Source organism: Miscanthus floridulus, chromosome 15 (genome assembly GCF_019320115.1).
Source record: "Miscanthus floridulus cultivar M001 chromosome 15, ASM1932011v1, whole genome shotgun sequence".
In the NCBI taxonomy this organism is placed as follows: Eukaryota; Viridiplantae; Streptophyta; class Magnoliopsida; order Poales; family Poaceae; genus Miscanthus; species Miscanthus floridulus.
Genome location: NC_089594.1, coordinates 11,740,086 through 11,812,174, shown reverse-complemented (window position 1 = coordinate 11,812,174; position 72,089 = coordinate 11,740,086). Strand labels below are relative to the sequence as shown.

At 44.6% G+C, this 72,089-nt stretch overlaps 2 protein-coding genes and 2 pseudogenes across 2 annotated transcripts in view; 2 read left to right on the top strand and 2 right to left on the bottom strand.

The window, feature by feature from the left end:
• Positions 1–491, top strand: part of LOC136509098 (stem-specific protein TSJT1-like) — a 3,997-nt gene extending 3,506 nt beyond the window's left edge. The window contains exon 5 of the mRNA XM_066503896.1: positions 169–491. Coding sequence (XP_066359993.1) covers positions 169–207 — 39 coding nt within the window. The 3' untranslated portion in view covers positions 208–491. The remainder of the gene's footprint in view (positions 1–168) is intronic.
• Positions 492–25,779: 25,288 nt separating this feature from the next.
• Positions 25,780–28,169, bottom strand: LOC136507001 (protein LIFEGUARD 2-like). The gene is made up of 4 exons (XM_066501867.1): positions 28,058–28,169; positions 27,619–27,647; positions 27,152–27,284; positions 25,780–25,991 (listed from the first exon to the last, which is right to left on the bottom strand). The coding sequence occupies exons 1-4, from the start codon at positions 28,167–28,169 to the stop codon at positions 25,780–25,782; spliced, it is 486 nt and encodes a 161-aa protein (XP_066357964.1).
• Positions 28,170–30,097: 1,928 nt separating this feature from the next.
• LOC136507000 (uncharacterized) lies at positions 30,098–33,036 on the bottom strand (annotated as a pseudogene).
• Positions 33,037–35,785: 2,749 nt separating this feature from the next.
• Positions 35,786–71,425, top strand: LOC136509097 (uncharacterized; annotated as a pseudogene).
• The last annotated feature ends 664 nt before the right edge of the window (positions 71,426–72,089 follow it).

Genomic DNA, 72,089 nt, shown 5'->3' with positions numbered 1-72,089 from the left:
AGGAATCATAACTGCAGAGGAACTGAGCATGACGATGCTAATTGACTTAACGACAGAGCTAACTGTTTTCCATTCAGATTATATATATCTCTGCAGAATTTGTATATGATGCAATGCTATCTATGCGCTGTTGACTGACCCACACGAATTTGTAATTTGTGATTGCAGGTGGAAGGGTCTACAGTCCTGACAGCGCTGCATTATTAGGCGATTTCCGTGTGGAGGCGTGGATGTGGCGCAATGCAATGCAGAACTCTGTACATGGATGGTGGTGTAACATAGTGGCAAGTCATATGTTCATGCAACTGAATCTATCTGTATCATCTTTCATCATCATAAAAGAGAAGTACTGGAGGCACTTAAGGGGTGATGCTTGTGTGTGTACCTGTATCCCTAGCTGTTCAACTTACATGGAACTTGGTAGTTGAGACATGGTTGCGTGGAACGTGAAGTGTGTAATTTGTTCCGAATAACAAAGCTTTGTTTCTCCATCGTCGTTGTCCGTGTGATGACAGATGATGAATGTTGATATATATAGTTGCTTGATGCTGCAATAATTCAGAAGAAAGACTTGTACTAGTATAATACATACATCAACTCTAGTTTGATTTTGCATCCAGCCCAACCACAAAAAGTGCAAAAGTTCAACAGGCTCACAGCAGCACTTGATGGGCTCGTACAGGCCCAGCCCGATATCTGTGGTCTTCTGGGCCAATGTCTATTGCCTCACGTCAATACGGACCGGGCCGTTTTGTTCAAGTCTCCGTTGGGCTAGGTGTAGCCCAGCTCTGTTCCCCACCTCTGCAACTGCAACCCGCCAAACGCGACCCCGCCGGCGATCCGCATCTCAGAGAGCTTACCGGCTGCATCGCCTCCGCCGCTCCGTGGCCGCCGGAGCTTGACTGCGCTGAACCTACACTACACCCCTGCGGATGAATCGGAATACTGAGGGGGAGGAATCGGATTCCCACCACTGAATCCATTTTGGGGGTTGATTTCGACAGAAGGCATGCCAACCCACAGGTAAGCACAACTGACAATCTGAAAGCTTGCAGGGGTTTCTATGGGCAGGACGAAAGGCTTAACAGCGTGTTTCAGTTCTTACCGAAAAAGCATACTGCATTGCAGTATTTTGTATTACTGCCAAGATATTTCCCCGATTGATTGCTTTAACACAGTTAAGATGAAAACCATATTTTAGAATATTGTTGTGCAAAGAGAGTATAAGATAGATGTACAGGGACAGGGTCAGTAGGTACCATTTGTCTAGCAGTGCCATTTGATTCTCTCTCTCGTTCCTCTATTTCTCTTTGCATTAACACTTTCCTTTGGGAAACATTTGTACATTTTTTCCTCACAAAGCAACCCTATTGCTAACTCTTCTGTTGTTGCGTTGTCTGCTCGAAACCATGGGTTGATGAAACTGACATGACCAAGATCCATGAAGCAGCTAGTACGCTCAACAGTAAAGATAGAGGGGCTTCCTCCTCTCTAGGGAAGTGAACAGTTCTATTTTGTAGCTTTAACCCTAACTAGAAAACTCAGCGCGGGATGTAGTCAGGCCACCGCACCTGGTGACCGGTGAGGCAGCACTGCATCAGCCATCGGCAGGTGCCAATGTGATCCTTTTCGTCCTCGCTCGCTCCAGGATTGCTAGTTGCCAACCAAAAAATCCCTTGGCTTCCCCACGAGCACAGGGAAGCACGCACAGACACTATGGATACAGTAGATTTGCTTTGACGGGATGGCACGGTGACGTCGATTTTGCCGAGTGCACGACGGAAAAACACTCGGCAAAGTTTCTCGAGTTTGCCGCGTGTCAAGACGAAAACACTCGGCAAAGTTTCTCCAACTTTGCCGAGTGTCAACACTAAAGCACTCGGCAAAGTTTCTCCAGTTTACCGAGTGCCAGGGCCATAACACTCGGCAAAATTTGTAAACTTTGCCGAGTGCCAGGGCCATAACACTCGGCAAAGTCTGTACACTTTGCCGAGTGCCACGCTTAAAACACTCGGCAAATAAGCGAGCAACGGTCAGATTTTATGGTCACTTTGCCGAGTGTCCATTAAAATACACTCGGCAAAGCCAAAACGCTCGGCAAAGAAGGTTCCCGGAATGACAGAAAATTATCTCTTCGCCGAGTGTTTTGCCTTGACACTCGGCAACTTATCTCTTTGCCCAGTGTTACACTCGGCAAAGCGACCAAGACCCCCCGTTTTTACTAATCTGTCACGTATAACGGACCCCTCTCAATTTACAATAAACCATCATAATTCACAATAAAACATCATCACAGGCATAATTATATACACATACATAATTAATCATCATCATAATTCATAATAAACCATCATCACAAGTCACAATAAACCATCACCACAATTCACAACAACCCATCATCACAAGTCACAACTAAGTCACAATAAGCCACACATGCAAATGCAATCACTGCGGAGGCCCTTGGAACCGCTGCGACAAATCTGGGTCTTGAGACTGATTATTTGATGCCGCTGATTGATTCTGCACAAAAGAAAAGTATTCAAAACAGTGGCCCCGTTCGCTGGTCTGAAACTTGACTGAAACTAGCTGGTTGCTGTGAGAGAGAAACACTGTTCGGCTGGTTAATAAACAGTGAACTGAGAGGGGGAGCAGCCCGCTGGTCTGGTCTTTCCAGACCAGCGAACGACCCCAGTGTTAGCTTCCTTTTTAAATTGCAGGAAAATGATATATAGGTTAGTACTAACAACTCTAGCAAGGACAAAAACAAACTTGTACCGCATAACTAGCCTGATCAGAGACAATGGATTATACAGCTCTGTTATTTTTTACTCAACGAAGGAAAATAAATCATATAGCCAAGTGCTGGTTCCAGAGATGTGTGACTCTACGTTCAACATAAGGAAAAACAAAGAAACACTGCTGCTGCTTGAAGACGAGTAACATCAATAACAATAGCATGCCATTTCAGTACTGCTTCACTTCACAAGTGGTCTAGCCGTAGTCCGTAGAGCAACCCACAGCAGCAGCAGGATTCTATTCAGAGCAAACAACAGAAGAAGCAATATGCCAACACGTGGACTGACTGCTGATGAGCAAGGCTAGCTAGCTGGTCCAGCTTCTAGCAAAGCTAGCATGCAGCACCCCAATTCTCTAAGTCCAGGTCTTGAGGCTAATATCTAAAGTTCTCTAAGTCAAAGTATTCAATCTGCAATATAAGGTGTCAAGTGACTCACATGAGTAGTTGTGGGTGGCTGAGGTGAAGGGAATAGCATCGGTGGCGGTGGCAAAGGTTGACCCATACTCGATGCAAAATTCTGCATGTATTGGAACATTTGGTCCATCCTCAACCGATTTTCTTCCTCCATCCTCTGCCGCTCGGCCACCATCCTCGCCTCCATCTCCTCCATCCTCGCCTCCATCTCCTCCCGTTGCTTCATTTCTGCTTCCACCCGGGCCTATAACATTTCGTCCCAATGTTACAATGCAAAGCTAAAGTACGTAATAATCAACGAACGATGAATAAAACAGAAATAACCTGGAGAGCCTCCATCTGGAACTGTGTAGCGGTTGGCCGTGGGCGTATCGCCGGGCTCGAGCTCGTGCTCCTTGCTCGGGTCTGGGAGAGAGTGGGAGTAGAGGCCGTGTCGAGTGTACTGTCGCCAATCCAGTACCGATCATGCTTCTTGCCTCCTCCCACCCTCATTATGATTTCTCCATCAAGATCCTGGGTGCTCGGATCGAACTGTGGCCCATGAACCTGCCTTGCCATCGCTGTATACTCACTAACGTGGCTGTGGATGCTGGGATCGCTGTACGCCTCGGGCGGGTCCTCCGGGTTGAAGTCGATGTTTGACGTCGTCTTGCCCTTTTTGGACAGAACTCATGCCTTGAACTGGGAGCAAGGCTGGCCATCATGTGACGATGACTGCGGCAAAAATGCAAAATGATTAGAAATTATGCAGAATTGAGCGTTAGAATAAAGAAATGAATTCGCGTACCCATTTTTCCCTGTATTCGTCGAGGCTCAGGCTGCCTTGATGGTGTGATGCACGTGGCATCAACAAACGCCGGTCCCGGCAAGCGTTGTGCGTCTCCACCCACCCGGGCTCCAACCACTTGTCCACCATGTATTCCCAGCACTGGACATGCTGGGCGCACCAGTACGGAGGCACCTACATGATCAAGTGTATGATATATGAAAAAATAAAATTAAACGTAATTAATCTCATAAAAAGTAAGTATTAATGTTCTATATTTACCTGCAAGAATTGTTCCTGGGTCAGGTTCATTGTTCTTGCCTCTTCTTTTTTAACCTTCATCCTTCTGTGTTGAGCATAGTAGTCGATGATGGCCTAGACGCGCGCCTCGTAGTGCATGTCCTTCATGAGCTTCTTGGCGGCTTCTTCAGAGATGGAGGCCGCCTTGGCCTCGTACCCTTCTTGGCATCTGTAGAAGTCTTGCATATAGACGCGATGTATACAGTCATTACTTCAAGAATGTCCAGTGAATGTGATGTATTGAGCAATGTAGTGCGAGGAATACTTACCCACAGCTCGCCCTTCACCCGCTCCGCCTTGTTGGGGAATACCCTGCCATCACGATCAGCGGCGTCGAGGGCGGTGACGTAGTTGTCCCACGTGTAGGCCGGCTGCAACTCTTCGCGGAACTGCACTAAGCCAGGGAAGTGTAGCCTGCACAAAAGGCCAAGGATGCCGTTGACCTTGCGGTTGTGATCACCCCCACTGACCTTAATCCAACCCCTGCCCAAGTGATTAAGATAAATTATTAGTTTTCATTGTAATTTTCAACATATCAAACGAAAAATTATTGAGAACATCTAAAGTTACTTACTTTTTCCCAGAGGGTCGAACCATCGGGCGTCTCTCAAGAGGTATCGGTCGCCTCGGGAGGGTCGAGGGACCTCTCAACCAGACCTGGGAACCCACTGCCTCCTCCTCCACCTGCTCCTGCTCCTCCTGTACCTCCTCCTCGTCACCAGAGGCGTGCGCGGAAGGTACCTCCTCCTCATCACCAGAGGCGTGCGCGGAAGGTACCTCCTCAGACGACGACGAGGGAGCTACAGGCGACGGGGGCCTCGCCCCTTTACCCTTCCCTCGTCCCCTCCCTGAAGCTGACCCTAAAGCTCCGCTCTTTCCGTAAAGCATCGCGATCTTCCTCGTACCGCCCACCATTGTTCAATCACCTGCAATTAAAAAGAGTAAACCAATCAGCACAGATAAACAAAACATACTTAGAAAGATATGACAAATAATAAATAAATTAGTACGGCTCATACATGTATTAGAATAATCATCATGATCGGGATTAGCTGGATCATAAGTCTCATCATCACTATCACGCGTGTCGATATAATCATCATGATCGGGAATGTCGTCATCACTGTCATTGCCTAAATGTAATCGCATTCTGAACCTCGTCTCCAGCGTCCTCATCAGCAACCCTTTCATTGTCTACTTCCATTCCGATCGCTTCGGTTAAGTCTATCTCAAAACCCCCTTCGAGCCCATCTTCTTGGAAGAACTCTCCGTCATATGTGTTGGGGTCTATGTTGTAATCTTCATTGTTTGGTACAGGTAATTTACCGTGTGGCGATACCTTGTACACAACATCCCAACCCTTAAGACGGTCGTCGGTTTGGCACAGGTATGAGAGATAATAAACTTGCATGGCCTGTTGAGCCACAATATAGACATCGTCTCCTGGTAAGACGAATGATTGTCGAATTTCGACTTGCCCAAGATTAGGGGTCCGTCTCACTACTGATGGATCAAACCAATGGCATTTGAATATGACTGGATTAAGAGGTTTGCAACCATGAAACATGAGTTCGTATATTTCTTCAATTCTTTCGTAGTACTCGACCCCATCTAATCCTTGCGTAAAAACTCCGGTATTTGTGGTTCTTCGATTGGGCCGACTCTGCTCGTGGCTTGTTGTGTGAAAGCGATAGCCATTCACGTCATAACCGGTAAACGACTTGACCCTATAGACACAGCCATCGGCAACCTGTCTCAACTCGACACTCATAGACGCATCAGTTTGGCCCTGCAAGTTCAAGCAAGGTGGTTCGTTATATTATTCGCATGTACGAGCAACTTGTAATGTCAAACTAAGTACGAGCTAAATTGGATTGTACCTTCTGTTTGAACCAAGAAATGAAATCGGGCATTCCATTTCCTGCACCCTCTCTGAGAAGGGTCTCAGCTTCCTACGGGGTAGGCTCCGTTGATTCACGCCAGAATTGACGATGAAATTCCCTGTACCAACGAGAAACATGGGAGTTGGACACAGAATAGTGACTACTTGAGAACAAGTTTGTTGAGAACTTACAGCATGTACGGCTCCACTTCGGATAGGTTGGTCAACACATACAACATGATAGTGCGCCACTCTTCATGTTTCAAGGTCTTGTTGGTCGCACCACTTGCACTTCCGAGTTGCCCTCAGAAAAGGCTAAGGCTCGATTCATCTTCGCCAGCATTGTAACGAGGGGGTGGATTATGCACGCTAGGAAGGTTGTCAGCATAGTATTTTGTTGTGAAGTTTGACACCTCCTCCAGAATGTATGCCTCTGCAATGGATGCTTCAATTTTGCATTTATTTTTACATTTAGTTCGAAGAACCTTTTGACATCTCTCAATTGAATAGCACCAATGGCCCTGCACAGGCGCCCCCATTCGTGCTTCATATGGGAGGTGCAGAATCATATGCTACATCGGATTGAAGAAGCCGGGTGGAAAAATCTTCTCCAACTTACAGAGCAACACAGGCGCCATTCTTTCCATTTCTGCAACCACGGTACGAGATAACTCCTTGGCACAAAGCTGGTGGAAGAAATTGCTCAACTCCGCTAGCACCTGCCAGACATGCTCAGGGACATAGCCTCAAACCATCACCGGAAGTAGGCGCCCAAGCCATATGTGGTAATCATGACTCTTGAGCCCGTTGATTCGCATAGTAGCTAAGTTCACTCCCCTCTTCAGATTCACTGCATACCCATCAGGGAACATTAACGTTTGGAACCATTCTAGTACCTCCCTCCTTTGGGCCCTCGTCAGGACAAAATCGTCCTTAGGCTTTCTCCACGACTTGCCGGCTCTAGGAGGCGCCATGTTTAGCTTTGGTCTATCGCATAACCTCGCTTGATCCACTCTAGCCTTAACGTTATCCTTTGTCTTATCAGGAATGTCCATGATTGTACCAAAAATTGCCTCGGCGTTGTTCTTTTCAGTGTGCATTACATTAATGTTATGTGGAAGAAGAAGATCATCAAAATAGGGGAGGTTCCACAAGCATGACTTCTGAGTCCAGGCATGTTGCTCGCCATATCCCACAAAACCACCTTCTTGTTTATTGACCTCGAGAGCGTCTAACTGAGCACGAACCGTGGCTCCTGTCATCATCTACGGTGCAGGGTCTTTAACTACGACATCTTTCATAAAGTTCTTGATGTCTAGTCTGAATGGATGGTTAGGAGGGAGGAATTGTCGATGTTTGTCGAACGAAGAATACTTGCCACCCTTCGTCAACCAAATGAACATCAGAGAAGCCTTGCATACCGGGCATGGGAGCCTCCCGTGAACACACCAGCAGTAGAAAATCCCATATGCCGGCAAGTCATGCAGGGAGTACTGGTACCAAACATGCATCTTAAAGTTTGTCTTTGTAGCTCGGTCGTATGTCCATACCCCTTCCTCCCAAGCACGGACCAAATCATCAATCAGAGGCTCCATGTACACACTCATATTATTCCCCGGGTGTTCTGGAATTATCAACGACAAGAATATATTCTGTCGTTGAAAGAGGGCGCCAGGGGGAGATTGAGGGGGATAACGAACATGGGCCAACAGGTGTATGGGGTAGCCGCCATTCCATAAGGATTGAACCCATCTGTTGCTAGTGCCACACGTACATTACGAGCCTCTAGAGCTTTCTCATGATGAATCTCATCAAACCTTGTCCAGGCTTCACCATCGGATGGGTGTACCATCTTCTTAGGATTGTATCGACGTCCGTTTTTGTGCCATGTCATCTGTTTCGCGGATTCCTCAGTCATGTAAAGCCGTTGGATCCTCGGTATGAAAGGAAGGTACCGTAGGATCTTCACGGGGATTGCGAGCTGCCTCTTCTGACCATCACCAGAGTCTACCTCCAGGAACCTAGACGATTCACACTTCACACAGTACTTTTCTTCCGCATACTCTTTCCTAAATAAGATGCACCCCTTCGGACAAGCATGTATCTGCTCGTATGCCATCTTAAGTGCACGAAGAAGTTTTTGTGCCTCATACATGCTCTTTGGCAAGATGTGACCATCCGGGAGGAGGTTGCCAACAACTGTGAGCATAACATCGAAGGCGTCTCGACTCAAGCTAAACTGGGACTTCACGGCCATTAGGCATGCAATGGCATCTAGTTGAGAAACCTTGGAATACCCGTGAAGGGGTTGCTGTGCCGCAGACAACATGTCGTAATACGCCTTTGCGGTAGCCTCTGGCTCCTCCTCCCTACGTCCTTCATCAAAGTGTGCTTCATGATAGTCATTTAACATGTCTCCTACCCCGGCATCCCCATCATATTCCTCGATGCGTTGTCTGATGACCTCGTCTCTCCCACGATCAGCTTCACCATGGTAGATCCACCTGGTATAGTTTGTCGTAAATCCATTCTTGCAAAGATGTTTACCCATGACCAGCTTGGTTTGCCGACACGTGTTTGCACATTTGCTGCATGGACACCAAGTGACACTAGCTCCTTTAACCCTTGCAAATGCCCGTTCCAAGAAAGCATCGGTCTTGTCAATCCATTCTTTGGTCAACGAAGTCTGACTAAAGCGGCCCGTGTACATCCACTCACGGTCATCCATCCTCTAGCATATCAGCGAGTAATATAAAAAATCACGTTGTATCTACACGTTCCTATACTATCTAATAGGTGAAGATAGGTCCTAATCCCACCCGAGGATGTATAGATGGGGTTAGTTTCCATCTCTACTCCTATCCGAGACAGAATTTCGGCAGCACCTCCCTGCTGTTCTCTAAATACACGTCCTGGAAGGGAGATTGTGTATCCAGAGAACAACAGGGAGATGCTACCGAAACTCTATCACGGATCGGAGTAGAGCATGGAAACTAACCGCGTCTACACATCCTCGGGCTGTCCAAAAAACGTGGACAATTCGAAACAGATACGGTTATAGATATGCAAAGATCTGCATATTTCCAACCGTATCTCTTTCGAACGGGAGACGCCTAGCTAGGTTACGTGATATACGAACATGATATGGAAAGAAGGGTCTTGTATGCCTCACCTTGCTGTCCTGCAAAGTGACGAGTCGAGGACGTTGCAATAGCCTCTCCTGCAATAAAAGGAACATAGTAGTGTCAAATCTAAATTTCGGCAGCACCTCCCCTGCACAGGGAGGCTTCCAAAACATGCAACAAATACAACGACACGATGGCCGACAACCACATCCACACCAAACAAATAGCACGATGGCCGACAACCACATGCACATCTTATACCTTGCAAAAACACGGCAACTCGAATTTGTGGGGCGGCAGGAGGGCAAGGTGGAACCAGGCGGCAGGGCGGGGCAGGGAGCGGCGGCAAAAACCTGCAAGTTGAGACACGTATATAGTCAGTGCATGTTTAGATTGCTAACATTTGCATGTGCACTATCTATTACAGCTACAAGGTAGGTTGTGGCTTAATTTTAGAATAATAAGCATTTTGTATTTTGTACACTGCATGTACACTATCTGTCATAGAACTACTGCATGTACAGAAGAACAATAATACACTGCATGTCAAAATAGATGGATACAACCAATTTTTTGTATTTTGTACAGCAACCTGCAGATTCAGAGAACTACTTATATCAAATCTCAGTTGGCAGTTTGTTGCTTGGTTGGGCATGCATCAGGTTTTGATTCTGACCATGACCCAAGCCATGTTACCGCAGTAGTACATAAAACTGATGCATGTTGGACTGCAATTTTGCTCAATGGTACCATGCTGGATTTATCAAAACGACTTGTGTTGTTTTATTTCCCCTCAAAAAAATCTTGTGTTGTTTTATTTTTAAAGAAAAATACTAGCAATTGCAATATATGTGGGTGTCGGTCTGAATCAATGTTTTTTCAAGCAAAAATGCCCTGAATCGCATTGGCAGATTCACAAGCTTCTGTGTAGAGTTGTAGACTATAGAGATTGTTTCCTGATGGTATGCTGCGTACAGCATTGAAGCAGGGAATATGTAAAGGATGGTTTAACATGCTCTGTTAAGCTTAGCTATATATGCCATTGCGCTGCTTGCTCATGTAATCCAGCACCTTCTTATTGATATATATGCCAGACTATGTCTAGATCATTCAAAGAAAAAACATGTGCAATAGTGCATTTCATATTCTCACACACATTATTGCAAATTTAGGTAGGAGATAACTGTTTGTGTCAATTATTTTTAAAGTACCCATTATCTGTGACTGTGACCACTGAAATCTTCCAGGTGAAAAAATAAGCCAAAGCTATGTATACATCACTGCTTTAGCTCATTAGTCATTTTAAAAACTTATCTGTGTGCAAGCTAAAAAAATGAAATCAGACATATGAACTAAAAATCTATCTCTTAAAATCATAGATGGATACAACTGCAAATACAGAATGTAATTTTCTAAACTGTGGCAGCATACTATCAAAAAGGAAAATGGAACCAAAGACAAACAAGCAATCAAGAAACATCTCAACAAACAAACATAAATCAATATTAGATAATCTTACCGGGGGCGAGCGGCGCCGGTGGCGGGGCGGGGCACCGAGGGCGGGCGGCGCTGGGGGCGGGACGCGCCGGGGGCGGGTGGCGCCATGGGCGGGGCGGGGCGCCGAGGGCGGGCGGCGCTGGGGGAGGGACGCGCCGGGGCGGGCGGCGCTGGGGGCGGGCAGGGCCGGTGGCGGGGCGCGGTGGGGCGGGGAGGCGGCGGGGGCTGGCGGCGTGCGGTGCGGCGTGTGTGTGAAGGGCCGGGCGCGGCGGGTGTGGCAGAACCGCCTAATCTAATGCCTCACAGGAGTGCTTGTCTTCCATTAGACACTAAGCACTCAAGGGAGAACACTAAATTAATCGGTTCCGTCGGGCACACCCCAGGGGAGAACCCGAAAATCCACATTTTTGCCATCAGGATCACAAATGAGAGAATAGAGCTTACATCATTCTGAACCATTTCTTACATCACTTTTAATATAACATCAGAGTATAAGATTTATTAATATAACAGCGGAATGACATCATATTATCAGAGTTATGAATAATTTAATTGAACAACGGAATTTAAACATGTGAACAGAGTTACAGCGGAAATAAACATCTATTAATGACATGAGGAAGTATTGATATATAAACTACCACAACAGATTATGAAACTTTCATTTATAAAATCATTTGGTGAGAGTTATAAATAACAACTACGATCGCAGCGCAAAGGAAATCCTCTCTGAGCCCATCAGGAGGAATCCACACACAAAGGTCAGCTCAAGCTTCCACCTGTCACCTGTAACAGGGGGAATAAAACCATGAGTACTCAATTGTACTCAGCAAGACTTACCCGACAGGAGGAAAGAAAAGACTCCAAGGATATGCAAGGCTATCTGGCTTGTGGGTTTATTGCATTTGCAGAAAGCATTACTAAATGTGCGTCCTTATATTTGATTTTTATTAATAGCCGCATTGGTTCATTAACTAACCATTCTATATAAGCACCTGTGCTACTTTCAAGCAGGTGGTAAGCAATCAGATTTCCTTATTCCATCTTCTATCTTTCATCTTCAGTTCTTACTACGATGCTAAACACGAGACAAGCCGTACCGGATCGCCCGTCGATTCGCGAATCAATGCCCCCAGCTGGGTACCCCGAAAACACACGCCCCGCTTGCACCCCGGGCACAAGCAGGACCAACCCATCACTCTCCTGTCCCGGGTGTCCAGGTCCCCGTCCAAACTAGGACTCCAAGCCCCCGCCCCTGAGTCCCGGACTCAGTGCGGTGCAAGGACCTCCTCCACCAAAAAGAAACCCTGACAGTCGGTCCGGAAAGAGCCGGATCCGCGACAAGAGAGCAACAAGTCTTCCAAGCACCCATACACAAGTATGTGCTCGGGATAATAAGTCTGTGACCTGCCTAGAGTCATATGCAACGATCGGTCCTTAATCGACACAGACAGGGAAAGCAGTATAACCAAGCCATGCCTCACGTCCACGGCGACACAATTTCTTACACCCACCAATACCCAAACCATATCCCTGCCCGGTCACCATTTTCCTTTCCACCATTTATATTTTCCAAGTGATAATCATTCAGTAATATATTTCCTATCTCTCGCGAGTGACAGGCAATCACTCGACTTCTATCGGAGTCCTGTAGCATAGCAATCTACACGATCCTATCATACTAGTAAGACTCATAGGATAAAGATATATATATGCAAGTGGGTTTCATTCAACTCCTTAAAACTTAATGCACAATTATAATTTAAACTGCAGAAAAGTAGGGGTTCTGCACCGAGGCTTGCATGGGTAAGATATATTAAAAGTTAGTATCTGCATCTTCATATCATCCACCATCAGCTGAATAACAAGACCATTGCATCATCTCCTGGAGAGAATACCATTACACCATCTTCGGACTCCCAATCATCCTTTGATCGATCCGTTGATCCATCATCGTACCTATATGAGATGCAATGCGATGCAAATGCAAAGACATAATTAATCGACTGCAATCGTGACTCGTAAAATACGATTTACGCCACTCGAGTTAACGGGCTAGTTCTAACAACGACCGTACTTAGGCTACCTATACACGTTGTCGGATAAGACGTTATTCCTCAACAATTCTTTTAGTTATATAAACTAAGGTGTTTCTTTATTTCATTCTATCGATTTAATCCTTATTCGAAATAGAGCATCATTAGCTACCTAGTAACGGATTATCCTGGAGCTACAAAAATTATCGTGATCACCTAATATTGCTAGAAGCCTACTGTAGAAATTTCAGATTCAACACTATAACCAATTGATCACAACAATTCCTATAAGTTTATATTTTACAATATTAAGTATCTTAGATTAATTATATAGCTCCCAAAAATATTACCAAACTACGTGAACAAAATATATTAACATATAGAGCATGATTTTAGGGGACTAACAAAACTGGTTTCGCTATTTTTGGACTCCTATGCTATTTTATATTGCTTCTACAACTTTACCTTTCTAAACTAACTTAGAAATTTCTCTACAAGTCAAATGGGCCGGCGCCAGTCACTTGGCCCAATGGCGCGCGCAGGCAACAGGCGGCCCAAAGGCGCGCGCGGCTGACCGACCCACGCGCGGATGGGGCGCGAGCGGCCCAGTCAGCCACGCGGCCTAGCAACGTGGACGCGGGCGCGACCCAACAAACCAGCCCAGGCGTGGGTGAGCAGCCGGCCCACGCGCGGGAGCAGGCCGGCCTAGGAGGGATCCGCAGCGGTTGCGGCATTCTTCCAAAAGAGCCCTCGTTATCTTTCTAATTTTTCTTACCACTGTTGACACTATTTACTTTAGTCACACATTTTGCATTTAGGACCCCGAAGTTACTCGTCTTCGCATTACCATGGTACCCGACCTCCCCAGGAACAGAGCACGGCACCGGGCTTGCCGACCGGCAGCCAAACCCGGCCGAAAAAATGCTCGATGGCGACGGAACGCTAGCCGCGAGTGGCACAGTGCTAGCACCGGGTCCGTGCGGCCACGTAGGACCGCAACGACCCGCGGCAAGGGCGGCAGCATGCATGAGCATGCCTACCCACGAGCAGTCATGGACGGCGACAATGGCGCACACACTCTGGTGGACCTACGCACTCTAGGAAAGGCTGAGGAGGCAGAATAGCATCGGGGGCTTACCGCGAATCCCGCTGCAGAGCCGGTTGGAGCGAAGGGCGGTCGAGCCGGCCTGGCCACGCGTGAGCGACCAGGGCAGCAGCGCTCCAAGGCAGACATGGCCATGCACCGTGTCGCCGGCGAGGACCCTGGCCGAAGGAAGGTGAGCACCCGACAGAGGGGGTCAAAACAAGACTACTGATGCCAACAATCGAACCACTACCAATGATTAGGACCTTACCCCCAATTGTGCCCTGCTCCGGCGGCGACAGAAATGCCAAAATGGCCGGCAACAGCGCACCACTGGTTCGCGATGCTGGTTGGGCGTCTAGCTAGCTTCCCTAGTGAGCCACAGGTGCAAGGAATTGGATTGGGGTATCCCGAGCCGCGCAAAATTGGAAAGCAGAGGCAGCTCATGTGCATGGGTGACTGCACCGCGGTGGCGCGCGTACGCGATGAGGCGGGCGTGGCCGGGGAAAGCGGTAGTCAGTAGTGCTCGGGCGCGGCACGAGCGCGCTGTGGATCCGCGAAGGAGCAGGGAGGGCGACGCTGCGGGCTGCAGTGGTGCGGCCACCGGGCGGAGCACGGCAGGCGCAGCCAAGGCGCATGCTGCGGTAGCAGACCAGCGTGGGCCAGGGCGCGACGCGCGCTCTTGAGGGAGGCAGCGCTGCGAGGCCGCAGCAGAGTGCTCGCAAGGAGGGAAAGGTTTGCTACGGGCGTACAGGGAACTGAGACGCCTCCTCGGCTGCAGAGAAGAAAAAGGGAGGGAGAAAGAGCGCCGGGGAAAACGACGACGGCGGACGCAGCCAAAGCTGGTGCCCGGCTCAGAAGAAAAATTGGAGACCGAGGCAGACAGGCGCACGAGGGCAGGGCATGGGCTGTCGGGACTGCACAGCGTGAAATAGCGTGAGGCGATGGCGTTGAGACGACGTCTGCATTGACGTCGTACATGACAAGGATTTGCAAAAAAAGGAGCAGAGAAACAGAGTCACCGAGACAACAGAAACAAGGATGAGACGGCTCAGCATGGCGGAACACTGAGGCAGACCATGGAGCTGCGACAATGACAAGAGCGCGACGGAACAACGTAGGCCGACGAGGACAATTAGACACAGAGCAACACGTCACGACGCCAGAAATCAAAAGACTGATTCACGGCAGGGCACGTATAAAAATATTTTCTCCACCTAACACTCTCATTCCTATTTATTTTATTTTAAGTTTTAACACGATTAACTCCCAATTTTTATTTAAGTTCTAATCACAAGTGATATTTTATTTTTGTAACAAAAATTGTTTTCACGCTCAATCCAACAGGACAAGCCATTCACTATTTACTTACTAGAATCGCTAGCGGATATTTTAAACATAATTTAAAATTTTAAAATCCGACAGAATTGTTTCGGTAAATTTTATTAGGCCTAAAACACGGTGCTAAATGCGATCGTAACACCGGGGTGTTACAACCAACCCCCCTTAAAAAGAATCTCATCACGAGATTCGAAGCTAGAACCAGAAAAGGGGAAACGCGATTACATTTCGTAAATCAGAGATTACACGAAAGATTTCACGACTTCGAATACTAAATCACACAGGGATCTAGGGATACATGGTTAAGAGCAACCTGATATAACCAAGACCTACTCCCAAAGTCAGGATAGACGAGGGCAATGGAGAAACAGCAGGAAGATGATTATCCAAAACATGGCGTAGCACCAACAGATCCAGAAACAGTCGACTGAGAAGTAAAACATCGTGAACCCTAAGATTGACTGCCCAAAACGGGAACTTGAACTTCTTCGATGAACCAGATCCTTTCTTCTCCCCAGACTACACCATCACCTCATACTAACAAACCTTGCTTCACAATGGCGACTGGATTTCGTAGCTCTGCTCGGATTGAGGTGGAGGGGGACGAAGAAGAAGAACAAGGACCAAGGGTTACTTATAGTGGAGAATGGAGGTGGGGAGCAACACACCGGAGTGGAGATAAGATCGGACATGTTGCGCTCCCTGTGCAAGCGGCAGAGGGGGAAATAAAGGAGAGGAGAGGGGGAGGGGTCCGCTCGACGAGGTAGGCATGCGGGCGGTCGTGTCACCGAAAGAAGAAGGAAGAGAGGGGAAGGAGAAATGGGCGGGGGTCCGGTACGGGGAACAACGATGCGGGGAAGAGGGCCGACCAGACGCCTGGAAAAGGAAAACTGCACAGTGCACAAGGGCGGCGAGCACTGCACGATGCCGCGGCCACGCGAAAACAGGGTGCTATAGATCCCGACACAGGCGGCATTCGTAGGGCATGCAGCGAAATGACCCAGCATGCATAGCGCGGTCAACTAGGCATAGGGCTTGGGACAAGACGTCTACTCAGACTTTTACGACTACCCATGGCTAACCTTCCTTACTACTCTTCTTTTTCTTTTCTTCACTCGACCACATCCGTCTCTCATGTAGACTGAGACCATGTCATACTTTCTTCCTCCAAAACCATCTCCTCTTGGTTACTAGAGGGAACACTTCTGCATCAACCCGTTGTGGATTTCCCGTTTGAACACCTGAACATTTCCAAGGAGAAAATTTTTAAAACCAAACAGTACGGCGGTGTAACTTGGTAAAGGTACTTGGTTAATAACCTCGATACCAGCACGTGTCGAGCAGCGTCACATGTGGCAGCTGTTCCACAGGGAGCCCTCAGTTTTGTCATGGCACCATAAGCTTTTAACCAGGCAACTACTACCAACTTACACGCCATGAAGGCGGTGGGGTCATAGACCACAGAGTGAGGGGAGTATTGCAAGGGAAAAAAATTCAAACAACAAAGGTTCCCTTCACAACAAGGGACAAGGAATTCAAATCCAACGGCGGATTTGTTTTAAAAAGATTCAAGTGTTCCGCTGGGACATCCACAATTAGCCGATACAGTGTCCTATATTGTCCAATCACGGCTGATCCGCTAGCATCCAATGTCAACTTCTCTTGTAACCTGCTAAATATCTCCCTTGACAACTTTAAGCACGCCTAACAAACTTAAGGTAGATGAACGCAATGAACACAGCGAACTAAATAAAATGCATGCTCCGACGGTCTAATATGGGTACAATGTACAGGCATTCAGGCTCCCATTCACGACATAGCATTCACCTACGGTCGGGCAATCTCAACACTACGGATGACAACAATAGCAAGAGTACAATACTAAGGATAGCGACAAAAATTACTACTACTACGGTACAACATTCCAAGGCGACTAATCTACCCTGAACCACGCATCTTCATCCTGAGCTCGGTGCATTCTGCTTCTATCCTGGCTACGGATCAGCATCTTCTTGGGGCAGTGGTTGAGTGAGAGGAATCAAGGGCTATGCTTCTAACACTTCTGAAGGTGGAGGTGCTGACGGTCCTGCATCACCGGTTCTCTTTCTTTCAAGCGGGTGGATAGGGATCCCCTCCAAGATCAGGGCATCCTGCCTTTCATCAACCAGCGTCCTCCGCTTGGCCTAGTGAATAGATAGGCCTCACCCAGCTGATGGGCATGCCGATCCTCAGCCTCCTTTAGAGCTTCCTCCATGGCAGCCTCTCGGCTCTCAGCAGCTGCAGCGCTGGCATGCACTTCGGCGAGCTGCACCTGGAGCATCCGGTTGAAGATCTCGGCTTCCCCGACGCGCCGAAGGCACGCCCCTAGTTCCAAGGCTTGACGGTCGTACTGCTCATCCAGAGCGAGTAGGTACGTGGTCAAGTGCACCACGGTAGGACTGTCCTCTTGCGCATCCCGCCCTTGCAAGGCCTCCATGCGAGCCCTCCATGCCCGCCGATTCTTGTCTAAAGGAGGAAAGAACCGCATGGGGGTACGGGCAATGGGCTCCTCATAGATCTGGCAGAGGTACCGCAAGGCTTTGCAGGCCACAACCTAGTAGGTGTCGACGAAGCGAAACCCGGTTGCGGTCACACTCTAGGCTTCAGTGAGGTTGGGGAACTCTTTACTCTTCCCGATGTAGACGGTAACCTCACACCGCTCGGTGCCATGCTCCTCATACTCACGGCCCTCATACTCAGGATGATCTTTGACTCCAAGCTTTCCTAGGGTGGCATGCAGAATTCTGGGAAAACCCTCAACGTTCAGGCAGTAGGTACTAACCCAGACTCCTGCCATCTCTGGTGGTGGTTGCAAGGAAGGCTAAGCGAAAAGCTGGCTCAAGGAAAAGCTAAGCGAGCTAAAGTGCGCTGAGTGGTGATACCAATGGCTAAGTCAGGCTCTGCTTATAAAGGCAGAACGTTCAGTGGTCCTGGCGCGGTTCACCAGGGTTCCCGCGCGGGATCACTACAAATGAATCGACCAAATTCTGCGTGTTCGAGGCGAGTGACTTCCGAGGCCATTACTGACTAGTACGACTACAGGGCAAGGGTCCGACAAGAGCGTAGAAAAGGGGTATGGGGAGACGTGGGTCACGACCAGTGCGAACCACGGGCGAACGCGAAACACGAAGCCACAGTGCAGACCTAACTCTAGAATAGGAATGAGTCAGTCGTGCACAATACGACACGCGTGACACCTATGGATGGCGTATCTGCAAGTAATACGAGTACTACAATGCATAAGCAGGATATGCATGAATGCACGTCCTATACGTCCTTCCACTGTTGCCACATATAGGGCAACCGTTCTCAGATTTTTGGCACAGCGTTCTCTCCCTGTAACTAGTCGATACTATCGAACTATGCTCGAGTCAGTGTACCTGCAGAAAATTGATTAATCCTATCTAAGTCAGCAGAGTGCCATCTATCTTGGGTATATAACCATAGTAATAGGGCTACTTATATAACTTCGCATACAAATGTCCTAACTTTTTGCAAAAATGGGATGTCAAATTTTAGTTTAGAAAAGGTTTTCGAAGCCTTATTTCCTCATTTGCGCTCTGATACCACCTGTGGCAGAACCACCTAATCTATTGCCTAACAGGAGTGCTTGTCTTCCATTAGACACAAAGCACTCAAGGGAGAACACTAAATTACTCGGTTCCATCGGGCACACCCCTAGGGAGAACCCGAAAATCCACATTTTTGCCATCAGGATGACAAATGAGAGAATAAAGCTTACATCATTCTGAACCATTTCTTACATCACTTTTAATATAACATCAGAGTATAAGATTTATTAATATAACAACGGAATGACATCATATTATCAGAGTTATGAATAATTTAATTGAACAGCGGAATTTAAACATGTGAACAGAGTTACAACGGAAATAAACATCTATTAATGACATGAGGACGTATTGATATATAAACTACCACAATAGATTATGAAACTTTCATTTATAAAATCATTTGGTGAGAGTTATAAATAACAACTACGATCGCAGCGCAAAGGAAATCCTCTCTGAGCCCACCAGGAGGAATCCACACACAAAGGTCAGCTCGAGCTTCCACCTGTCACCTGCAACAGGGGGAATAAAACCCTTAGTACTCAATTGTACTCATCAAGACTTACCCGACAGGAGGAAAGAAAAGACTCCAAGGATATGCAAGGCTATCTGGCTTGTGGGTTTATTGCATTTGCAGAAAGCATTACTAAATGTGCATCCTTATATTCGATTTTTATTAATAGCCGCATTGGTTCATTAACTAACCATTCTATATAAGCACCTGTGCTACTTTCAAGCAGGTGGTAAGCAATCAGATTTCCTTGTTCCATCTTCCATCTTTCATCTTCAGTTCTTACTACGATGCTAAACACGATACAAGCCGTACCGGATCGCCCGGCGATTCGCGAATCAATGCCCCCAGCTGGGTACCCCAAAAACACATGCCCCGCTTGCACCTCGAGCACAAGCAGGACCAACCCATCACTCTCCTGTCTTGGGTGTCCAGGTCCCCATCCAAACTGGGACTCCAAGCCCCCGCCCCTGAGTCCCGGACTCAGTGCGGTGCAAGGACCTCCTCCACCAAAAAGAAACCCTGACAGTCGGTCCGGAAAGAGCCGGATCCGTGACAAGAGAGCAACAAGTCTTCCAAGCACCCATACACAAGTATGTGCTCGGGATAATAAGTCTATAACCTGCCTAGAGTCATATGCAACGATCGGTCCTTAATCGACACAGACTTGGAAAGCAGTGTAACCAAGCCATGCCCCGCGTCCACGGCGACACAACTTCTTACACCCACCAATACCCAAACCATATCCCTGCCCGGTCACCATTTTCCTTTCTATCATTTATATTTTCCAAGTGATAATCATTCAGTAATATATTTCCTATCTCTCGCGAGTGACAGACAATCACTCGACTTCTATCGGAGTCTTGTAGCATAGCAATCTACACGATCCTATCATACTAGTAAGACTCATAGGATAAAGATATATATATGCAAGTGGGTTTCATTCAACTCCTTAAAACTTAATGCACAATTATAATTTAAACTGCAGAAAAGTAGGGGTTCTGCACCGGGGCTTGCCTAGGTAAGATATATTAAAAGTTAGTATCTGCATCTTCAGATCATCCACCATCAGCTGAATAACAAGCCCATTGCATCATCTCCTGGAGAGAATACCTTTACACCATCTTCGGACTCCCAATCATCCTTTGATCGATCCGTTGATCCATCACCGTACCTATATGAGATGCAATGCGATGCAAATGCAAAGACATAATTAATCGACTGCAATCGTGACTCGTAAAATACGATTTACGCCACTCAAGTTAACAGGCTAGTTCTAACAACGACCGTACTTAGGCTACCTATACATATTGTCGGATAAGACGTTATTCCTCAACAATTCTTTTAGTTATATAAACTAAGGTGTTTCTTTATTTCATTCTATCGATTTAATCCTTATTCGAAATAGAGCATCATTAGCTACCTAGTAACGGATTATCCTCGAGCTACAAAAATTACCGTGATCACCTAATATTGCTAGGAGCCTACTGTAGAAATTTCAGATTCAACACTATAACCAATTGATCACAACAATTCCTATAAATTTATATTTTACAATATTAAGTATCTTAGATTAATTATATAGCTCCCAAAAATATTACCAAACTACGTGAACAAAATATATTAACATGTAGAGCATTATTTTAGAGGACTAACAAAACTGGTTTCGCTATTTTTGGACTCCTATGCTATTTTATATTGCTTCTACAACTTTAGCTTTTTAAACTAACTTAGAAATTTCTCTACAAGTCAAACGGGCCGGCGCCAGTCACTTGGCCCAACGGCGCGCGCAGGCAACAGGCGGCCCAAAGGCGCGCGCGGCCGACCGACCCACGCGCGGACGGGGCGCGAGCGGCCCAGTCAGCCACGCGGCCCAGCAACGCGGACGCGGGCGTGACCCAACAAACCAGTCCAGGCGCGGGTGAGCAGCCGACCCACACGCGGGAGCAGGCCGGCCCAGGAGGGATCCACAGCGGTTGCGGCATTCTTCCAAAAGAGCCCTCGTTATATTTCTAATTTTTCTTACCACTGTTGACACTATTTACTTTAGTCACACGTTTTGCATTTAGGACCCCGAAGTTACTCGTCTTCGCATTACCATGGTACCCGACCTCCCCAGGAACAGAGCACGGCACCGGGCTTGCCGACCGGCAGCCAAACCCGGCCGGAAAAATGCTCGATGGTGACGGAACGCTAGCCGCGAGTGGCGCAGTGCCAGCACGGGTCCGTGTGGCCACGTAGGACCACAACGACCCACGGCAAGGGCGGCGGCGTGCAGGAGCATGCCTGCCCATGAGCAGTCATGGACGGCGACAATGGCACATGCACTCCAGTGGACCTACGCACTCTAGGAAAGGCTGAGGTGGCAGAATAGCATCGGGGGCTCACCGCGAATCTCGTTGCAGAGCCGGTTGGAGCGAAGGGCGGTCGAGCCAGCCTGGCCACGCGTGAGCGACCAGGGCAGCAGCGCTCCAAGGCAGACATGGCCACACCACCGTGTCACCGGCGAGGACCCTGGCCGAAGGAAGGTGAGCACCCGACAGAGGGGGTCAAAACAAGACTACCGATGCCAACAATCGAACCACTACCGATGATTAGGACCTTACCCCTAATTGCGCCCTGCTCCGGCGGCGACGGAAATGCCAAAATGGCCGGCAACAGCGCACCACTGGTTCGCGATGCCGGTTGGGCGTCTAGCTAGCTTCCCTAGTGAGCCGCAGGTGCAAGGAATTGGATTGGGGTATCCCGAGCCGCGTGAAATTGGAAAGCGGAGGCAGCTCATGTGCATGGGTGACTGCACCGCGGTGGCGCACGTACGCGATGACGTGGGCGCGGCCGGGGAAAGCGGTAGTCAGTAGTGCTCGGGCGCGGCATGAGCGCACTGTGGAGCCGCGAAGGAGCAGGGAGGGCGGCGCTGCGGGCTGCGGTGGTGCGGCCACCAGGCGGAGCATGGCAGGCGCGGCCAAGGCGCATGCTGCGGCAGCAGACCAGCGTGGGCCGGGGCGTGACGCGCGCTCACGAGGGAGGCAGCGCTGCGAGGCCGCAACAGAGTGCTCGCAAGGAGGGAAAGGGCGGCTACGGGCGTACAGGGAACTAAGACGCCTCCTCGGCTGCAGAGAAGAAAAAGGGAGGGAGAAAGGGCGCCGGGGAAAACGACGACGGCGGACGTAGCCAAAGCTGGTGCCCGGCTCGGAAGAAAAATTGGAGACCGAGGCAGACAGGCGCACGAGGGCAGGGCGTGGGCTGTCGGGACTGCACAGCGTGAAACAGCGTGAGGCGATGGCGTTGAGGCGACGGCTGCGTTGACGTCGTACATGTCAAGGATTTGCAAAAAAAGGAGCAAAGAAACAGAGTCACCGAGACAGCAGAAACAAGGATGAGACGGCTCAGCATGGCAGAACACTGAGACAGACCACGGAGCTGCGACAATGACAAGAGCGCGACGGAACAACGTAGGCCGACGAGGACAATTAGACACAGAGCAACACGACACGACGCCAGAAATCAAAAGACTGATTCACGGCAGGGCACGTATAAAAATATTTTCTCCACCTAACACTCTCATTCCTATTTATTTTATTTTAAGTTTTAACACGATTAACTCCCAATTTTTATTTAAGTTCTAATCACAAGTGATATTTTATTTTTGTAACAAAAATTGTTTTCACGCTCAATCCAACAGGACAAGCAATTCACTATTTACTTGCTAGAATCGCTAGCGGATATTTTAAATATAATTTAAAATTTTAAAATCCGACCGAATTGTTTCGGTAAATTTTATTAGGCCTAAAACGCGGTGCTAAATGCGATCGTAACACCGGGGTGTTACTGCGGGGCGCGGTGGGGCGGGGGTTGGCGGCGTGCGGTGCGGTGCAGTGCGGCGTGTTGTGTGCGCGAGGGTGAGGGCCGGGGGTGCTAACTGTTGGGGCCATATCAAGGAGTATGCCAAGTGCCAAGATCTGGGGCACTCGGCATTATTTTTTTTTATTTTCATTACGGCCCGATACTGTGCAGTGGGGCCGGTCAACGAAGTTGCCGAGTGTCCCCTATATGACACTCGGCAACCATTCTTTTCGCCGAGTGTCATGTACAAAACACTCGGCAAAATAAATCGATATTTCATGCTCCACCGTCCTCCTTCTTCATAGCGTGTTTTACTAAATTTGTTACGATGTAATTTAAAAATACCTTGTCAAATTCACTCAACAATGTATATTTGATTTTTCTATGAATATTAATCCATTATTTCATGCAGTTATAGCTCAAATTCAATATATATCAATTAAAATTCTATAATTGCAGTTAATAAATTAAAATTATCAAACGGATCTGAAAATTTTACCAAAATTTGACGTGAATCAATCTATGTTGTCTATTGCCTATACAAAAAGTTTTGAAGTCAAACCCCAATTTGACCGTTACTTTGACTCCAAAACTTACCGGATCCTTCTCAACGCTACGATTCTTCTACGGAGATGCTTCAGTTTGTAAAGGTCGTACGTGACAAATTGTGCGAAACCTTCTCAATTTTTTTTCACAGTCTCCACGTATGATATCAGGAGATCTTGACAAATCTCGTCATTTTCAGACTTCGTTTGTTTTTTTTAGAATTTAAAAACCATTCGGCCACACGTTCGTGGTCGTGTTTCCTGAATAAAATGTTCGAAAATTCTTTTCATTTCCTGAGTAAGGCCCCAAAATGGACTCAATAACATGAATATGATTTCTCCACTCAATTTATTCCATTATTTGTATCACTTGCAGTTCAAATTTGACTTAAACCAAAAAATTCCTCTAAATGCAATAAATTACTTAAATATAGCAAACAGATCGAGAAATATACCAAATTTTAACATGTAGTACCACATGTTGTATGTTGAGAGTAGAAAAAGTTTGGAGGGCAGGAGAGGAAAAAAATTATTATTTTGCCGAGTGCCATTAAAAAACACTCGGCAACAACATTACTTTGCCGAGTGTAAACAAAAAAACACTCGGCAAAAATATCAGTTTGCCGAGTGTCAAGCAAAAACACACGGCATACATTGTCTTTGCCGAGTGTCTCTAACGGACACTCGGCAAAGTTCTAACGGCAGGGTGGCGCACCCAACGGCCATCAGATGGCCGCCGCACGCCCAGCGCACGTGACTCCATTTTGCCGAGTGTCCGTGTTTGCCAAGAGTTTTGTTGTATTTTGCCGAGTGTTTTATATTAGACACTCGGCAAAGTTGGCTTTTGCCGAGTGCTATATGTTTGCCGAGTGTTTCATTAAATACACTCGGTAACTTGGATGTTTGCCGAGTGCCCGATGAAATGCACTCGGCAAACCCTCAGGCACTCGACAATTCTACTGTTTCCGGTAGTGAGAAAGGCTATGGAGCAATTTGAATTGCTCATTCAAACTGTAGTACAAAGGAAAGTCCTATATCTGTTGTCACAGAATTTTCAAGCTGTAGTACGTACAAACAAACGTAACAGTGATAGAAAAATGAACATTTCAGACAAGGAAACAAGAAAGAAAAGAGACTACTTCCCTTGTGTAAACGTCAAATAAATACTATGACTGAATGTAGTAGGTTTTTTTTAATATATATATAAGGGAATGTAGTAGTTAGAACAAAGGGGGAATACATTTGTCTCACGGGAAGCAGGCAGAACCTACTCTTTGTTTGCTAAAAAGAAAAAAAACTGTTCTTTTCTGAAAGCAAACAAATTAGTGTTGCCATAAACTCAAGAAGCAACCAGGCCGGCTATACTCATCAACCTGATATGCACACTTATATATGTTTGGAGTTACTCGACCAAATTAACATGAGTATATGGCTCTGCAGATTAACGCAAGAAGCAAACCATGTGCTGCACGCTTGTTTATACCCTTTTTTGCCAGTTGTATTTCTTTGTACCACTACTACAGAAGTTAACTGTAGGGACGGCTCTAGAGTCTCTGTAGGGGCGGCTGCGCCAGCCGTCCTTCCCAGGGTATTCCTACAGAGGGTGCCTCTGTAGGGGCGGTTTCCTGACCGCCCCTGCAGTGCCCTCTGTAGGGGTGGCTGGTGTTTTCAGCCGCCCCTACAGTGCCCTCTGTAGGGGCGGCTGGTGTTTTCAGCCGTCCCTGTAGTGAACTTCTGTAAGGGCGGTTGTATCACCAGCCGCCCCTGCTGTGTGTATTTGTAAAGGCGGTTCAATCAAGAACAGCCCATACAGTGAATTTTTTAGTAAAAAAAATAAATAATTCAAATTCAAATCTGACCACATATATATATATAATTCAAATTCGAATCTGACCGCCACAAATATACATATATACATCCACAAACACAAGACCATTATTTAGAACATCATTACAAGTCATAATTCACAAAAATCCATCATTACAACATAGTCCATTATGAAGTCCATCATTATATAACATAGTCCATTAAGAAATCCACGAGGAGAGCGACATTTGGGCCATGAAGAGGTTGATGACGTCCAGGTAGCGGGAGATGGCGGCGACCACGTACTCGTTGAAGGTGTGGCGCTTGAGCAGCATGTGGGTGTCGTAGACGATGAAGCCCGAGAACACCAGGGTGGCTAGGAACCCGTAGATGGTCATGGCCAGCTGGCCACCCTTCCCAGCGGGAAGCAGATCTGCAGTGGATCAACAGTAAACTGTGAGCCAAACAAGTGTGACACGGGAGATTGAACGATGGAAATTTACTGTCATCTCTTTAAGCTTTGTCCCCCAATCGAAAAGTCGTTTCACAAAATCAACTTCATGTTCAGTTCCTCTCCATCCAATAATTTCTACTTTTTAAGGTGATTCAACAAGAGTTCCTCCGTTTCCCACTCTACTCGCTCAAGGCATATGCAATCAGATGAGCATACAGTTTCGGCCTGACACAAGGAAGTATATTAACTTAATAAAATTAATTGGTGAGTGCATGATAAAAAGGAGAGAGAGTAAATAGTCAGATTCCTGAACACTTTTGAGCCTAGTAACTAGTTGCAGCAATATAATTTTCTACCAAGAGAAAAGATAGCACACACGAGCATAATTTCTGTTTACAAAATCACAGAAAAATTCATGTCACAGCAACATGCTATTAATCGCTCAGAATTAAGGAGATTTTGAATCGATCCTAGTGCATAGATTCTGAATAGATCAACAGAACATTTTTATCTTCCTTTTTAAAAAAAAAATTATAAATACTTAGGCCAATTACTCCTTCAACTTTTTGTTCACTGCCATATTATTTTCTAACTCTTATATACATAACAAGGTTGATCTGCTTTAGTGCCATCCAACGACTCACCACAGGTCCACAACCATATATTTCAAACAGGCTAACAATAACTAGAAAGAGAGCAACAACTTACAGCCCAAATGTATACCAACAGTTAAATCTACAGAGTAAAGTGCTATCATTTGGATATCAAATAAACCATACATTTGCCAAAAAAAATATAAATGCAGGTTTCTTCCCATTACTTCTCTGGCAACTTCTATACTTACTCAACTAAGAAAACGAGTTGTGTTTTACCTAGGGACCATGTCTAACTAAATACAAACACATGTTTTCTTTTCTCATAAAAACAGCATGCATCGATCTACCTTGAAAAACAGTTTCATGATGCTTTAATTTAATTTGGCTTTCGATATATATTTTAACTGAAATTGATTGTCAAAAATGCCTTTTAGGGACCAAAATGCTACCTTTTTTCTGTGTCTGGGGAGAGTATTAGGTAAACGAAGAATAGGTTTACCTCTGAGACAGTAGCAACTAACTGCAGCACCAACCTCCTTATACCAGTAGACAATCTGAGAACATGGAATGCGCTGGCCTCAAAGGCATGTCCATTTGCCATGACCGTCAGGCACAAAAATGTAATGTCAGGGAGCACTGCCATGTCTTCCATCATGTATTGATAGTTCCCTATATCCTGCGTTTTCGAAGGAAGTAAAACAAAGGGGGTCATACTCATATATGAAAGAAGGGGAATGAAACCTAAAATTGTTTCAGTGATTGTTGCTACCTGACCATTGTTGTGAGCATGCACGAAATGGCCGCTATAAGTAACAAGTTCATCCTGGGTTTCTTACACAAAGCATGGCCATTGTGAGCTGCTTAAAAGACTAGACTACTTGTTCTCCAGAAAATACTTTGGCTCTCATGTTTCTTGAAGATATATTGGAAAATAGTAATTAATGAGTGTGCTGAGCAATATTGGAGGGAGCTGAGGTCCTAAGTAAACCAAAACATGCGATGACTTCTACCAATGGTGGTTTCCTGATATCACCATAACCTTGACAATTTGACAAAAAGTCAAAATAGTGGAAACTAAACATTATTTTAAGTAAGCCATTTGGTTCAATGCACAAGTCAACTTATTTTATCCTAAACGAAGACTCATAAGTAATATGCCTGAAGTACATTATTTACTTGCTTTTATATGTCTAATCAAGCCTTAGGAGTTAAGGGTTTTTATTTACAAAAAAGGGCATTTAGCAAACTTTAATTCTGTGGTGGCCTAGGACCATTCTTAGTCAGCATGACACATAGGAACCTTGGATGGATACACTAGCATGCTATGGATACACATAGTCACCACTAGAATTTCACCACACGCTGCATTCCAATTTCATCCATCCACATCACAACAGGAAACAAATCAACGACACGAGAGGGAGATGAGGAGGAATCAATTGCCCATACCGAGAGTGGAGGATGCGGACACAGCGATACTGAGGCTGCAGCAGAGCGTGAATAGGGCGAGTAGGACGAGGTTCCTGGGGTGCTTCTCCCTGTACTTGAGCATGGGGAACATGACTGCACAAACCAACGAAACCAAACCGAACAAAACCGCGGCGGTTATGATCCAAACCCTAGGAACGGAAGGAGGGAAGGGGGAACGGAGGCGCGCGCACGCACCGATGAGCGGGGAGACGAGGATGACAATGAACGTGTGAGGGCAAACTGCAGGGACAGGATGCCGTAGACCTTCTGCACGAACGCCCAGCGCAGGCGCCGATCCTCCTCCTCCACCACCTTCTTCGCCGCGGGGGTCTGCTACTCCGCCGCCGCCGTAGCGGCCGCCTCCAGGTCGCGGGCCGCCGGGGGTGTCTTCATTGCGCTCGGTCGACGGTGGCCGGTCGCCTCACTCGCTAGGGTTTGGTGGTGCGCGGTGGGGTTTTCGGGGAGTGGTGGCGGTGGGCGAGAGCCGAGAGTGGGCTCGTGGTGGAGCGAGACTACGAGCAGAGGAAGCCTGGGGAAAGAAGCGGCACAATAAAGTCGGGCGCGTCTCACTGACGCGTGGGCCCGTGTGGCAGCAAGCCACGTCCCCCTCGGGGGTTTCCAGTTGCCGCGGCGGAGGACAGGGACCTTTATAATTATTATTTTTATAATTATTTTTATAAATAATACAGTACAAAATTTTATAATTATTTTTTATAGATATATTTACATATACAATAACTAAAACAAGGGAAATTTTGCTATTGGACATGCCAAATGACGCGTCTTTGCTGGCGGACACTGCGTTTTTCATCTTTTGCCGTGAGACACTCTGGTTTTTGGAAATACTGCCAGTGGGCACCGCAACCCAGTTGCACCCGGTTTTGGAGAGAGAAAACTTCGTTTTGGACATCGGGTGCCCCTGAACCATACTTGGCGCCGTCCCAACCTGGTCTGGTTCGACCCACTTAAAACGGCCGGCCCGCACCCGACTCGTCTCCACTGCTCGTCTCCACTGCTCCTCGTTCCCCCTCTTCACCGCAGAGGCGGCGGCGGCATAGGCTGCGGCGGCCGGTCGGGCGGGGGTGCCGGCCGGTCGACAGGAGAGCGGGCCTATAGAAGATGGCTATAGGATCTGGCGCTTCTTCGTCGACTAGGTCGCGTGGAGCGAGAGAGGGGCAGGCGATGTGCCCTTTCTGCCACACGGCGACGGTCGTGGAGCGGACGTCGAGAACCACAAAAAATCCAGACAAGCCGTTCTACACTTGCAGGAATCGTGACTGGGTGAGTTTTCTTGATTTTGTTCTTGCTACATTTGGGCGTTTTGAAATCGGATGTAGGGTTCATCCTATTGATTTGGCTTTCGCTGTGAAATAGGGCAACGGTACCTGCAACTTCTTCATGTGGAAACCAGAGAGCGCTGGAGATGGCATGGATGGTGCAGCAGTGATGGCTGCATTGAAGGCTCTGGAGAATTCTCTGTTGAACTTGAACAATGTTGTAGTTGCTCAGAGCACTGTTGTGGCTAGAATAGCTGGAGAGCAATTAGTTGTTAGGATGATGGTTGGGGCCAGTGTGTTTGTAGGTGTTGTTTGCTTTCTTGCTTTGTGCATGGTATTGTACAAGCAAGCATGAAGTATGATTTGTAATGTTTGTGAAATATGAATGAAATGCAGTTTGAATGGAGTAACTTCAACTTGATTTGTTCCCTTTTTTAGTTGTAAAGTTAAAATTGCAGCATCACTACCTTCAACTTAACAGCTGACTTAATTTTAGCATGACAAACACAGGCATACCAGATCATTAATTATGGAACATCATACCAGATGGCAATATCAAGTTGACACCAACAATAGCCAAGTTCACTACATTACCAGATTACAATACCAGGTTCACACCAACAATATCCAGGCTCAAAAGCACACAGATTACAATAGCAAGTTCATAGAACCACACAAAAGCACACCAAAAGCACAGGTGGCTCAAAAGGTTGCTTCTATCTTGATGTTCCCAGTGCAGGCATCAGGCCCCTCCCCTCTTGCTCCTAGTGCAGGCGCTTGGGCTCTGACTCCTAGTCTGTGCCCCTAGGCTACCTCCAGCTTGCTGTTTGGCCTGCCTCCTAGTGACTGGGGATCTTGGAACCCTGTAAGATGGCAGATGTGACCATGTTATCAACTTATACTTACTGCACTTGGCTTTAGATTAAGAACAGTGCTGGCAAGAAATGGATCACTTACTGCACTGATTGCTCAGGAGGTGTAGGCTCAGTTGGAGTTGTCTTCTTCTTGCTAGTTTGTTTCCCCTTGGTGGAGGCCTTTCTCTTCTTCTTGGCTGGCTCTTCTGTTGTTTCTATGATCTCAACAACCTTTGGCTTATAAGTCCTTCTCTTCTTCTTTGGAGGTGCAGGTGGTGGTGCATCAGGGTCTGTAACAGTTTCATTGCAGGTTTTCTGCAGGTGTCCAAATCCACCACACCTTTTACACCTTCTCCTGCCCTTGCTGCTGGAGCCACCTTCTTCAACTCCAACTATCCTTCTCTTCCTTGGCCTTCCTGTTGCTCTGTTGCATTTAGGTGGAAGGAGGTTGAAGCCAAGGTTCAGCTTTTCCCATTCATCCTTGCTTGGCATTGGAGGCACTGGAGTTGCATAGGCTGCTTTGAACATGTCTACAGAATAGTAGTGGTCAACATAGTCCTCTAAGTCTACCCTTCTGGTGCCAATGAAAGCTAGGGCATGAACACATGGCAGACCAGTTAACTGCCAACCTCTACAGGTGCACTCTCTCTTGTCTAGATCAACAATGAACCTCCAAGGGACCAGGTCCTTGTTGACTCCTCCAACTTCACCAACCATTGGGCCACTCTTGTGAATGTTGTACTTCAGATTTCTACTTTTGTTGTGCAGCTCCTTCATGACAGCTGGCAGAATCTTGAAGGCAGAAAACTTGGACAGCAGTTGCATCCTGGTGCAAAATCTCTCCATGATCAACTGCCTTATCTTGTCCATTAGCTCTACAACAGGTAATGACTTCTCTTCCCTGATCCAACTGTTGAAAGTCTCTGCTATGTTGTTTGTGACATAGTCACATTTGCTTGCTGTGCTAAACTTACACCTTGCCCATAGCTGCTTGTGATTGTCCTGCAGCCACCTAGTTGCCTTGGGGCATGCCTTGTCCATCTCATTCCAGTGCCTATCATGGGTTGTCTATCTATAGCACCTTGATGCAGGCCATAAGTTTCTCTCAAACACTTCTCCCCTAAACCTCTTCTGGAAATTCTTGACTAAATGCCTCATGCATTCTCTGTGCTCCACCCCATTACTGAAAACTTTGGTAACAGCCTTGTCTATTCCTTTGCCTACAGTTAGTAAGCATGGAAACAATGTCAGGTGGGGAACATACAACACTCAATTGAAAAACAAGAGCACAATGAATGCAACATACCTGCATCAGTTGAAATAACAAGACCATTTGGGGAACCAATAGCCTTGTGCAGCATCTTCATGAACCATTCCCAATTCTCCTTGGTCTCACTGCCAAATACTCCATAGGCCACTGGGAACATCCAGTTGTGGCCATCTATCCCTACAGCTGATGCTAACTGTCCCTTCCACTTTGCTGTCAAAATTGTGGAATCAATTCCTAAATAAGGTCTGCAACCTTGCAGGAAGCCATCTATGCATGGCTTTAGTGCTACAAACATCCTACTGAATCTTCTCTTCTCATCTACAATCTCCCACTCAATCTCTACAACACTGCCAGGACTCCTCTTCTCAATCTCCCTTTTCCAAGAAAACACATGTACAAAGCTATCTTCCCAGCCACCCATGATCTCATCTAAGGCCATTTGCTTGCCGTCCCAAACCACGTAGTAGCTCAGCTGTACACAAAAATTCTCCTCCAACTTCTGCTTCAAATCTTTAGCTCCAATAGTTGGATCTTCCCTAAGCCAGTTTATAACTCTGTCCTTCACCCAGTGATTGTTAGCCATACAGTTGTTCTGGAATTTGCTTGTGCTGGCACAATTATGCTTGTGTGGTAGCTTCTTAATCTGCAGCCATCAACCAACGGTTATCACACAACAATTGATAACTAAATTAAACTAAATGAAGCATTACAAAGCTCACATAACTGCCATGTCTTGCCATCAGGTAACTGAGATGCATGAATCCTCCACGGACATCTCTGGGCCTTACAATATGCTCGGTACCTCCGTGACGCACTATATGGAACTACAAGTTCAACTTCATTAAGCATAGCATATTGTCTAATACATCTCTTAAAGCAGAAACCATCTTCAAAAGTAACACCAAGACCTATCTTAGGGTTATCTATGTCAGTGACATGAACAACACCGTCACAGTCCCTCCCATCGTCCACAACTAATGGGTCATCATCTTCTGGGTCACTGTCAGGATAGTAAGCAGGGTCAGCATCACCATCATCATTGACCCCATCCTTGTACTTCTCATTCTCATCATCTACTCCTACATACTCCACTTCATCAGCCTCTCCCCAGTCATCTTCAGCAATATCTTCTTCTTCTTCAGCAATAGCACCATCATCTTCACCATCATTATCAAGATTAAGACCCTCATCACCATTAGCATCAGCCTCACAATTACCATCATCATTAAGATCAACAGCTTCACCATTGTCATCAGCTACTAGATTAGGCAGTACAAGTTCATCACTGAATATCATAGCTATTGGCTGACAATTAACCTGACTCTCCTGAGTGATAATAACAGACTGAGAAGACTTTAGCAAACGAGGACCAGTGTCAACAACATGTACAGTCAGTGGCACCTTCCTACTGTCCCAATACACATCAAATGCATGTAACAGAGCAGAATCAGAATCTATGCGCACTGTCTCATCCTTGGTTTTGTCAAAGAAGGTGACCTGCAGTTCTTGGTCGACCCCATGGACTATCTCCTCACCAAGGCACCCAAGAAACCCCATCCAAGAGAATTTATCCTTGTCTACCACACGAATGTAATTAGCAGTTACATGATAATCATCGAGCCCATCTGCTCTTTGCTCTACATATGCAGGTACGCTAATCGCCAGTCTACACGCGGAAGTTGGATCCATCCTAAATCAACACAAAGGATAACAACCAAACTAAACGATTTCAAAACCGCAAGCATTCTACCACATCCGCAGGCATTCATTTGCAAATAGTAGGGATTCAAAAGACTCACCCTTTCACTAGCCATTTGAATTGAGGAACCCTAGGCAGAGACCTAGGGCACTGCCCGTTCTTCGAGCTGGGGGACTTCATCTTCGGGGCGCGGGGGAACTATAGATCCTCAACCCCCCATGGCGGATGACGGCCGAGGCTCGATCTGTCAGCGACGGCGGGCACTGGGTGGACGGCGGCGCGACGAGCAGTGGAGACGAGTGGGTGGTGGCGCGATTGGGAGTGAGCGGTGGCAGCGGGATTGGGGAAAGCCTGGAACCCTAACGACGGAGTCTGGTGCGGGCCGGCCGTTTTAAGTGGGTCGAACCAGACCAGGTTGGGACGGCGCCAAGTATGGTTCAGGGGCACCCGATGTCCAAAACGAAGTTTTCTCTCTCCAAAACCGGGTGCAACTGGGTTGCGGTGCCCACTGGCAGTATTTCCAAAAACCAGAGTGTCTCACGGCAAAAGATGAAAAACGCAGTGTCCGCCAGCAAAGACGCGTCATTTGGCATGTCCAATAGCAAAATTTCCCCTAAAACAACTACAACAGTTTAAAATTGCAAAATTGAACCTTTAAAAATGGAAAAAAAATTAAATTTTAAAAAATTAAAATCAAAACTACTAAAATAATTTTGAGACACCAAATGATCTCAAATGAAAATTTGATAAACATCAAAGTTGTAGAGGTCATGAAGATCTACAACTTTTATTTTGGTCATCTTGTCATTTGACAAAATTTGTACATTTCAAATTTGAAATTTTAAAAAATTACAAGTTCGAACCAAAATTTGAGACCCAAAATGATTTCAACATAAAAAGTGATGAATACAAAAGTTGTTCAACTCATTAATATCTACAACTTTATTTTAGTCATCTTGTCATTTGACAAAATTTAAACCTTTCAAAATTGAAATTTTGAAAAACGACAAGTTCTAACCAAAATTTGAGACCCAAATTGATTTCAACATAAAAAGTGATGAATACCAAAGTTGTTCAACTCATGAGTATCTACAACTTTTATTTTGGTCATTTCTTCATTTGATAAATTCTTAGCACACATTGTTCATTAATCTTACACATGTCTCATATAGTTTATAAAACCTTATGAGAGATGTGTCACATTTGTGAACAATGTCATTACCACTTTGTCATATGAAGAAATGACCAATACAAAAGTTGTAGATCTTGATGAGTTATTCAACTTTGGTATTTATCACTTTTTCAGCTGAAATCATTTGGGGTACCAAAATCTTGTCTGAAGTTGCATTTTTTTGAAATTCAAATTTTAAATTGCTCAAACTTTTCATATGTATATATTGACAAAACCAACAAAATAAATTGATAGAGAATGATTTTAGAAAATTTTAGGAAAAAAAATCATCAGATTTGGAGTTAGTATGAGGAAGAAAAACTAGTTACAAAGTTGACCCACAGATTAAAAAAATCATACTGTTCACTATGATCATGTAAGATCATCTAGAACAGTATTATTTCTCTTTTTAATCTGTGGGTAAACTTTGTAACTAGTTGTTCTCCATCATACTAACTCCAAATGTGATGGTTTTTTTCCTAAAAATTTCTAAAATCTTGCTTCAGCATTTAAGTTTGATCAAACTTGGATGTGACAATGTTTTACACATTTTAAAATTTGAAATTTGACAAGTTCAAACCAAATTTTCAAACCCAACATGATTTCAGATTTAAAAGTGATGAATACAAAAGTTGTTCAACTCATCAAGATCTATAACTTTTATTTTGGTTATCTTGTCATTTGACTAAATTTGAACCTTTTAAATTTGAAATTTTAAAAAATAACAAGTTCAAACCAAAATTTGAGACCCAAAATGATTTCAACATAAAAAGTGATGAATACCAAAGTTGTTCAACTCATTAATATCTACAACTTTTATTTTAGTCATCTTGTCATTTGACAAAATTTGAACCTTTCAAATTTGAAATTTTGAAAAATGACAAATGGGCACTGCAGGGGCGGCTGGTGATTGAGCAGCCCCAACAGTGCCATCTGTAGGGACGGCTGGGCTGCTGGGGCCCGAGGACGCCCACTGTAGGGGCGCCCCCAACCCCAGCCGCCCCTACAGTAAAAATGCCCCCGTTACTACAGTAAGAATCTGACGTAGTGTACGAGATATACGTATAGTACATTTATTTTATTTGATTCGTCGTCCTTATCGAACTAGGGTTTTTGTTATATTAGGGTTCTGTGTCTCTGAGCCCCTGTATGGGAGGATACAATTTTATACTCCGATCGATAGGAGTACTTAATTTCTTGAAGATAGCCTCAGATGCCCTTGTGCCTATTGTGTAGTACGTTGATCTGTTTTCGGGAAACGAGTACATGGCATTAGAAAAATTGCAGCAACACACCCTGCGTTATTTCCGGTTGGTGCCAACGAGGTTGAAGACCGTCGTCGCCTTGATCGATGTCCCTCACGTGTTCCTGCTCTGCTCGAGACAATCAAAAGTTGGCAGCTCCTTTGTTTCTTCTGCATATACCACTGTACTATAGCTATAGAGTATAGATTTGCTCCCTCTCTTCCCTGTTGACGCCTTCCGTCTGCTCCCTGTAACCGCTCATTAATCATGTCGTAAGTCTAGCTAGATTTATTTCTTCCTTCCGTGGCTGGAGATCGAGTGTTTGATTATGTATTGGGTTGTTGGCTCGCCTTATTTATTTATTTATTTCCCTTGCCAATGAAGAAATCATCTCTTTCAGAGATCTGTTAGATGTTACTTGTTAGCAATACGGTGTTTCTCCCCTCCCATGCATGTCTGTTGATCCTATTTTCATTCCCCTCTCCTACATTGTTTCATAGCCACAGTAACAGGGTCCATCAATTGTTTTTTTCTAGATACAGTGAAGTTGGAAGAGTGAGCATCTGCCTCCAAGTCTGATTCATCGTGTCCGACGATGGACAATAATTACCAAGACAGCATATGTCTTGACTTAGAGAAGGCGTTAGCTGATGAAAGTGTGGCTCCAATAGACCTACCTTTCTGGTTCCTCAAGGCCATCACACAAGATTTCTCTCAACTTATCGGCGTCGGTGGCTTTGGATCTGTTTATAAGGTAAGTATATATACGTACCATGCAGGCAACTTGGCCCTAGCTCATGGACACAAATTAAACTTAACAATAATGTTGTGAACTGTAGGGAGTGCTTCCAAATGGGATTATTGTCGCTGTGAAGAAGCTTCGTGATAACAAGCTTTTTGAGGTTCAAGAGAAGGATTTCCTGCATGAGGTTAATTGTCTCATAGAGGTGAAGCACAGAAACATAGTACGGTTTCTAGGCTACAGTTACGAAACGCAGCATATGGTGTATCCGCATGGAGGAAGAAATGTCTGGGTAGACAAGCGGAACATGTTGTTTTGCTTTGAATTCCTAAGTAAAGGGAGTCTTGCCAACTATGTTACCGGTAAGATGAGCCATAAGTAAGAGCATTTCTGATAAGTAAAGAAGAAACAGCTCGTCTCATGACATAAATCAGAACTAATCATAGTTACCTTTTGTGTTGTGTTGTGTTGTGTTGTGTTGTGTGTGTATATATTCTTCACAGATGCATCTTCTGGACTTGAGTGGAGGGTTCGCTATCAAATAATTAAGGGGATTTGTGAGGGCGTGGCTCATCTTCACAAGCGGCGTATTATTCACATGGATCTCAAACCTGAAAATATACTGCTAGACGACACCATGGCGCCTAAGATTACAGATTTTGGTATATCGAGACGCTTCAGAGAAAACCAAAACAAGATTATTACTGAAAATATAGTTGGATCACCGTATGCTATCTAAATCTCTCTCTCTGTCTCTCTCTCTCTCTCTCTCTCTATCTATCTCTCTCAGACATCCATTTGTATTGTCAGGCACCAACTAACTCTCTGGTGCATACTACTGTCCCGTTTGGCTGTTTATTCTCACTGCATTAATTTTTCATGCAGGGGATATATGGCACCAGAATTTTTAAGAAGCGGAACAATCTCATTTGGGACAGATATATATAGTCTTGGTGTTATAATCATACAGATTCTAACGGGGAGTAAGGAATGCCCCAATGTTAATATGGTAGTAATAATTTACATTCCTGTTTCAAGATAATGGCTACATTTTTTTGCTTGGTGCTATTCATCACACTACTTGCGGGTTCGAAATCTGCATCAACCTATACGTGTTCTATATAGCTACATGTTTGTGTTCCCTATCTTAAAATTAAAGGCTCGCCCCTGATATATATGTATATACTTCTTAGTGCGCTTTTATTGTAACATTGGTAGGTGCTTGAAAGTTGGACGAACACATTTGGGACATCAAAGAGCAATCCACCACTAGAACAAGTAAAACTATGTGTTGAGATAGGGATAGATTGCATGCATGATGACCCAAGCAAAAGGCCTCATATACAAGATATTATCCGTAGGCTTAATGAAACAGATATTTCAGTGCAGGTAGTATCATCAGCTTTCAGTTACATTAAATATACATGCCTGCTCCCACAAACTTCCTATAATTGATTTATTGTGTCTTCATTTTTAGCTGGGTAGGTACTACCGGTACTATCGACAGGCCAAACAAGCATGCGAGCCTATGCGAATTATTGCATCCATGGCGCCAGAGGTGAGTTTACATTTCTACAGCCAACCGTACAGGGGAGCAAAACATGCATGTGTAATATATATAAACCATAGTACCACCATGCATACAAGTCTTCCCACGTTATATATGATTCAGTTTTTTTTTCAATCTGCTCATCATTTAATGTTGATTTGGCATTTTAATTTTGTCCAAGCATGTATACAGAGAATTCATGGTAATTCCACTTCGTAATAGCTAATCTCTTTCCTTTTGTTTTGAAAATCAACAGTTAGCCAGATCCATTTTATTCATGCTTGGCAGTGTTTCCCTTTTCTTTTTGCATGTAAACAGTCATACAATACAATGTCTATTCTTACCGAAAGCAGTTTTTTCCATTTCTTTCCACCTTTTTATCTTGATATGATTTGTGTGTGTGTGTTGCATATAATGCCACTCTGAACTCTCACTAGTCCGTGCACATATTCTGCTGTTGTAGCTACGTCCTTATTGGTCAAGCGAGAGTGCGCTGCTGGATGTCCACCCTCTCGAGCTCTGCTTTCCCTTCGAGGCCAAAAAGGTTACACAGTGCTCACTGAACTTAGTTAACAGGACACATCAATATTTTGCCTGTTTTATCAGACAGCAGTTCCAAGATATGTATGCTATCGACCAGCGCATCTCCTATGATTTGCGTCCAATGTCCACTGTTGTTTTAACTGTAAAGATGGTAAGGCAAGAGACACCGCCATTAGATGCGGGCATGTTTGAGATACTGATGATCTCCATGGAGAGCAAGAAGGACCTTCAAAATCTGGAGTCATCCATTGGCAATGATTCCCAAAAAAATGATGATGATTTATTGAAGTGAGTGGAAGAGTTGGATGGTGAGGTACATGCTGCCGTGTTGAAGGCTGTCATCTGCCCACCAAAGGATCCTGCCCCTAAGGTGAGTTTGTCATCATGTCCTTTTCAAGATGACATGGTTGAAATAATGTTTCATGTTTCGTATCTATTTGGCATACTTATATTTGTTAACCACAAACACCTTAAGACCAGTCCAGGTGGGGGTTTCATGTCACTATTATTCAAGACTCATGTGTTGGAAACGGTGTAGACAAGTTTCATCCCTATGAAACTCAGTTCATCCCATGAAACTTTTTTCATCTCTCTATTCATCAATACTATGCCACATCAGTTCATTTATTGCTCATGAAAACCCAATTGAGACTGGCCTAATTATATGGGGGAGCAATTTTAAGTAATTGTTTCATTAATTGTTGGGCAACAACCAACAATGATTTGCATTAGATGTCTATGAGGAAGCAGACACATTATATTCCATCTCAAGAAGGTTATGCCAAGTTATATTCCCATCACATGTACCAAAACATTGGTTGACTCGACTAGATTCATCCATGTGTTATAATATATTAGGATATCTCTAGATATGGTATATTGTGATCATTTGTAATAAAATTTTATAACTTATCTGATGACAACATGAGTTCCCATCTGTTGGGGGAAGGTGCGCCTTCTAGGCACCCCATCTTTTCACCCTTTCCGCCTTCCTGACCTTTTCAACCCAGCGTGCGAAAGGAGACTAAGACCTCTTCAGACCCTCCTGACGGATTGCATTTCGAAAGCAGCGTTCCCATTCCGCCAGCTGTGCACACTACATAATTGCAGGTAGTTTTCTGGGATGGCAAAAGGAGAACAAGCAAGGAGGAGGCAAAATGGCAGCTGGCAGGCTGGAGGCTTAGGCACCCATCAGAGACCGGCCAAGAGAAGCCTGCCTCCGCTTGTCCCTCCCCCACTTCCACGCGGGGCCAACGAACGAGGGCAGGCGTGGACCGGGGACGACTGTTCCCGGGGGAGGCAGTTTGAGTTAGGACCAAGCTGTACTGGATCGGGCAGGATATGCTGCTAATCTTGGGCAGTTGAAGGGGTAGTTTAGTCTTTGGAAAGTCTACGGGCATGTATAAACATGGCCCAAAGGGTTGATGTAGAGGATGATGAATAAGAAGATTGCTATTGCAGCGAGCTATCATGTCATTTGTTTTCGTTTGATACTCCACCGTGGTTGTTGCCCGAACTTGTCATGTCCCCAAGGAAAGGAGCGAAAGGAGGAAGTGACATAACCGAGACTTCGAAAGCAGCAGAAGAAGCGGCCCCAACAAAAGCAGTGGCCACATTAGCCGCGAACTCAACCATCCTCCCTAGGGCGAATACCCCCCATCCCCCCAGTTACCCGAATTGGCAGCGCTATAGATCCCACATGACAAAGGAGTGCCGCCAGTGGGGAGAGAAGACACCCTGGAAGGATTCGTACAAGATCTAGGAGTCGAGGAGAACGAAAATGAAGACGGCGAAATCCAGGATAGGAAATCCAAAGATTAGAGCGACAAAAAGAGCAGTTGCAGCAAGTAGTAGCGAGAAACAGGGCTGAGCAGGTGAAAACTCCATAAGAGAAGCCAAACAGCAGCGAATTAATCTCAACAGAGACTTTGAGCAGCTACATACAGAGGGCAAATGGCGAAAACGCCAGGCATGTTGGCATTGATGTCATTCAACCATAGCTCAAAAATCAAGGCAAAAACTTAGCAATATACGATCAAACTCCGCCATTATCTAGAGAGTTATAGCAACACCCTTGGCCACAGAATTATAAGCCTCTCATTCCCCCTTTCGACAGACAGTCCAATCCAAGAAAATTAGTCATCTCCGCCGGGGGAGACAACTAGGCCTTGGCGAAATCATTCATCATGGCGGTCGAAGGCATTGCCCATGACTTGTGTGCAGTAAGATGATGAGTCTTTATCCGACTATTAAAAAAGTTCATCCAGCTCAAGGAGCAGGCTCCCAATGTTCCGGAAGCAGCGGTCATAGCAGTGGCCATCGAAGGCCTTGCCACCGGTCAGTGTGCATTATTCCTCGCCAGGTTACTGCCAGATACTGTGAGCGAATTGTTTCGAATCATGAACCAATATGCCAGATTAGACGCAGATTACAGAAGACAAAAAGCCACGCGTGGTTCAACAAGGCAAGCAACTAAAATGCCAAGACCACCCCCAACCACAGCCCCAACAAAATGTGAGACCTTTTCGCTCAATAAACAATCAACAAGAAGAAGCGGGTCAGTGGGCCTCAGAACAAACGTAGCTTGGCAACTCGCATTTCCACCAACATCGCAACTTTGACCAAACTCAGCGTGGTGGTAGAGGAGGCTAAGGCTTTCATGGTGGTTGTGAAGGGCGCGTAAGAGGTAGAGGTCAGAGAGTGCCTTACTATTTTGTGTGGCGAAAATGCCAGACATGTCACAAGAGAATGCAAATATAACAAAATGGCATGAGAACTCAAAGAGAAAGATGATGCCTCAAGGACTAGCTAAACCCCAAAGCATGTATACCACAATGCTCTTTGCGAAAGCATGCACACACGGTCCTACAACCAACAATATTACCCCCCAAACAACAATCCAATCCATCAAGCCAACCCCGTACAAGGTTTCGCCCAACCATCATACGTCTGGCAGCACCCCACATATACTCAGCATACCAGCAATACGGTCATTATCCAAGTCATTCGTAGCAGTATCTTTGCCACTTCAGCCAGAGCAACAGCAATCAAGCCAACCATAGCCTGCCAAGCAAGAAAATGCACAAGAGCAGCAAACAATTAATAACATCCTTCCTTCGCATGGCCAAATATTCGCCATCACAGGCGGATGAAAACAAGAGCACGAGAGCAAGCGTGCAAGACGAGATTATGAGAGAAGAGTCCATACCATTTCGCCAAGGCTGCTAATGAATAGGCCAGCTGGTCCCAAGTCCTAGTCACATTTGATGAATATGATTTCCAAGTTCACGATTATCCTCACACCGATGCATTCGTCGCAGCGGCAAATGTAACAGGTACACTGCATAACGTTTTAATAGACACCGGCAACTCCACAGATATCTTGTTCATGAAGCCCTTTGAGTCAATGGGTCTAGATAGACGAACAGTGGAACCAGCTGGTAATCCTTTGCACGATTTTGGAGGGAAAAAGATAGAAGCTATTGGAAAGAAAGTCACTCCAGTATCCTTCACTGAAGGTGAAAGGGTTTGCACAGAAATGATAACATCGATATAGTCAACATGGACTACCCATACACCACTATATTCGGTAGAGGATTCACCAACAAGTTTGAAGTCACTATCAAGCAGAGCAGAATTAGGAGAGGATACCCAGAAGACGTTGTTGTCAAAAATGGCGCTCGACAAATGTGTCCACGTTGGTGCAGATTTGGCGCTCGCCAAAAAAAAGAGCTCATACTTTTCTTGCATGAGAATAGCGATGTTTTTGCCTAGTCAGCGAAAGATCTTCAAGGTGTTAGCCAGGAGCTAGCACAACACTCCTTAAACATAAAAGCATAAGCAAAGACGAGAAAGCATAAGCTCAAGAAAATGTCAAGCGAAAGACAAAAGTAGCGAAAGCTGAAGTCCAAAGACTGCTCAACGCCGAAGTCATTAGGCCAATACAATACCCAGAATGACTGGCGAATGTAGTCATGCTTAAGAAGAAAAACAACAAATGGCGGCTGTGTGTTGATTTCACTGACCTAAATAAGTGTTGCCCAAAAGATCCGTACCCCTTGCCAAGAATTGACAAGTTGGTCGACATAGCAGCCGGTTGCGAAATGATGACTCTCCTCGACTGTTTTGCCGGTTATCATCAAATCTAGTTAAACAGCGAGGATGACGAGAAAACGAGTTTCATCACACCTAGAGGGACATATTGTAACCGGTGAATGGCAGAATGACTACAAAACGCAGGGCCAACTTTCTCAAGAATGACAAATATGGTTTTTAGTGAGCAGAAAGGGCGAAATCTCCTCGCCTATGTTGACGATATAGTCATAAAAAGTGACAAGAAACATACCCACATTGCAAACTTACAGTAAAATTTCACAAACCTGAGAAAAAGTGGCCTCAATCTCAACTCGGACAAGTGCTTTTTTGGCATTCAGAAAGGGAAGCTACTTGACTGTTTAGTCTCCGCCAGAGGCATCAAAGCAAACCCCGACAAGATCGCCACCATAGCGAATATGCAGCCACCAACAAACAGAAAGCAAGTGCAAAAGTTAACAAGAAGGTTAGCGACATTAAATAGATTTGTCGCCAAATCACCGGAAAGAGGGCTGCCTTTCTTCAGAGTCCTCCAAAATTCTGACCTTTTTACCTAGGGCCTTGAACAGCAGCAAGCTTTCAACGACCTAAAAGAATATCTGACCAAGCTAACCACATTGTCCAAGCCTTCGCCAGCAGTAGTTTTGCTACTGTACTTGGCAGCCTCGCCCACAACCGTAAGTGCGGTATTGGTAGAAGAAAAAGAGCATGAAAATAAATTGAAACAATTTCCCATCTACTTCATCTTTGAGGCATTGTCCGGAGCGAAGTTGAACTATTTCAAGCTTGAAAAAATAGCATACACTGTGTTCATGGCCTCGCGAAAATTGAAGTACTACTTTCAAGCGCATCGAATCAAAGTGTTGTCAGCTCAACCCATTGAAGCATTATTTCGCAACAGTGAAGCCATTGGGTCAATAGGCAAATGGACCGCAGAACTCAACGAAGACACCGGTGTTTTCAAGCATATATCGACAATCAAGTCTCAAGTCCTCGCTGATTTCATCACAGATTAGGCACCAGTAGCTTTTGATACTACCTTACGGTTAGAAGGGCCCATTTGGACAGTACACTATGACGGAGCCTGGGGTGCCTCGGTGCCAGAATCACAGCAATTCTAACCCCACCAAGCAGGCCCAGGCTCAAATATGAGACAAGGTTGCAGTTCCTCACCACAAACAACATAGCCAAATACGAGGCAGCACTCCTCAGATTGCGAAAACTCAGGTCACTCGGGGTAAGAAGATGTGTGATTTGGTCTGACTCCTAGGTCATCGACGGACATATCAAGAAAGATTTCATAGTAGAAGAGCCATACTAGCCAAATATCTAGCAGCGGTATGATGAATGGAAAAGCACTACTCAGGTTTCACCCTTCGCCACATCCCAAGAAGCAAAAACATGGAGGCAGATGAGCTTGCAAAGGTAGCATCACAAAATGCCCCAATGCCCCCAGATGTTTTCTTTCAAGTCCTCACTATCAAGGCAGTAAAACAAGAAGAGGACCACCAAGCAGCATTACATGCCATCGCAAGAGAAGACTGGAGATCACCCATTTTCGCATATATGAATGAAACTAACGAGCCAACGAGCAAACATGAGATTGAAAGGATCAATGCTCGCACCAAACATTATTCAATCATAGGTGGTGAGCTATACCGAAGCGAAGTCACCTCGCCACTCCTCAAATGCATTAGCAAGCAGCATGGTGAAGAATTACTTAGTGAGATTCGCGTTGGTTCATGCGACACACATAGAGGACCATATTAAATCGTCCACGGAGCGATGAGGCAAGGTTTCTATTGGCCATCGGTAGCCGAAGATGCCAAGCAGATGGTCCAAAGCTACGAAAGTTGTTAGATGTTTGCCACCAAGTAAACAACACCCGCAAACCCAACCAAGTCAATAATCCTGACATGGCCATTATAGTGATGGGGAGTTGATACAGTAGGGTTACTTCCATCGGCACCAAGCAACTTGCGTTTCGTCGCTTCACCATAGAATATTTCACAAAATGGATTGAGGCAAAGGCATTAGCTAAAATAACCTTAGGCACCTTGATCAGTTTCGTCTGGCAGAGAATCATCTACCGATTTGGTGTACCTTTGTACATTACAGTGCATGATCAGAAACAATTTGTTTGCACAAAATTCCAAAACTTTTGCAGCGAACTCCAGATCAAACTAAGCTTTGCCTTCGTGAACCATCCACAGAGCAACGGAGCAATCGAAAGAGCAAATGGCTTAATTTTCTCAGTAATCTCCAAAACTCTGTTTGACTCAACGAAGGGAAAATGGACCATCAAGATTAGTCACAATAGACTTAGGCACCCAAATGGCCTTTGTGCTAGCACATGGTGAACCAATCACCTCTCTAGCACAAGTGTCATTTTTGGGCCTAAGCAAATTTGAATCAATTGACAAGTTGAGCTTAGGAGTGTTACCCAAGGGACAATCTATTCTTAGGTGTCCCTTTATTCTACAAGTGTAGTATAGGCGGCTCTTGTTCTTATTAGCCTTCTCTTCTTGCCTTTTGCTTGCTACCTTGCTAATGATCCTCTTTCTTGATGACACAAGGTGTTGCAGGGTCAAAACCGCGATAAGCATTGTTGTTCATTGGGATGTCACTGAGTGTGTGTCTCCGGTGGCTTGGGTGGACTCAAGAACACAAAGAACACAGAGAGGACGCATGGTTTGTCCTAGTTTGGGCTATCGGGGCCCTACGTCCAGCAATAGATGACCCTTGTATTCAAGAGCACACAAATTTGGGGGTTACAACAGAGTGTAAGAGATATTTGGAAGTGGGTCCTTCGGTGTTGATGCTTGGCTCGTCGATGGCGAGGTCTTCCCCTCGTTGGAGAGGAGGAAGACAATGGAAGTGGGGAGGAGCTCTCGGTACTCCTCTCGGGATGGCTCTGCTCTCGGTGTAAAGCTTGAGCTATTCAGTGAGGACTCAAATGATCTGTCTTGAATCGTCCTCCCCCTCTAGGATCTGACCTCCCCTTATAATTTGAGGTAGGTCGGGTACATGGTGGTTTGGGGGAGTTTAGCCTATGGTCTACATGCGTCAGAGTCCAAGAGGGTCTTACAGGCGTTGTCGTGGAGTCAAAGAAGCTCTGAGCGTTGTCCGGCTGCTCCATCCTGACATGCTGAGTGTCAGGCTCTGTCGTCTTGGATCGGTCTCCACCAGGTGCGCCTTCTAGAAGCTTCTTGGTGGTGAAGGCATCCGGCTTGAGGGGCTGACGAGTGGGCCTAGGAGCCCCCAAGCCCCTAAAGCCAGCGGAGGGATTTGTCCCTTTGTGTGATGCCCCGTGCGTGACCTTGTCAGAGGAGTGGTTGATAGCATCGCGCCTGTTGGGCAGCACTAGGGAGCCCTCGAGCCATGGATGCTTCGGGCGCCTGTCTCTAGCCTAGGCCTTGGCTAGCGCTGAAGGATGGGAGGGCCAAGGTTCAGGCTTAGACTCCTATCGATCAGGAGCCTAGGGCTTGGATGAGCTCCCGAGCCCCGAGCAGAGGCGGAGGGCATGATCGGGCTTGGCCCAATCCTTAGCCGAAAGCGAGCGCACCTAAGGGGTGTAGCTATCGAGTCCCCGAGCGATCCCGGAGGCATCGGTCGGGGGGTCTTTTTGTCGGAAACCTTTGATTCCGAGGCTTAACATACCCCTATGTTAGGATCTAATCACAAGGCTTTCACTTTTCTTGTTAGGACATTGAAAGGATCAAGATGCCCAAGAGGGGGGGTGAATTGGGCTAATTCTAAATTCTCTTGCAATAATCAAATCCTACAGATAGCCCAATTAACCCCTTGTGCCTTGAAAAGTGTATCTATCAAACTAATGCACAACGAACTTGCAACCTATGTTCCAAACTTACTCTAGCAAACAATTCTATGGATGTAAAACAAGTATTGAATTGCTCAAAGTAGATACTCAAAGTAAATGCTCAAAGTAAATAGAGAGAGAAAGGAACGCGGCGATGTTTTGCCGAGGTATCGGAGAGTTGCCACTCCCCACTAGTCCTCGTTGGAGCACCCGCGCAAGGGTGTAGCTCCCCCTTGATCCACGCAAGGATCAAGTGCTCTCTACGGGTTGATTCTTCGACACTCCGTCGCGGCGAATCACCCAAAGCCGCTCACAACTTGAGTTGGGTCACCCACAAGCTCTGCCGGGTGATCACCAAACTCCCAATCACCACCAAGCCATCTAGGTGATGGCGATCACCAAGAGTAATAAGCACAAACTCTCACTTGACCACGTGAAGCCTAATGAGAAGATGGATGCACACTTTGCTACTCTTGATTTGCTAGTGAGGTCTCACTCTTGGATTCTCAAATCACAAACACCTCACTAGGACCTTGCTCTTCTTGGCACTCACAAACGTGTTTCTCAGCTGTTGGAATGAGCAAAAGTGACTCCACACACGAGTGGAGCTTCTATTTATAAGGCAGCCTGAAAAACGAACCGTTATGAGTTTCTGCGGGATGACCGGACGCTCCGATCGTATTGACCGGACGCTTCGGTCAGTTCAACCCGCACAACAGTTTTCAAGTGATGACCGGACGCTGTCAGGGTCCGGTCAGTAATGACCGGACGCGTCCGATCGCTCTTGGATGCTTACTGTACTCGACCGGACGCTGGATACTCAGGGTCCGGTCAGTATTGACCGGACGTGTCCGGTCACACTTTCTCAAGTCTGGACCCTTACTAGAGTCGACCGGACGCTGGCCCTCAGTGTCCGGTCACATTGACCTTCCAGCGTCCGGTCACACCAGACTTGTTCTCCTCGGTCAAATGAACTGACCGGACCTTACGGCCAGCGTCCGGTCGCACCGGAGCCAGCGTCTGGTCAGTATTTGACCCTCCATTCACTTCCAACTCTCGATTATATGTGAATGAAGTTTGCTCCAAAGGATCTTAGGCATTCATAGGAGCTACCTAGAGCTAGTTTTAACAAGTGTGCACCACACCTAACTCACTAGACTCAACTAGGTCAAGCTACCCGTCCATACCCCCCTTAATAGTACGGCCAAAGGAAAAACAAAGTCCTAAACTACTCTAAGTGTCTCTCTAACTCCAATCGACACTTAGAACTAGTCATCCTTAACCTTGTCATCAATCCTTTGAAAACCAAAACGATTTCCATCATAGGGGCATGACCAACTCGATTGCCCAATCGATCTCCATTACCATGACCTAACTTAATTGCCTCTACAAAACACACGTTAGTCAAAGTAATCTTGTATTGACATTAATCACCGAAATCCAACTAGGGGCCTAGATGCTTTCAATCTCCCCCTTTTTGGTGATTGATGACAATACTACCTCGAGTATGTTATGGAGTGAGGTTTTTGATGGGCTTGGTTCATATAAGCTTTTGTCGATAAGAACAAAAGAGTTAGGTAAGCTTATATGACCCAAGCCAACACAATGTACTCAAAGGATATGAATTAAGCATGAGTACAAATAACAAAGCTCATTTGCTTCGAAGTATAAATGCGGAAGCAAAAGCAAATGAGCACTACACAAGTGATATGACATATAGATAATGCAAAGTAGAAATCACACATGTCATATATCACAATCACGTAGATAGCACTATCACATATATATAATAGTATGCATGAAAGTAAACACACGAATGCATAAGTAATAGTGTATCACACAAATAAAACTCCAAATGTATATAATAAGCTAATACTAGATAACTAGCTCCCCCTAAAACTCGCTCCCCCTGAGTCTACATACTCAAACCCTCTCCCCCTTTGGCGTCAAACACCAAAACCTAAGAGTCGGTCGGCGGGGCTGCAGCGGATGAGTCGGGCGCTGAAGTACGTGGAGCAAGATGGAACTGGGCACCATCATCATCTAACCCTGAGCTCTAAACTAACTGACCCTCTGAAGCAGGAAGTGTCGCTGAAGCGGTCTGGGTCTGAGCTGGGGCTGGTGCTGCTTGTGAAGCTGCTAGTATGTCTGTCGTAGGATCTGACGAGGCGACAGACGAGGGGAGCCTCTGAGTAGTCATGATAGCTGGAGCTGCTGTAGATGGACCAGCGGTATGCATATGAGGCGGAGTAGGCATGCCGGTCAACTCGCTGAAGGATGCTCCAAGACTCCTGGAGACTGACGTGTCAGGCACAAATAGCGAGGGAGACTGCTCTGGTGAGAAACCCATGTGATAAGGAGTGAACTGCGGGGCAACCACCGGTGAGGACAACCACTGGGACACCTGAACTGTAGGTGAAGCGAATGGAGCTGGAGGAAGTCCCTAACTCTGAAGCCCGCTGGGCTGTACTGCTAGAGTCGTCGAAGTGGTGGTAGGCGGAGCAAGCTGGGGCAAAGGCTGTGGCTATGGGGCCCCAAGAGCTATCACTACATGCTGCATGAAACCCATAAGCTGCTGCTGCAAGAGTATCTATTGCTGATGCATCTGCTGCTACTGCTGCATGCCCTGCTGCTGCCTCTGGAACTCGTCTTGTCGAGCCTGAAACTGGGCAAAAGAAGCAGCTGTCTCCTGTGCCTGTCTATCCTGTGTCTGCTGCATCCGCTCAAGAATAGCAATGAGAGCAGGGTCTGTCTGTGGAGCAGGTGGAGCAGAACTAGAGCTACCGGCCTCTGCATTGTGTCTGCGTGGAGGCATCTGAGGAATAGGCTGGTAGTCGTCGTTAGAGCTATCACTATACTTGCTCACCTCCTGCTGTGCTTCTAGCTCCTCCTCCTCAGTGGCTGCAATCCCTCTGATGATCTCATCCTGCTGAGCTGCGAACTCTGGCACATCAGGACGACGGCTAGGCTGTCTGGGTACCTGAGGAGTGGTGTGTCTGATCCTCTGTGATAGGTTGTAAGCTGGGAACTCTGTGGTGGCACATGTATACTCATCCATCATACCAGGGGGCTTATCAAGCACTACTCTGCGGATGAGGAACGTGATCTAGTGAGCATAGGGAAGCTGCCTGTGACCCTTGAATCCCTCAGCTATAGTATCCTCCATCTCTGAAAGAAGGAGGTCCCAGATATCAAATATTGTCTGCTGCATCAGGGCATTGAGAAGCCAGAGCTGTAAGCGAGTCAGGCCCTCCCTGTATCCCAACCTGGGAAGCAGTGTCCTCCTGATGATGGCCTCTAGCACTCTCGCTGTAGGAGTCAAGTCACTGGGGTTCCTGCTCGACCCCTCACCAAAGGGCTCCTTGAAGCAATGTCGCACTAAATCTATAGGGGGCACTTGCCCTCCATGAGGACGCCTGGGAGGCTCCTGCTATCCATAGCATACCTCATGCAGCTTGACAGGCTGATCCTGTAGCTGCAGTATCTCTCTGGCCCTACCACTCGTCACTCTGTAGTCTTTGCCTCTGAAGGCAAAGTGAATAAATCTGTGATGTGGATCGATGAAGAGTGAAGCATAAAACTGACGGACCCAAGATGGTACATATATTCCCGTCCGTCCAATCAAATCTATCAGCCCTGGCAAATATGATAAGTAAGGCTGAATGTGCTCTCCGGCTGCTGCCACAGTAGACTCTATCCGACAGACTCTCTGAGATCTGAACACGGCCCCACTATTGAGATAAGCATTGTAGAAATCTTCCTGCAGTGGCGTGTAGAAACCCTCAGCTGCTCTCTCATCCCTCCTCGGAGGAAACCAGACCTCAAACTCAACAAAACGCAGCTGCTGAACCTGCCTGGTTGTAGCAGCCCTCAAGTCGAGGTGTACCACTGGAGGTGGACCCTGTGGTCTGGGCGGAGGGCATGACCCCCTGCGCTGTGTAGCTGGCCTCGGTGGACCTGTACCACTGGTATGACTCGAGCGGCGTAGCTGAGGTGCCAGCTCAGTCTCCTCGGTCTGCTGACCCTCTTGAGTCTCCTGGGCTGGCTGAGGCTCTGCTGGTGGGGGCTGCTGCTGTGCCTCCTGCTCTGCTGACTGACCCTCCTCAATGGCAACCCGTCAGCCTGCAAGCGTGGCGGTCCCAGCTGGACTACCGTGACGACGCTCAACCTCCTCAATCGCAGCTCGTACTGCTGCTGAAACCGGCTGATCTGCAATGACAACTCCACTGCGGGCACCACCTCTCTCGACACGCTCTGTGACCTCTGCAACAGCTGCTGCTCTCGCTGTCTCTACATCGGGGTACTTGCGCTTCTTGGATGTCACCTGCTTGATGACCAGCAGGAAGACCGGAGGTGCGCGGTGAAGCTTGGCAGCGGGCTCGGCTTAGGCGACGCGGTGGCGAGAGGGCCGGGCGAGCGCGGGCAAGGGAAGCATGGTGGCGTGCGAGGCTGGCGCAAGGAGCGTGGCACGAGGCACGGCCGCTGGCGGCGCAGGTAGGGGAGAGCGCTGGGAGGGCGCGGTGCTTCGGCGCGGCAGCGCGGCGCGTGGCTGGCGAGCTGTGGAGGCGTAGGAGGCGGCGGCAAGGGCTAGGGCTAGGTCACGGAGAAAGGAGCCCGAAGGCGCGGTTATATGAGGGTCCCGAACGCGACAGAGAAGGAAACAGAAAAGAGACTTGAAATCATGCGAGATCCACTGACCGGACGCTCCGGTGGTAGCGACCGGACGCTACCACCCAGCGTCCGGTCGATTCTAGAGAGGTCCAATTCCTCTGGAATCGGGACCGGACGCGTCCGGTGGTCCATGACCGGACACAGGCAGGGTTCGGTCAGTACTGCCTTTCTTTCCTTCGATCGACCGGACGCTGAAGGTCCTCCTGACCGGACGCATAGACGCAGCGTCCGGTCACTCCTTCGGCAGCAGTTCACCTCCTGTGAACTGACCGGATGCTGGACAGCAGCGTCCGGTGCAGCGTCCGATGCACTTTTCTAGCAAATTTTCAAACTCCCTTCGCGCTGCCTGTTCCCAATCAAGTCCCAACTTGAATAAGATCCAAATAAACACCAATTGGACTGATGTGAGTGACCTCTCTCAAACCCTCATATTTTTCAAAATATTTTGCCTTAGGCTATAATTCTTTTTAAGAAAATAGGCAACAAGAGGGCAAATGGAACAAAACGACAAAACAACATTCATGCATATGCAATACTTGTAAGTAAATCTAGTTGCTTGTCAAGTTTGATCCAAGGTTAAGCTTCTTCACACGCTTTTTGGCGGTTATCTTAACCATGTTAGACAAGCCCTATATGCATTGCCACAAATTAAGCATGTTGTATATTACAATGAATGCAAGGGACAACACAAGCTCAATTTTTTGTGAAGTTACTAAAATCAAGTACATTGAGCTCATTCTGCAATCTACAAAATGTAGCTTCATCTAGCGGTTTAGTGAAGATATCCGCTAATTGATCTTCGGATCTTACACCTTCTAGTGATATATCATTTTTAGCCACATGATCTCTTAGAAAGTGATGGCGGATATCTATATGCTTGGTGCAAGAGTGTTGAACCGGATTATTTGCAAGTTTTACTGCACTTTCATTGTCGCACAAAAGAGGTACTTTCTCTAGAACTACTCCATAGTCTAGCAAAGTTTGTTTCATGTATAATATTTGTGCACAACAAGCACCTGCGGCAATGTATTCCGCTTCGGCGGTGGACAAAGCCACACTATTTTGTTTCTTGGAGGACCAAGACACAAGTGATCTACCTAGCAAATGGCACCCTCCGGATGTGCTCTTTATATCAACTTTGCATCCGGCGTAATTCGAATCGGAATAGCCAATTAATTCAAATAAAGCTCCTTTGGGATACCAAAGGCCAATGCTTGGTGTGTGCTTAAGATACCTAAGGATTCTTTTTACGGCAATTAAATGTGTTTCCTTAGGACTAGCTTGAAATCTAGCACACATACACACACTAAACATGATGTCGGGCCTAGATGCGGTTAAATATAATAAGCTACCAATCATAGAACGGTAGAGAGTTTGATCAACCGGGTTACCTCCCTCATCTAGGTCGAGATGTCCATTTTCAGGCATTGGTGTCTTGATTGGCTTACATTCATCCATCTTGAATCTCTTGAGAAGATCTTTTGTATATTTCTCTTGAGAGATGAAGATGCCTTCTTTCATTTGCTTGACTTGAAAACCAAGAAAGAATGTAAGCTCACCAATCATTGACATCTCGAACTCCTTAGACATCAATTCACCAAATTCTTTGCATGAGTCTTCATTTGATGATCCAAAGATGATATCATCAACATATACTTGACAAATGAAGATATGCCCATCAAGCTTCTTGGTGAATAGTGTGGTGTTGACCTTCCCAATGGTGAAGCCATTTTCAATGAGGAAGTCCCGAAGGCGCTCATACCAAGCTCTTGGGGCTTGCTTAAGCCCATATAGTGCCTTGGACAACCTATAAACATGATTAGGATATCTAGGGTCTTCAAACCCGGGAGGTTGATCAACATAGACTTGTTCATTAATAAAGCCATTTAAAAATGCACTTTTCACATCCATTTGATATAGTTTCATTTCATGATGTGATGCATATGCAAGAAGGATACGGATGGCTTCTAATCTTGCAACCGGTGCAAAGGTCTCTCCAAAATCCAAACCTTCAACTTGAGAGAACCCCTTTGCAACTAGTCTTGCCTTGTTCCTCACAACAACACCTTGATCATCTTTCTTGTTGCGGAACACCCACTTTGTTCCAATGACTCTTGCACCTTTTGGTCGCTCTTCAAGATTCCAAACTTCATTGCGAGTGAACTTGTTCAACTCTTCATGCATGGCATTGATCCAATCCGGATCTTTAAGAGCTTCTTCTACCTTGGTAGGCTCATAGCAAAAGACAAAAGAGTGATGAGCAATAAATGAAGTAAGTTTTTGAGATCGTGTCATTACACCCTTTGATGGACTCCCTATGATGAGATCTTGTGGATGATCTTGTAGGAGAGGTGTATTTCTTCTATTGACCACTTGAGGAGGAGGTTGTGGAGCATCAACATCTTGTGCTTGTACCACCATTTGCTCATGGGAGATATGAGTATCTTCATTTTCCACTCTCCTGTCCTTTTCACCATCTTGTGGTACATTTGATGAAGAAGGTTGGTTAATGACTTGTACATCATCTTCATCATCTTTTGGCTTGATGTCTCCCACCAGAATATTCTTCATAGCCTCCCTCAATGGTTCATCACCTACATCATCAAGATTCTTATGTGCTCCTTGGGAGCCGTTAGATTCATCAAATTCCACATCATATGTTTCTTCAACCAAGCCGGTGGCATGATTAAATACTCTATATGCTTTGGACTTCAATGAGTAACCAACAAGAAAACCTATATCACAACGTCTTTGAAACTTCCCTAGGTGTTGCCGCTTCTTATAGATGTAGCACTTGCAACCAAACACCCTAAAGAAGGAGATGTCCAGCTTCTTCCCATTGAGCAACTCATATGGTGTCTTGACAAGGAACTTTTGAAGAAATAGGCGGTTGGATGCATAACATGCGGTGTTGATTGCTTCCGCCCATAGAGCTTCGGGGGTGTTGTACTCATCTAGCATTGTCCTTGCAAGAGTGATCAAAGTCCGGTTCTTTCTCTCAACTACACCATTTTGTTGAGGAGTATAGGTTGCGGAGACTTCATGTTTGATTCCAACTCCATCACAATAAGCTTCTATGTTTGTGTTGTCAAACTCTTTACCATTGTCACTTCTTATCTTCTTGAGCTTCACTTCAAATTCATTTTGAGCTCTCTTGGCAAACTTCTTGAAACAAGATGCAACTTCGGATTTGTCATGAAGGAAGAACACCCATGTATACCTTGAATAGTCATCCATAATCACAAGACAATAGAGATTTCCTCCCAAACTCTTGTATGTTGTTGGTCCAAATAAATCCATGTGTAGGAGTTCTAGCACTCTTGTGGTTGACATGAAAGCTTTGGTTGGATGAGTGTTTGCAACTTGCTTGCCGGCTTGACATGCACTACAAAGCTTGTCCTTCTCAAACTTCACATCCTTCAACCCTCTCACCAAATCATTCTTCATAAGCTTCTTGAGTGAGCTCATCCCAACATGAGCAAGTCTTCTATGCCATAGCCACCCAAGTGTTGTTTTGGTGAATAGGCAAGTCTTCAAGTTTGCATCTTCGGAGGTGAAGTCAACTAGATATAAGTTGTTGTATCTAAATCCATTGAATATCACTTGATTGTCATCTACCTTGGATACAACAACCTCCTTCTCGGTGAATAAGCATTGAAAGCCAAGATCACACAATTGCCCAACGGATAGCAAGTTGAAACTCAATGAAGCAACATAGAGCACATTGGAGATGGAATGATCATTTGATATTGCCACTTTGCCCAATCCTTTAACCTTGCCCTTTGAATTATCTCCAAATGTTATTTTCTCTTGTCCATCTACCTCTTCATCTAGTGAGGTGAACATACGAGGATCACCGGTCATATGTTGAGTGCAACCACTATCAATAACCCAATGACTTCCACCGGTCTTGTAGTTCACCTACACACATGAGATTCAAACTTTAGGAATCCAAACTTGTTGAGGGCCCTTCACCTTCTCAACAAGTGACTTAGCCACCCAAATCTTCTTAGGCCTACTCTTGTTGGGGGGTCCTAAGAACATGACTTTCATCTTTCCACTAGAATATTTTCTAAGCATGTAGTGAGCATTGAAAGCAAAGGGTCTAGCATGCTTGGGCAAGGGTTGTGGTGGTGGAGTTTGACACTCATGAGCAAAGTGGCCTTCTTGTCCACACTCAAAACATCTCTTTGGCTTTGGCTTTGGCTTTGATTGTTGGTGTTGAGCTTGAGCCTTCTTCTTCTCTACACTTGCCATATATCCAATGCCACTTTTATCCATCTTCATGATGGTATTCATGAGTAGCTCACTTTGGAGATGCTTGCCTCTAGCAAACTTGCTCAATCCCACCTTGAGATGCTCTTTCTCCATCTTGAGCTTCTTGTTCTCTTCCTTGAGAATATCATTGTTCTTCTCTTCCTTGAGTTTCTTGTTTTCTTCTTTGAGCTTCTCATTCTCAAGGATCAACTCTTTGTCATGATCAAGAGTTTCTAGCACAATGGTGTTGTGACTTTTCATCTCTTCAAGATCTTTCATGAGCTTCTCATTTTCACTCTTGAGCTTGACATACTCATCATAGTCATTGCACTCAACCACTTGCTTGCCTTTGCTACTAGATCCATGCTCAATGCTCTCACCAATTAAATCATCACATGAGGTAGCTATATCAATCTTAATAACATGGTTAGTAGCATCATGTGGCTCATTTGGTAAGAATTCTTGTGCAATAACAAGGGTATCATAATTGATCTTTAGAGTTGTATATTCATCTTTTAGCTTGTTGTGACTAGTGATAAGCTCATTGTGCACCCACTCAAGTTTATCATGTTTATCTTTAAGCTCTTTCTTAGAAGATTTGAGCTCCTTGAGTTTGGATGATATAGAATCATTTGTTTCTTTGAGCTCATCATTAGCCTTTTCTAATGTATCACACTTAGCTAAAAGTGAATCATTTTTAGCATCAAGTTTTTCATTTGTAGCTCTACTCTTTCTAATGATCTTAGTGTATTTTCTTAATATTTTGACAAGATCATCATATGTAGGTGAGTCATCATCACTATCGCTATCATCATCACTAGCTTGCTCATCATCACTACTATCATCACTCTTAGTTACCTTGCGTTCACCCTTGGCCATAAGGCATAGGTGTGTAGAGGATGATGGCGATGGTGGCGGTGAGGATGCACGATCAATAGCAATGGTGGCCACCTTCTCATTGTCACTCTCATCATCGGATGATCCACTTGATGAATCAATGTCCGTGAGCCAATCACCGACAATGTAGGCCTTGCCACTCTTCTTCTTCTTGTAGAAGTCCCTCTTTTTGCCATCTCTCTTCTTGTATGGCTTGTTCTTTTTCTTTTCATCTTCATCGCTTGAATCATCTTTCTTGCCCTTGTTTTTGAACTTGTCTTTCTTGGGCTTTGTGCATTGATGAGCTAGGTGGCCAAGTTCACCACAATTGTAGCAATCCATCTCAGAGATTGGCTTTCTTCTTGAGCTAGTGAAGAACTTCTTCTTCTTGCCGTCAAACTTGATGCCACTCTTGTTTAGCCTTTTTAGCATCTTGGTGGTCTTCTTCACCATGAGAGCAAGGCTTTCTTCATCATCTTCATCACTTGAGCTCTCATACTCAAGTCTTGCTTTGCCCTTATCTTGGCTAGCTTTGAATGCTAAGTCCTTCTCTTTCTTCTTTGTAGAGGATGAGCCATCTTGTGGTGTGATGTGCATGTACATCTCATGAGCATTGATCTTTCCCAAGATTTGTGTCGGTGTAGCGGCGGAAAGATCACCTTGATGTAGCATGGTCACAATGTGCCCATATTTGTCAATGGGGAGGACACTCAAGATTTTTCTCACAACGTCGGATGGTGACATTTGAGTAAGTCCAAGCCCATTGACTTCCTCTACAAGAACATTTAAACGAGAATACATCTCATTAGCACTTTCTTTGGGAAACATCTCAAAAGAATTTAGCTTTTTAATTACAAGATGATAGCGTTCCTCACGCTCACTCTTGGTTCCCTCATGGAGCGCACAAACGTCCGACCATAGTGCATGGGCGTCTTTGTGGTTCCTTACATGATTGAACACATCTTTGCAAAGGCCTCTAAAGATGGTGTTGCGAGCCTTTGCATTCCATTTTTCATAGTTCACTTCATCACCTTGAAGTTGTGCGGCATTCTTAGGTGTTGGGAACCCTTGAGAGGCGGCTCTAAGTATTCCAACGTCTAGAGCTTCTAGGTATGCCTCCATGCAAATTTTCCAATATGAAAAATCATCTCCCTCAAAGATAGGAGGAGGTCCATCCCCGTGAGACATCTTGCTCTAAGCGATTAAGCTTAAAAACGTGAGCACGAGGCTTTGATACCAATTGAAAGGATCAAGATGCCCAAGAGGGGGGGTGAATTGGGCTAATTCTAAATTCTCTTGCAATAATCAAATCCTACGGATAGCCCAATTAACCCCTTGTGCCTTGAAAAGTGTATCTATCAAACTAATGCACAACGAACTTGCAACCTATGTTCCAAACTTACTCTAGCAAGCAATTCTATGGATGTAAAACAAGTATTGAATTGCTCAAAGTAGATACTCAAAGTAAATGCTCAAAGTAAATAGAGAGAGAAAGGATCGCGGCGATGTTTTGCCGAGGTATCAGAGAGTCGCCACTCCCCACTAGTCCTCGTTGGAGCACCCGTGCAAGGGTGTAGGTCCCCCTTGATCCGCACAAGGATCAAGTGCTCTCTATGGGTTGATTCTTCGACACTCCGTCGCGGCGAATCACCCAAAGCCGCTCACAACTTGAGTTGGGTCACCCACAAGCTCCGCCGGGTGATCACCAAACTCCCAATCACCACCAAGCCATCTAGGTGATGGCGATCACCAAGAGTAACAAGCACGAACTCTCACTTGACCACGCGAAGCCTAATGAGAAGATGGATGCACACTTTGCTACTCTTGATTTGCTAGTGAGGTCTCACTCTTGGATTCTCAAATCACAAACACCTCACTAGGACCTTGCTCTTCTTGGCACTCACAAACGTGTTTCTCAGCTGTTGGAATGAGAAAAAGTGACTCAACACACGAGTGGAGCTTCTATTTATAAGGCAGCCTGGAAAATGAACCATTATGAGTTTCTGCGGGATGACCGGACGCTCCGATCGTTTTGACCGGACGCTCCAGTCAGTTCAACCCGCGCAACAGTTTTCAAGTGATGACCGGACGCTGTCAGGGTCTGTTCAGTAATGACCGGACGCGTCCAGTCGCTCTTGGATGCTTACTATACTCGACCGGACGCTGGATACTCAGGGTCCGGTCAGTATTGATCGGACGCGTCCGGTCGCACTTTCTCAAGTCTGGACCCTTACTGGAGTCGACCGGACGCTGGCCCTCAGCGTCCGATCACATTGACCTTCTAGCGTTCGGTCACACCAGACTTGTTCTCCTCGGTCAAATGAACTGACCGGACCCTGCGGCCAGCGTCCGGTCGGTATTTGACCCTCCATTCACTTCCAACTCTCGATTATATGTGAATGAAGTTTGCTCCAAAGGATCTTAGGCATTCATAGGAGCTACCTAGAGCTAGTTTTAACAAGTGTGCACCACACCTAACTCACTAGACTCAACTAGGTCAAGCTACCCGTCCATACCCCCCTTAATAGTACGGCCAAAGGAAAAACAAAGTCCTAAACTACTCTAAGTGTCTCTCCAACTCCAATCGACACTTAGAACTAGTCATCCTTAACCTTGTCATCAATCCTTTGAAAACCGAAACGATTTCCATCGTAGGGGCATGACCAACTCGATTGCCCAATCGATCTCCATTACCATGACCTAACTTAATTGCCTCTGCAAAACACACGTTAGTCATAGTAATCTTGTATTGACATTAATCACCGAAATCCAACTAGGGGCCTAGATGCTTTCAGACATGGTCAAATTTCATGTCCCTTCTCATGGTAACCATAACACTTCCTTATGCTTCTTCTTGTCTTTTTCTTTGGAAGTGTGGCTTGGTCATCAACCTTGTTGGAACACATAGAGGCATTGTGTCCCATGTTGGAGCACTTGACATGAGCCATCTTCTTCTTCTCTTGGATCTTGCTCATGCCCTTCTCTTCTTTCTTCAAGGTGCAATCTCTCATGTGGTGACCAGCTTTCTTATACTTGAAGCAAGTGATGAGAGTCTTCTTTGGTTGAAGTTGCACCTTGGTGGCCTTGGGGGCTTTGCTACTCTGTCTAGGTGTGGCACTTCTGCTCTTGGACATGGCACTACCGCGTCATGGAACTACCATAGTCTTGAGCAGCACTTCTGCGTTCTAGATAGATTGCACTTCTCCAATTTGCCCCTTGGCTTTGCCATTGTTGGACTTGTGACCTTGTTGATGGGGTTTCATGCATGCTACGGTTGATCCCTTATCAAGCTTCTTCACCATGTCTTCATGGTTATCTTGAGAAGGTTGAACCTTGCATTTTTCCTTCAATTGAATCAAGTCCCCTTTTAGCCTCTCAACTTCTTCCTTCAGCTCCTTATTTTCTTTTGTAATGGAATCATCACAAATTTCTACAAGTACATGCTCAAAGGAAGGTTGGCTTGCTTGAGAGCAACAATTGTTAGCACATGATAAAATAGGTGGAACTTGTGTACTTGTGCACTTGTGAGTGTGAAGTTGGTATGATTTTACCGTTGTTACCTCAACCTCGATCTTGAGCAATTTCTAGCATGAGATGATAATCCATAAGCTTCTCAAGAGAGCACAAGAGCTCATCATGATTTTCTTGCAATATCTCATTCTTCCTAGTGAACCTTTCCACTTTGTCCTTACGCACATAGTTCTCATCTTCTAATTGAGCAACACAATATAGGTTGTTAATAGTATGAGTTTGCTCAATTGACAAGTTTTCATAGCTTTTGACCAAACTAGCACGAGAGCACTTAAGCGTTTCATGCTTTTTGGTCAACTTCTCCAAGCATTTATTATTTTTTATGAGAAGTTCTTACTTGTAAAGATTTTCTTCTTGCTCTTTAGTTTTCTCTATGATCTTAAGCATGATCAACTTGTCTTTCTTGCTTATATGTGCAAAGTGTTTATTGAACTCATCATCTTCACTCTCACTCTCACTTGCCACATTCTTCTCTTTCTTTGCCATAAGACAAGCTTCTTCTTCCTTCAAAATGTTAGTCTCACAAGGACTAGAGGAAGTAGAAGTGCCACATGTAAAAGCATTGTTCCTAATCACCATTTCATTACCTTCTATTAAGTCATATGTTGGTGAGGTAGTGGATGTGGCATGATCACTTAGACCTTTTGGGAGAATCACTTGAGGCTCTTCATTTATCGGTGAAGTTGAGCACTCCTCAAGTGGTTCCGCCAATGAGAGCAACTTCTCTCTCTCTTCCATTGTAAGAACTCACTTGAGCATTCTAACATGATGAACTCACTACTGGACATATAGGGCTTAGACTCTCGACCAAGGATATATCATTTTTGGCTTGAGTCCTAAATCATTCAAGTCCCATAGATCGTGAAAGGACCTTGAAGTCGCCTAGAGGGGGTGAATAGGTGTTGACGGTAGTTATCATTCATCATAAACAGTCAACTTAACTTGAATAAATGCATGAAAAGGATCACCAACGTGGACTTAGGGGTTTAAACTGATAATTTCCATGAGTTTTTGTGAATCTGTGTTTTTAGCAGGGTTTATTTAGAAAACCATTAAGGATGATTAAATCATCAAATAAAATCACGCTTATCCACAGCGAAATTAACTCCAAAAGGTTCTAGAAGACTCAAGAGGACTCCACATCAAAGCGGGGGCCAAGCCACTGCCAGGTGGGGCCGACCGACCCCACCTAGAGGCTGCCCGGCCACCTGTCCGCCTCCTTCATATGTCGATTTCCCACCGCCACCTAGGATGCATCTACGCCGTCCTTTAAGTCGGTTTAATCCGACAGCTCACGTTGGACGCTCCGACCTATATAACCAGCCCCTGCCCCCTCCTCCAGAGCACGCTGCCATAAGTCAAGATTAAACCAAAAATTAGGGTTTCCAGAGAGAAGAGAATAGATCTCCAATTCTTCAAGTTTCTAGTATAGGTTAGCTAGCAAGGTTCAAGTAGAGTTTGGGCTATCGCTCAGGATTCCGGATCTACCATCTAGAGACTGGTATAGCCATTGTATCTCTTTATTTATGACTTGGTGCTACTTCAATATTATGTTGCTATTTATTATGTTCCTAGTTTGCTCTAGTAATATGCTTAATATAGTTATGATTAATGATGAATATATGCATATGTTCGCAAAGCTCTTAGCTCAGTTCTCGAGAGAGTTAAGTGGTCGACATTATGTAAGCATGGTGCTTAGATATTGTTTGCCTACGGATGCGTTCTGCACTCTGGGTCATATGGTAGATCGCGGATGTGACACTCCTGTTGAGTCCTTTGTAGTCCACTCCCCATTTGTAGAGTACGTAGAATGTGATTACGAAGGAAGACAAGCTCTGTTCTTAATATATCTTAGTAATGTTCCTTATGCATAGATCTAAAGTTAGTTATACTATAGATGAGAGTGTATATACTTGGGTGTACAAAGGACTTAGTAGATAAGTAATGACTTACAAATCTTTTGCTCTTAACAAATCTCCTATTTAGCCTTACTATATTTTATGAGTATCTATTTCTATCTCTGGAATACCATTATTACCTTACACTTATCATTTATTTATCACTTGACTTACCCCTGCCATAGCATGAGAATGGTTTTATCATAAGTATACATATTTGTCAATATCTCTATGACAACACAACCCCATAGCTCCTCCCTATGGATAAAATATAAATAACGATACTCGGTATACTCCCGGATGAAATGCTACAATGGAACATTATCTATGCGCTTGCGGATACCGTATATATATATAATTTACAAGTGTTCTCATAATTACCAACAACGTATTTCTGGCATCATGCTAGGGATGACAACTTAGTTAAGAGTGATGCTAAGAAATGTCAACAATAGGTTTGTTTAAAACAAAACTCAAACTTGCTGTTAAAAACCTACGCAGCACTGCCGCTTAGCGAGCGGCACTGCCGCTCCACCTAACAAACTCGACTGCACAATTGAAAATCTACCCAAGGAAATTTAGATCATGCAAATTACTGAGCTTCCTAGGGTAGTGTTGAGCCTATTCCATCACTTGTTTGAAGCGGAAGCTTATGCACAAGTAGATCATGACCAAAACCTAAAATCACCAACAAACAAGTAGAGCGCAATACAAAGCAAGAACACAAGAGAGACAAGGTGTATTTATCTTGTGGTTCAGCTCGCCATTAAGGCTTGCCTACCTCCACATTGTTGAGTAAGTCATAAAGGCTTTGGAGTCTCTTTCAACTCGCTCCTCTTCTCTAACTCACCACCTAGGTGATGAGCTCGAGGTTTCCACTATGATTTTGGGCAATACAAACTTTCCCGCGGCTCACCACAAGTATGGGAGCTCACCGGGCGACACCTAGCCATCTAGGAGGCTTCACCTCCAAGAGTAACAAATGCACAATGAATGCTTGATGAAGCCTGACAAGTGCTCAAGGTTTGGCTTGCTCTCAAATGCTCTCTACCTCTTAATCATATACTAATTACTCACTCTCATAAAGAGAGGGGTTAGAGAGAGCTTAAACAAGGCTTAGAATGAGTTGGGAGTGATTTGGGCACTAGCAGCCTCACCAGGAGGCGTGGGATGGGTACATATACCCATCCCACAAAAACTAGTCGTTATGACCTATACAGGTGTGGCACTGCATCTCGTCGCGTGGCACTGTCGGGCAGAGAAGCGACACTTCTGCAACTCTCAGAAACAACACAGATCACCTCACGGAAGACGCCATAACTTTTGACTCTGAACTCCGATGTCAATGATCTTGGGCTTTCCAAAAGCTTGTTTTGAGGGCTATCCAACCCAACCAAGAACAAGCCCAAATATCAACATGTGAAAGTGTTGTGCCAAGTGTTTCTCTCATGTTAGCACTCGGGGTCCGATTAGTTTGAGCACTTTAGACTTGTCTATGATTTGTATTGTATCCCCCTTGATAGAACGGCATACCTATACTCATGATTAAGAGAATAGAACCATTTCAACCACTTTAGTCTTCAATGTCTTCATATGCCATTTCTTCTCAATATCACTTCATAGGGGTTGCAATCATCTTTATCTTATCTCTTCGAGCAAACTCTCCTTCAGTAGGTGACTTGAACCATTTCAACACATATGAGTTAAATTCATGGCTTCAAGTCACTCCTACTAATGATTTGATCCTCAACACAATATGACTCCTTATAGCTCGATTAGTACTTTTGACTCAATGCATGTACTCTCTTCTTCACCTTAGCCATGGTACCTTGGTCCTCAAACCATTGCTTTCCCTTCACCTTCGCTTAGTCCCTCGAAGCCCTTTCCTTGCTATCTTCACCCTATCAAGCCTTACTCAAGTCACATCAAATTAAGCATCCATTAAAAATGATTTCTTAATTATTGTGATCCTTGCTTGAATATCTTCTAGATATGAATGTTGAGATCAATCAAGCTTCAGTTTGATTCACTTAGATTGACATATATGAATAAACATCAATATGGTCAAGCCAATTCATAATTCCTTATATCCTCTTCATTTTTGGCTTGACACCTGGAATATTCACTTCAATATCTATCTTCATACTTCTAGCTTAATCAAAGCTAATTCACTATCAAACTCTTCTTGTTCACAAAAAGCAAGCCACCTATATAAGACCATTCCATGTTATCAACCCATGTCTTATTTGCCTGCTGCCAAACATGCTTGCTTTCACATGATGCAATGATATCCCATAATATAGAGGCCATTTCATCGATTCCATTTGCATTGTTGTCTTTTGCTTGAACTATATTGTTTCCATAATCTTCCAACACAACGGTACACAATTTGGCCTTCATTTAAACACTATATGGAATACCATCAAGTTTGCCTTCTAGTTGAACCTTGGATACACTTCTCATTACACAATCCACAAGTGTATGCAATAACTCAATTTTCTGTTTAACACTTAGCAAACTTGTTAGACCTTTCACTACTATAGGATTTCTTTTGCGCGACGGTGCCCTTTTTTTGTTAGACCTCCATTATGTCATGATTAATCGTGACCATTGATTGGAGGCGGTTGTAATGCCCGCCTCCATTAACCCATTTCGCCCGCCTCCATTAAGATTTCTGTAGTAGTGTTTAATTAGGTCGTCATTCGATTAACCAAAACCCACTAAAGGGCTAGATGCACTTTTAGATCGACCCATTGATCAATCCACTAATCATTTGCTGTGGTTAAGCACCCACAACACTCGCCTTGTTCTTCGCCCACTCGAGGCCCCCTTGTCGTTCACATCCATGAGACAACTAGCATTCCTCTTGAAGCCCGCGTCATAGTTCGTACAACACTTCAAGTTTTCATATTGGGTGCCTCGGAAGAATGTACAACTATTAGGGCAAGCATGGATCTTTTGACGCCCCCAACATCACTGGTTTGATCAAATTTTTTTTTGCACGATAGGTATTGGTGGGCACTTTGTTACCCTTTGGAAGTAGAGAGCCAAGGAGACATAATAGATCATTGAAGCTAGCGTTGGACCATCCTAAACGAGCCTTCAGCATTAGCATCCGGAGATCAAAAGGCAACATCATCCATTCTAATGAACAACCCTCATAGATAGGCTCATTTCCCTTCTTCGTTTCTTTAAATTTCTAGCCACCTAGGCATCCACCGGTAGAAATCTGCACATACATGACGAACAACTTTTGTCACCGAAGAAGCGAAATTCGTCATAATTTCAGTTTTATGACGAAAAATCGTTCGTAAAAAACAATGCGTTATATTTGTTCATCCATGACGGACACGAGCAACTTGTCATAGAAGTGGCTTGATTTGTGACGAAAAACTAACTATCATAGAACTGTTTTGGTATGCGTGGCAGGGGCAGCCATGCTAGCGGATGCTTCCATTGGAGATGCTTTCACGTGTAGATGCAATAGCCGGTTACATTGGAAATGGTTCGGGTCACGTGTCACCTTCTTATTGGACAACGTGGCCCTCTTTTGTTCTTGCACATTTTAGGTTCTTATTGGACCACGTGTCGTCTGTGTTGTTCCATTTGTTAGGTTTTTATTGGCACACGTGTCGTGCTGCGGTTGTAGCGGTGTCACTTCTTCATTGGATCATGTGTCATATTTTTATTGGTCCACGTGGCTTTACCACAATATCCCACGTGCCTTTTTTTACTTGACCATGTGTCACGATGTTGTACGTCCACGTGTCAGTTTTTTAGTGGACCACGTGTCGCGTCCTAAACTACCCACGCGTCTTTTTTTATTCGACCATGTGGTAGGACGGATTTGTACCACGTCTTGGATTTGTATTGGCCCACGTGTCCTGTCCTTGCTCTACATGTGTGATTCCTTGGTTTTTCCACGTGTCAAATTTTTATTTAACGACGTGGCCTGTGCAGGATCTACCACGGCAGAGCAATCATTACATCAGAAAAATAATTCTAGATTAGATGATGTTTGGACCCAGGGTCCATCCAATTTAATGCACTCCTATATAATTTGCTCACAACTCACAAGGTTCATGAATACAATCAATACGAATTCTACTTTCTAAACCTAGAAGGCAATGGTTTTGTAAACGGACATAGTTTGGGATACAATATTATAGAAGTAAAGAGATTGAAACCAAATGGTCTTAATTCTGTCATCAAATAGGCTATTAACCTTTCCTGCCCATACCAAGCTATCTGCATATTATAGAAGTATAAAGGGATTCAAACCAAATGACTTTTTGGTTGTCTCAGGTCATATCGAGGGTCGGTTTTGAGGAGATACGAACCATGGATGTGCATTCAACACAGCCCTGGTGAGCAGATTTAACGATTGATGTTGCTGGCGTATTACTAGACACACCAGAATGAGCTTGATCCATATATCTAGCTTTACACTTACTTATTTGTGCTCAAATTTCATCCAATCCCTTAGGATTTTGGTGGGTCGTGGCAAGCTTCTTTCCCTTTGGTACTACGAAATGGAGGTAATGGCACATGTGACATTCAAGCATCTTTGTCCTTTTATCATGCTGAGATGGTTGAACTGTTATATATTCCGTATCGATTTGGCACAATTTTAATTAGTATTTACTAACCCAAACACATTATAACACAAGTATTAATAATGGGGAGTTTTAGCAATGACAAAGAAAAAATAATTATTTTCATTAATTAATTACCAGGTGACAACAGTTTTTTCAGTAGATATCAAGGACAAACCTGAAAAATTATATCGTCGCATGATACATGGCCATACAAATGCACGTGCCACCTCAGTAAGATTCATCCCTCGAACGGAATGGTGTGTGGCTGGAGATAGTAGGGGATATATCCATGTCTACACGTGTCCTACAATGGACGAAATAAAGAGCTTCAAAGCCACCGGTCGTGGTTCGGTCAAATCGTTGGCGATTCACCCTACCTGCCCATACCTGCTATCAGTATCAGCGTGCGAAGACGATGACGTGATTGAGATCTGGGACTGGGAAAAGGGCTGGGCATGTTGTCGAAAGGTTCACGTTTACGGCATAACCCATGCCACGTTTAACCCAATGGACGCCAACACCTTCGTCACTTCCCATTATTATGATGGGGTCATCAAGGTTGGCCTTCCTCTTTTGCTACTTCTTTTGTGCATATTATACGAGCGGAGCTATTAATTAGTTCATGTCCTGGTTCAATCTGACTTTGATCGATCCTCTATACATGAAAACCGAATTATTATTAACAGGTCTGGTCAATTAATCCTTCCGCTGATCAGCCTATCACAACAATAAGATGTCCGGGCTTATGGCACCATGATCATGTTTTTACTGAGGCTGCAGGTCCGAACCATGTGGTGGTTATCGACAGTTCCGATAAAGGTCCACAGGTAAGAATTGCTGTGTGCATTTTTTTTTCCTGTTCGGCAGATGGCTTTTGCAGCCGCTGCACTGCTCTGCCTCTCACAAAATTACTGTGCGGACAGCCAGCATGAGCTGCTATGACAAGCAGCCGAAGCCGAACAGTCTGTTTCTTATGAATAGCAGTCGAGCTGAATAGTAAATGTTTTTTTTTTATTTCTTATGTTTTTTTTTTTGAAACTCGGATTTCATTACTCGTCGGACTGAGCAGGAGTGCTGGCGTCGACAAAGTGAGGTACAGACTCCCCCTTTTTTTTTGAAACTCGGATTTCATTACTTATTTCTTGTGGTGTTGCATGCATCAGATATGGGATTTGCAGACAGGGACACGTGTTCACACATTCAGTCACCCCAGATTTTGTAGTACCACAGTAACTTGCCACCCAACACTTCCACTAGTAGCTGTAAGTGGTGTCGTGGATTTCTTGGATGCTGACGCACATCCGGCTGTTCGCTTCTGGAACTCCACTAACTACAGGTGATATTCCGCGTGAACCCCAGTCCCCAGCTACCACTACACTCATCACGTATTGTTGTGTCTCGGTGCGTGTGCCTCTATATATGGTAATAATAAGTTGTCCTTTATAAAAAAAAAAGGGTTTCCGTGTTTGCTCCAATGATATATAAGAACATTTTTAGTGCCTTCGTATATACCGCGTACGTATTTTCGCTCTACACTAGTCCTCGCAACACCTTTTTAGACAAAAAAAAAAAGTTATGCATTCCATCTACGGATTCATTATACTCTAATCATCCTTGCTAATATTAACCACTTGGTCTTCCTTTTTCTAAAACATTACCACTTTTGTCTTTATGAAAGCCTAGTACATATAAAGTAACCAACTAAATATAAATATAAATTACCCAGCTCTGCCAAAGTGTCAATACGAAGAATAACCAGTACGTAAACGCCCTAAACTATAACATATAAATTGCCCACCTATGCCATGTTTAGAAACAAAAATTCATGTTAAATTAACATTAATGCTCCATGATATTAAAAAAACTATATAACTTGCTATTTTAGATAAATATTCTTATATTTTGAAATTAAGTATATATTATAATATATTTATATTGATAGTTTAGTTGTAAGCACTCTAAAGTTTTTCAAAAAATATATGGTTGCACCTACATCTTTTCTTTTAGAGAGAAAAGAAATCTCTTGCACTACGGACAAGCCAAGCTAAAAATGCATGTTTATTCTATGTAGCAACTAGCAGCAACTAAGAGTACAATTAGGACATTGAATCAATGTTCTTAATAAAATCAAAAAAGAGGGTTCAAAATAAGAAGTGTTATGGGCACTATGATTAACTTAAAACGGAGAGGAAAAATGTTCTTACAAATCACATAATATTTGGAACTCAGAAACCAAAACTTTGTATCTATTTAAAAATACTGGTGTCTCTTAAAATAGCTAACCCATGTAGAGCACGGATTAATGGAGTAATCGCCACATAATAGCAAAAAACAGGGGCGCATGCACCGAGCTGTAGTAGGATGTTGCTAGATATAAATATTGGAGTGGACACTACAAAAAAAAGGAAACAAGCCCTCTGATTAATAGATGCATGTATTTTTGTACGCTACATCTAAAAATAACAAGACAGATCCTGGCAAATGGCCACCTATGTCAATCATTATAAAGATTAAGATTATCATCTCTATAAATCAATAATTATAGGTGGTTTTCTTACGTTGCTCGCCTCTTTGAGACATGCGTCATAAGGAGACCACCTCCGTGAATGATTATTTTTAGTGTCAAGGCTCTTAAGGGCATTGTCTCTAGAAATCAATTAACAGAGGCGACACTCAGCCCCGTCTTTATAAATAGTTAACTAAAAATCATTATTTTTTCATATGAAGTCGGGTGAAAATAAATTTTATATCAAAATTATAGAGCTCAGTGTGTCTACGTCTTTGTAGCTGACATGTTTTGATATGAAACTACTTAGATCCCCAAAAATTCATTTGAGGTTCTTAGATTTTGAAAATTAAATTTTAAAATTTCAAACAACCTCAGATGTTGGCTTGGCCTGTACTTGTCAATGCGGTATACAAACTTTTTTAGTTGACAAGTTTTTTATTTGAAGTCATTTAAATATTCATTTTAAATTCTCATATGTTGAAATTTAAAATTTGGAATTTTCAAACGATCTCAAATGTTGACATGGTCTATTTTAAAGTTGTAGTGCTCGATGCAGTCTACAACTTTGTAGTTGATAAGTTTTCTATATTATTAAATCCTTTAGAGTCCAAAATATTCATTTTTAAATTATCATAATTTGATATTCAAAAAAATTTCTAATGATCTCGGATGGGGACATGTACTATACCAAAAATATAGTACTCGATGAGATCCAAAAGTTTGTAGTTGAATGTTTTTTTATTAAAAATCATTTAGGGCAAAAATATTCAATACAAGACAAGTGAGTGTATAGTATAGTGGTAGTGATGAGACACAAGAGACGAGACGTCATGTGTTCGAATCCTAGGAAGCGCACGTGCATGTATTTCACACGAAAATCGTGTGACTTATGACTTGTGACGCTTGATCGTGATGCCTAGCTAAGGTGGCATCCACCTCTGTAAATGTTATTTGCAGAGGCGGGCACCTTAATTGATTTACAGAGCTGATCCAGCGGACCGCCTTAGTTTTGCTTGGAGGTTGAAATTTAGTTTGGCATTGACATAGCAAAGTGTGTTTGAGAAGGTTGATTAGTCTGCAAGGCAAATGGTATATATATGCAGAACCCACTTCACCAATGGATACCTCATTGATGAAGTGAGTGTTGATCTTGGTATGTGTTGACACAATTATGGTTCCGCACCTAAGGTGCTAGAGTGCACGGATCGCGAGCAGATCGATTCATGTAATTCTGCAGGATTCAACTTGACAGATCAATTCCATGTGACTATTATCATTAATGATGATTACAGTTTACCAAATTAATTGATAGCTCGATGGTTTCACTTTTGTGTTATTTTTAGGGTTTATATTTTTTCTAATATATATGTAACAGTTTAATTATTAGTTATGTTGTGTGTTAAGCTGTTGAAGGATACCACTAACCGTAATACTACTTTGTAAGTTTCAGGCTTGTGAAAACTGTTTGGTGCACGTTTAGCGAGATGATCACATATCTTCGATTTGTAGGCTCAAGGAGGTATATGATTCATTATCTTGCTATTTCTGTACTTTGCTACTATTGACGTGTGAATGAAGGACATAGAAGTAGGCTAAATCAGCCTATATTAAAGGGTCTTTAGCGAACTGTAGCGATAGGAACAAAGCATCTGTAATTGATCTGTTTCATCTCACCACTATTGGTCCTTGTTTTATTTTAAGTTGAAGAAGTCATAAACTGTGAACTATGGTACTTGGTCTGCCTTGAACACTAAGCTTAGCCTATAAGATGTTCTAGAATTGAAGCCTATACTTTTGAAACTATTTTTAAAACCTAGCTAAGTTTCTGATGGTGGTTTTGCATGCGGAGGTTTTTAAAAAAATGAAAAATCTCATCATCTGTACAGAAGTATAGGTCATGTTGCAAAATGAGGACCTGAAAAAAGAATCATCGACCATTTCTTCTTCCACAATAATTATGGACAACTGAGCATTTGTTTTAAGAGAAATTTTACTATGATTGAAACAAACTGGTGCTCGTATGTCTATTTGTTATCTATGTTTCCACGTAGGGAACAAACTGCTCCACATAGGGAACAAACTGCCCCGTTTCTTTTGAAAAAAAATTATCTTTGAGATATCGCATGGTCACCATGATTTATTTGGTCATGATTTGATGGTCAAACACAACCCTCAAGAACTGGTGAAGGATATATAGACAGACAGTCTTCTGAATTTTGGCCAGATGATCCCAATAGAGTACTCCCTCTATAAAGAAATGCAATTCTAAGTATGAATATAGAGAGGCACTTCCTCTGTCCCTAATTAAGTGTTACCATGTGATCCGTGCCAGTCAATTTTTTTTAAAGTTTGATTATATTTGTAAAAATTATTAGCAACATTTGTGTCTTCAAATAAATCTATTATAAAAGTAAATTCAAAATATATCCAATGTTACTAATTATGTATCATAAATATTATTATTTTTAAATATATATTTAATCTAAGTTGAGTATGTTTGACTTCTCGATAAGTAAGAACAACAGATAAAAAAGGACGGAGGAGTACTAGTTTAGTATTCAAATGAGACCGGGCACTGACATTTAGGGTAGGGAATTGAATTTTCTAATGGTCATTTTTGCCTCTTTAATTTCTGACCACGAACGTATCTTGATTATGTAGGCTCGTCATCGGAACTGACACGATAATAGAAGTCCTGGAAATTGACATGGAATCAGTAGCATGTCATCAATAAGGACATGCGCACAAAATTGGCCATCGCTTTGTTATTTGTCTCCAGTGTATGTTTGCGTGCCCGGCGATCAAGGACAACTCTGATGAAATGAACGCCAAAAGTGAACAGAATATTTTCAGGATGATAAGCTCTTGGCGTAGAAACAGAAGTTATACACACGTACTCCATGTTGCAGCAGAGAAGCAGATAAGATGATCAGATTTGAGTTCTCGGAATCATTATCCCTGTTCGCTTGAGCTACTTTTCAACCATGGAACATTGTTTTTCTCTTACAACATTTCAGCATAAGCATCAACATAAGCTAAATTTCAGCATAAGCGTCTCTCCACATAATATAAAGTTTATTTACAAAAAGCAGCTGGTTTGGGGGTTGCCGTGGAGAAGTGGATGCAGAGATTTGTCTACGGGCTACGGCGGGCCTAGTTGTGCGTGGCTAGGACCAGCAGACTGACAGACACACCCTAACTGTTGGTCCAAGCCTAATTATGTTCATTCTTCTTCTGAACTGAAAATTTTACTTTCCTTGTGTTTGCATTGGTATACAAGCTTCTTCTGAACTGAAAATTTTACTCTCCTTGTGTTTGCATTGGTATACAAGAGATTGCGTGTCTGCAAAAAATACTCAATAGTATCTTGGCCACCTGCATGCTCTATGATTCAGTGATTCACGCTCACC

Coding starts and splice junctions, on each gene's coding strand:
- LOC136507001 (XM_066501867.1), bottom strand. CDS start 28,169: ATGTTCCCCATGCTCAAGTACAGGGAGAAGCACCCCAGGAACCTCGTC. Junction 27,648..28,057: donor GTCCGCATCCTCCACTCTCG/GTATGGGCAATT, acceptor CAAATTGTCAAG/GTTATGGTGATATCAGGAAA. Junction 25,992..27,151: donor TGTTCTCAGATTGTCTACTG/GTATAAGGAGGT, acceptor GATCCACTGCAG/ATCTGCTTCCCGCTGGGAAG.